The sequence below is a fragment of the Cherax quadricarinatus genome, chromosome 73 (assembly GCF_038502225.1).
Source record: "Cherax quadricarinatus isolate ZL_2023a chromosome 73, ASM3850222v1, whole genome shotgun sequence".
NCBI lineage: Eukaryota > Metazoa > Arthropoda > Malacostraca > Decapoda > Parastacidae > Cherax > Cherax quadricarinatus.
In genome coordinates, this window is record NC_091364.1 from 8,832,892 (window position 1) to 8,892,891 (window position 60,000).

General features: G+C 37.9%; 1 protein-coding gene across 1 annotated transcript; it reads right to left on the reverse strand.

The window, feature by feature from the left end:
* Window positions 1-25,801: 25,801 nt before the first annotated feature.
* LOC128701111 (tubulin gamma-1 chain) lies at window positions 25,802-54,606 on the reverse strand. The gene is made up of 8 exons (XM_053794678.2): window positions 54,467-54,606; window positions 51,396-51,598; window positions 41,205-41,488; window positions 34,724-34,918; window positions 34,283-34,394; window positions 30,440-30,571; window positions 29,845-30,027; window positions 25,802-26,539 (listed from the first exon to the last, which is right to left on the reverse strand). Exons 1-8 carry the CDS (start codon window positions 54,513-54,515, stop codon window positions 26,330-26,332), a joined length of 1,368 nt encoding a protein of 455 aa, XP_053650653.1. The 5' UTR covers window positions 54,516-54,606; the 3' UTR covers window positions 25,802-26,329.
* Window positions 54,607-60,000: the final 5,394 nt, after the last annotated feature.

Sequence of the window (60,000 nt, forward strand, 5' to 3'; positions counted from 1 at the left end):
TCCAATACGTGTCTGACTGGCCAGTCCAAATTCCAATATGCAGTCACGAATGGGTTGACATTATTTATACAATTATTATAACAATGCAGTAATCAGCATAACAATAATTCTTCTGTTTTTTGTGTGAATAAAAATTCCAAATGGTAAGCAAGAGTAATATAAGAGGGGCCTGGAGCCATGACTAATGAACAGAGAAAATGTTATTTTAGTGCCAGGAATGTCTTCATTGTTTATTCTGGACCCTATTTTGAACTTGGCATCTTTTGAAGTTTGTGTGAAATTGGCAAAGTTGCCAATTTCTGACCACTTTATTAGGTAGTTGAAATAGGTGAATGAGTGGTTTCTTGTACTCAGTCAATAGAATAGAAGTAAGTTTATTCAGGTATACACAAATAGTTACATAGATTATCATACATAGCAGCGTATGTATAGAGAACCGAGGATAACCCAAAAAGTCAAAGTGACTTATTTCCAGTACCTGGCTTGGGCTTGCCATATATGATTTTTGGTAAATATTTTTTTTTCATTTGTTTGTTGGTTTATCTTATTGAAACATGGGCAATGTATGATGGAAATATGCTTCTTAATGTATTCCAAAAAATGAAAAAAATCCGACAATAAATAACGGCGTTCACTTATCAGCCATTAGCTGCCCCTTAGCGGTATATTTTTGAATGTGTTTTGTGGTTGTATTCTCGTTTTTTTTGTCTCATTTGATAGAATGGAAGATATATTACAGAAATACATAGGTATGATTTTGATTGGTTTCACGATGAAAAGTACCTTGAAATTGAGCTCAAAGTAGTGGAAATGTTTGATTTTTCTAATGTTCAATGAACTTTATTGGATAAGTCAAGTTGGTTAACTTTATTAAGCATTTTCTAACTTAACCACTCTGTAATCCGGCAAACTTAATAATCTGGCACACTATAGGTCCCAATGATGCCGGATTTGTGATGGTGGACCTGTACCTGAATGGAGCTTTTTTTTAATTTGGATGTTAGGACTTGAAATAGCTGAAGCTTTGCATATGCAGTATATATACAAATTAGTCACTACCAAGACTGAATAATAAGCATTTTCTACATTTAAATATTTTGAGTTAATGTTTTTTTGATAAGAATGTTTCACAATAATATAAAAGTGATTTGCTCTAATAATTTGCAATATATCACTTTATTTCCATCTTGAGAAATTAAAAAAAAATTACAGTTGACCCTTGAACAACACAGGTTTGAACTGTGCAGGTCTACTTACACATCTTTTTTTTTTTATTTTTTTTTTCCAAGTAAATCTAATGGGAAAAATTTTGAAGTTTTGCGACAATTTAAGAAAACTTGCAGATAAACTGTGTAGCCTAATTATATAATATATTAACAAAAAGCTAGGTAGGTCATGAATATATAAAATATATATACAGTGGTTCCTCAATAATCGTCTGGCCTGAAAGTCGTCCATTTCGAAAATAGTCCCATTATTTTGTCTAAACATTGGCTCGCAAATGGTCCGTTAACTCGCTAATCGTCCTGCGTCTGGGACGCGTACTCACGCTCTGAGCCGACTGGGCCTGCCTTCCCAGCCAGTGTGCCATTGTTTACCAGTGAGTGATGGTCCCCTCACTTGCTCCTACGAAATATTTCATAATATTCCATTGATTTTAGTGATTGCAAGAGCTAAATAAGCTACCATGGCTCCAAAGAAAGCTTCTAGTTCCAGCCCTTTGGTAAAGAATGTGAGAAACACATAATTTATGAAAAAGTTTGTAGAAAAATACAAAGGTGGTGGTGGTGGTGGTGGTAGAGTGGAAGCAGTTGTGATAGTGGTTGATGGTGGTAGAAGGTAGTAGTAGTGATGGTGGTAACAGTTGTAATAGTGGTAGAAGGTCGTAGTGATGGTGGTAGAGGGTTCCTTCTTTAGTCATTCAGCGATTCTACCAACTCCTCCAATGTTGTTGGAGTTATATAGGGCTACAGAAAACACCACCGCCTTAGCTGCTGCTTCACCACCATTATGGATGGCTTACTCTCAGTGGCCCTTATATACCCAACAACAACACAACACAACACCTCTCGTGACATACGTAATGACTTATTTTATTCATTCTAGAGTATATTCCATGTTTCTATGTTATTTATATTGTTTATTATGTCATATTAGTTGAATTGTGATAGATAAATAAGCCGTAGAGTTGATATTAGTGTCATATTCTCCAACAATAAACTCACCATCCCTCCCTCACACAAACAAGTCTCCAATAAGAACATAAGAAAGGAGGAACACTGCAGTAGGCCTGCTGGCCCTTACTAAGCCAGTCCTTCACAAATCCAACCCACTAACAGAACAAATGCTACCCAAGTTATAAGCTCAGGTGCAAGTCTGACTCAAATCCAACCCCTCTCACTCATGTATTTATCCAACCTAAATTTGAAACTACCCAAGCCATAACTTTTAGAACATAAGAAAGGAAGAACACTGCAATAAGCCTGTTGGCCCATACTAGGCCGGTCCTTCAGAAATCCAACCCACTAACAGAACAAATGCTACCCAAGTTATAAGCTCAGGTGCAAGTCCAACTCAAATCCAACCCCTCTCACTCATGTATTTATCCAACCTAAATTTGAAACTACCCAATGTTTTAGCTTCGATCACCCTACTAGGCAGACCATTCCACTCATCAACTACCCCTATTACCAATGTTCATTTATACATTTTATTAGTGCTTTACATTTATTTGGCATTCTTTTCTGCATGTAAATCTATATTTATGCTAGGGAAGTGACCCCTGAAGTGACCTAGAGTCCTTATGGAGGGGGATTCCCCTTCCAAACAATAACCTCTCTTCCCTCTCTCCTCCTCCCTGTCTTCCATTCATCAACAACAGCCTTCAATAAAGGTAACTGTCATGTTGAATGTTCATTCTTTTGTGCATGTAAATCTATCTTTTAGGTAAAAAAAAAAAATTGTTGTTGATATTTCTGGGTGTCTGGAATGAATTAATTGGATTTACATTATTTCTTATGGGGAAAATTGATTCGAAGATCTTCTATTTTGATAATAGTCCCACTTCCAGGAACGGATTAAGGACGATAATTGAGGGACCACTGTAGTTACTAGTTTGTGTTATCATTTACTACCATAAAATATACACAAATCTATTATAAAAAGTTAAAATTTATTAAAATTTGCACACACAAACCCTTACAGATCATACAGTGTGCCATTTGTAGTTGAGAGAAATGTAAACAAACATAAAGATGCAATATTAAATCATAACTGCATCAAATTAACTGTAGTACATACTGTACTACTACTGTTCTATGTATTACTAGTGTTAGTAATATGTATAACATGTACAGTGTGTGTATCATATAAGACAGTATTAATGTAGGTACCGAGAGACAGATGATTCATCTTGTAAACAGACGACGTAAGCTTATGTTATCGATAAATACAGTAAAGTACTGTAATTGTATTTTCTCTTCCTTATGATTTTCTTAATAACATTTTTTTTAGCTTTATTGTAAGAATACAGTATATAATATGTATAACATACAAAATGTGTGTTAATTAACTGTTTATTTCATCAGTAAGACCAGTCAGCAGTAGGCTATTACTAGTTAGGTTTTTGGGAAGTCAAAAGTTATTTGTGGATTTTTGACTGCACTGGGAGTCAGCACCCCTAACCCCTGCATTTTTTCAAGGGTCAACTGTAATTGGAGAAAGATTTGAAAAATTTGGAAACCACCAAACTGAGATAGACCAGGAATAAATAATTTCTGCTTTTTGTATTTTTCATGATCAAAGTGTCTGCTGTTTAGCAGATTTGCAGATTCATCCTTCTCCTCTCTGATAACATTGTGCATTGGCAACTTTTATATTGTTATACACCATGTTCTAAAATTTGATACAAAATAATAAGGCTCTACCTGTGTTGTAACAAATAACTTAAATTCAAGTCAAATTTAAGTAACAGATCAGTAAGTGGTTTGCACAGTATTTTAATGCAACATTTTGTTATAAAGTGTGTTTAGTTTGCAAGAGTGTAAGAATTTAAAGTAATAGAAGTAAAAAAGATACTTAGTTGATAGGTACCATAGGATGCTGTTGAAAATTTATGAAGTTTAAATTTTTTTTTTAATTACTAATGAGTAAAAAGAGCAAAGTAAAATGTTAGATAAGAGAGAGTTAATGTTCTTGTGAAAAGGTTAAAAAATCCTGTTGTATTTATCCAGTATTCAAAATATTATGTTATATGATAAACATGCATCAAATGCATCTATGGTCTCAGTGTATAATTAATCATCAAAACTTAGTATCTATTATTAGGGTAAAGAAATGAAAATTTGTAAAAGAACCATATATCCTGTGAGATACAGTGTTATGCATTGAGTAAAGCTGATGATTTTATGAAATGCTTAATTACAAGAATTTTTTTTGAGATGTAAAAAGAATATTTATACCAGATCTTTGTAACTGAAGCATGTGACAAATTTTCTCGGCAAATCTTAAATGTATATGGAATAAGCACATTTTATAACTTTTTTTTTTTAACAAGTCAGCTGTCTCCCACCGAGGCAGGGTGACCCAAAAAAAAAGGAAAATCCCCAAAAAGAAAATACTTTCATCATTCAACACTTTCACCACACTCACACATAATCACTGCTTTTGCAGAGGTGCTCAGAACACAACAGTTTAGAAGCATATATGTATAAAGGTGCACAACACATCCCTCCAAACTGCTAATATCCCGAACCCTTCCTTTAGAGTGCAGGCATTGTACTTTCCATTTCCAGGACTCGAGTCCGGCTATATAAAAATAACCGGTTTCCCTGAATCCCTTCACTAAATATTACCCTGCTCACACTCCAATAGATCGTCAGGTCCCAAATACCATTCATCTCCATTCACTCCTATCGAACACGCTCATGCACGCTCATGCACTTATATATAACATATCCTTCTTTCAACACATCGGCCGTATCCCACCGAGGCGGGGTGGCTCAAAAGGAAAAACGAAAGTTTATCCTTTTACTTTTAGTAATATATACAGGAAAAGAGGTTACTAGCCCCTTGCTCCCGGCATTTTAATCGCCTCTTACAACACGCATGGCTTACGGAGGAAGAATTCTGTTCCACTTCCCCATGGAGGTAAGAGGAAATAAACAAGAACAAGAACTAGTAAGAAAAATAGAAGAAAACCTAGAGGGGTGTGTATATACAGTGGACCCCCGCATAACGATTACCTCCGAATGCGACCAATTATGTTAGTGTATTTATGTAAGTGCGTTTGTACGTGTATGTTTGGGGGTCTGAAATGGATTAATCTACTTCACAATATTCCTTATGGGAATAAATTCGGTCAGTACTGGCACCTGAACATACTTATGGAGTGAAAAAATATCGTTAACCGGGGGTCCACTGTATATGCTTGTACATGTATGTGTAGTGTGACCTAAGTGTAAGTAGAAGTAGCAAGACGTACCTGAAACCTTGCATATTTATGAGACAGAAAAATGGACACCAGCAATCCTACCATCATGTAAAACAATTACAGGTTTCCGTTTTACACTCACTTGGCAGGATGGTAGTACCTCCCTGGACGGTTACTGTCTACCAACCTACTACCTTGGTATATAACATTTTTTTTTTTTTTCAACAAACCGGCCATATCCCACCAAGGCAGGGTGGCCCAAAAAGAAAAACGAAAGTTTCTCTTTTTAAATTTAGTAATTTATACGGGAGAAGGGGTTACTAGCCCCTTGCTCCTGGCATTTTAGTCGCCTCTTACAACACGCATGGCTTACGGAGGAAGAATTCTGTTCCACTTCCCCTAGGAGATAAGAGGAAATAAACAAGAACAAGAACTAGAAAGAAAATAGAAAACCCAGAGGGGTGTGTATATATATATATGCTTGTACATGTATGTGTAGTGTGGCCTAAGTGTAAGTAGAAGTAGCAAGACATACCTGAAATCTTGCATGTTTATGAGACAGAAAAAAGGACACCAGCAATCCTACCATCATGTAAAACAATTACAGGCTTTCGTTTTACACTCACTTGGCAGGACGGTAGTACCTCCCTGGGCTGTTGCTGTCTACCAACCTACTACCTAGGTATATAACATATATAAGCATAATATAATGTCTGAAATACACTATGTGAAGCAAGTCTGAAAACAAAGGCTCCCTATTAAGGCAGTAAAGAATTATTTAAAACATTGGTGATGTCTTCTTGTATGTTCTTGAAAATTAACACCCACAGACCTGATAAATAAAGCCTCAAATGAATAGAAAGAAACTCCTAGCCCAGTGTTGGTTGATCTAGTACTCCTTCTCTTGTGTTAATAATGTGTAAATATCCTATGGGGTAGAATTCACTTATTTATGTAATTATTAAATCACTTTCATGTAATTCTAAATTATTCAAAGCAATGTACAGTATTAAATTTAATGTTATGTAACATACATATGGCATTATTATCTTTATTTCCTGATTTGTTTATGCTTTCTTTCTGGAAAGAGTTATTGATATGGAGGATTAAAGAATTCACACAGGTACTCACATTACACACCATACACACATGAGATGGAGCACTGCTCCTGTAGCTACTGATAGGTAAATGCACACACATATTCCATGTATATATGTATTTATGTATGTATGTGTATCCTTGCATGCACATGTAAATGTGCAAACACAAATATAAACAGTCCTGTATATACAGTGATTCTCCAACATAGCCACACCTCACATCACTCCAGCACGTATATTAGCCTTGTCATTGCCGACTTATTCTAAATGACAAGCAATGAGGAGAGATGCCATAAATGAGGCAAGTGTCAGTTATAGAAAATGATAACATTCAACATAACACTTATTAACAATACGGTATATCATACTGTTTCATTATTTGAACTTAAGGCCATAGATATACACACACACACAAACACAGAAGTGTAATCAAGCACCGGTCAATGGCACAAATGAACTATTGGAACATTTGATAAATAGATGATGAAAAATTAAAAGTGACCTCCAAGCCAAATATCAGCTAAATATCAGTGTTGTATGCACAAGGAGTAGACTATATATTATGCTTCCCTCTAGAATGTATGCTGTTATTTGGTATTTTAGTGGCACTCAATTTCATACATTTATAACATGTTTAGTAGCATAACTATAGGCTATAGCAGTGTTTCCTAACCTCTGGGCCACAGACCTCTGGGAGGCTACTGAGTTGTTCCAAGATTCCACAAAACATTATTGAGATCATAATTTTTTGTCATCATGAATTTTCTTAATGGAGCCTAAAATTACAGCTGTTAGGATGTAGGGTATGCAAAAAAATTTGTAGCTAAAATGGGGTTCTCATGTTCAACATAGTTTGGAATAACTGGTTTACAGTGTCTTAATGGGACAAAAGTCTGACAATGGTAACTAATAAATATCCCCCTTTTTAAATAAGTACAGCAGCCTTGCCATCTTAGAATACATAATGTAGCAAATTTTTTTTTTTTTTACCTCACTGGCTGTCCCTTGCCAATGCAGGATAGCTCAGAGAAGGAAAAACATTCTCCATCATTGAATTGCTTTATTACCCTCGAACTGCAGCATCCTCCACCCTCCCTTTAGAGTGCAGACACTACTCTCTCCACCTCCAGGATTCCCATCCAGCTAACCAGTTTCCCTGAATCCCTTCATAAATGTTACCTTGCTTATACTCTTGACAGCACTATCATTAAAAAAAAAAAAAAACTTGTCTCCATTCACATCTACTTTTAATACACTTGCACAAGTCTTCTGGATGCCCAAGCCCCTAAAATTTAAATCCTCATTTACCACCTTCCAATCATTCCTAGAATGACTCCCTACCACTCCTACCATTCACTGTAAATTTACACACCCTCTTTTGTCTTCCTCTCACTCTTCATCCCCTCAGATTGACTTGGCAACCCTTCCTCAGTCCTCTGAATTATACCCTTGGTGAACCCACACTGGTAAAGTGTATGGTAGAGTTATAATTGAAAGAATTAAGAGTAAGACGGAGAATAGGATAGCAGATGAACAAGGAGGCTTTAGGAAAGGTAGGGGGTGTGTGGACCAGGTGTTTACAGTGAAACATATAAGTGAACAGTATTTAGATAAGGCTAAAGAGGTCTTTGTGGCATTTATGGATTTGGAAAAGGCGTATGACAGGGTGGATAGGGGGGCAATGTGGCAGATGTTGCAAGTGTATGGTGTAGGAGGTAGGTTACTGAAAGCAGTGAAGAGTTTTTACGAGGATAGTGAGGCTCAAGTTAGAGTATGTAGGAAAGAGGGAAATTTTTTCCCAGTAAAAGTAGGCCTTAGACAAGGATGTGTGATGTCACCGTGGTTGTTTAATATATTTATAGATGGGGTTGTAAGAGAAGTAAATGCGAGGGTCTTGGCAAGAGGCGTGGAGTTAAAAGATAAAGAATCACACGCAAAGTGGGAGTTGTCACAGCTGCTCTTTGCTGATGACACTGTGCTCTTGGGAGATTCTGAAGAGAAGCTGCAGAGATTGGTGGATGAATTTGGTAGGGTGTGCAAAAGAAGAAAATTAAAGGTGAATACAGGAAAGAGTAAGGTTATGAGGATAACAAAAAGATTAGGTGATGGAAGATTGAATATCAGATTGGAGGGAGAGAGTATGGAGGAGGTGAACGTATTCAGATATTTGGGAGTGGACGTGTCAGCGGATGGGTCTATGAAAGATGAGGTGAATCATAGAATTGATGAGGGAAAAAGAGTGAGTGGTGCACTTAGGAGTCTGTGGAGACAAAGAACTTTGTCCTTGGAGGCAAAGAGGGGAATGTATGAGAGTATAGTTTTACCAACGCTCTTATATGGGTGTGAAGCGTGGGTGATGAATGTTGCAGCGAGGAGAAGGCTGGAGGCAGTGGAGATGTCATGTCTGAGGGCAATGTGTGGTGTGAATATAATGCAGAGAATTCGTAGTTTGGAAGTTAGGAGGAGGTGCGGGATTACCAAAACTGTTGTCCAGAGGGCTGAGGAAGGGTTGTTGAGGTGGTTCGGACATGTAGAGAGAATGGAGCGAAACAGAATGACTTCAAGAGTGTATTAGTCTGTAGTGGAAGGAAGGCGGGGTAGGGGTCGGCCTAGGAAGGGTTGGAGGGAGGGGGTAAAGGAGGTTTTGTGTGCGAGGGGCTTGGACTTCTAGCAGGCATGCGTGAGCGTGTTTGATAGGAGTGAATGGAGACAAATGGTTTTTAATACTTGACGTGCTGTTGGAGTGTGAGCAAAGTAACATTTATGAAGGGATTCAGGGAAACCGGCAGGCCGGACTTGAGTCCTGGAGATGGGAAGTACAGTGCCTGCACTCTGAAGGAGGGGTGTTAATGTTGCAGTTTAAAAACTGTAGTGTAAAGCACCCTTCTGGCAAGACAGTGATGGAGTGAATGATGGTGAAAGTTTTTCTTTTTCGGGCCACCCTGCCTTGGTGGGAATCGGCCAGTGTGATAATAATAAAATTATTTTTTTAAACATGCTGGCTGTCTCCTACCAAGGTAGGGTGATCCAAAAGAGAAACTTTCACCATCATTTACGCTATCACTGTATTGCCATAGCGCTGATTTTATTTGTTTTATACATGTATTGGGCTGATATTTGTTTGGTACAGATTCAGTACTGAATTGTTTGATGAACTCCGGTATGACTTGCAAGCCTGCAGTACTGGGTTGTGTATAAGCAATGGCCAGTGAGTCAGGAATATCACTCATCAAAGAAAGATTTTATACTTAGAAATAAGGTGTGATTTATTTATTCTTCATGACTCATGAAATCGTAATGACACGATTGCAAACAAACCATACCACGGACAGGGATAGAACCCGCGATCAGTGTCTCAAAACTCCAGACCGTCGCATTAGTCACTGGACCAGCTAGCCACAATAAGATTCGTCCAACTAGGTATATTTCTGTAAAAACTTGCATTTGTGGTCACAGTGGTGCCTATGCTAACCTTCCTATGGTGTAGAAATATACCTAGTTGGACGAATCTTATTGTGGCTAGCTGGTCCAGTGGCTAACGTGACGGTCTGAAGTTTTGAGACTCTCTGATCGCGGGTTCTATCCCCGTCCGTGGTATGGTTTATGTATTCTTCCTTCACCAAATCAAATGTTCAAGGATTTTAAGGCAAGACAACTGTATCTTAAACAGTGAACACAAATTGGCACAAAACTGTTGGTCACAATGTCATACGCACGAACGAACGGTTGAGAGAGTAGTTGGATGAAACATTTACCACAGATCAAGTAATCAAACCATTGTCCCAGTTTCCCACAAAACAAGTTGGAATAACACTGCATGCTAACAGTCTACAGACAATTTAGTGCTGTATACCACCACCAGAGGGTTCTGGCCGCTGTGCTTACAGCTGATAAAGATTATTACAGCACTGTTTATGGTCTCTTTCTTACCAACTAAATATATACATACCTTACACATACATTTCCTGTTACTTATTAAAGTATTGATTTCTTGTATGTCTGTTTTAGGAATATTAGGTGGGCCTGTAGTCCTTTTGTAGAAATTGGTAAAGACATGTAAGATTTAGACTGTCAGACAGCCTGACCTAACTTGACTTTGTCATTAGGTGAAGTACTTAGAGTTATTAACCCTTTTGATGTATTCTAGAGTTATTAACCCTTTTGATGTATTCTGTTATATGTCTTCACTGTTCCTGAGAATGTAATTGATACATGTAAAATTCAATTTAAACCCACTTTCAGACAGAAAACTAAAAATGAAAGATAGTATATTTTCACATTTCTGAGACTGCCACTAAGCAGAGAATATACTGTGTAACAGGTGTTAATATGATATGTCAAGACACAGGACCTATAGATGAGGTCAGAACAAATGACTTCATTATCACTGCCAAGATAGCATCAGGTTTTCATTGTCTCTGTGAGATATTGACATTTGAGACAGCTTTTCTGACAGCTGATTCATTAAATTTATTATAATTACAGTTTGCTTGTTGCAACAAGTTGGCACGTTCTCAATATGTATTGCAGTGCAAAGTTGTAACTTGTTGGAAGATGGATGAGCTTTCTTGTGCTTACCTCATCTATCACTTGTGTTTAATGGTTCTAAAGTTAAAATTTCTTCCAGTTTGTCTGATGCATGAAAGTTTGCTTCCTTTACAGGGATTTTGTATAGCTTTGCCCTTTCTTGCTTTTTTGTGTGCACTGGAAAGTTCATCAATTATGTTATGATAAGAACTGCTGATTTTTCTTCACTTCTTAGGGGCAAAGACAAAACACTAAATAATGTAAGAAGTGAGGAAGACAATAGCAGTTATTTCCACAGAATAATTGTGCCAAATTGACTCATGTGAATATTAAAGACACACACAATGGATTGGATAGAACTGGACCAAATTAGGATAAAAATAGTATGGAAAAATGACAGTGATGAATAAATTTATATTGTATTAATGTTGATGGGATAATCTCAAAGAAAATAGTTACTCCTAAATTGATATAAAGGAAAGAAAAGCAAATAATGTGAGACTAACTGAAATCAAATTCAAAGAAAAATGCTCAGTATTGAGAAGGAACATAGATGAAAAAAGGGCAAGTGGATTAGCAGTATTGTAAAAAAACAATAGTTACAGAAATCAAAATCCAAAGCACAAATAATATCAATTTCTTAATAATAGAAATAAAATAAAATAAAAAATTCCTAATTGCAGTTGCATACAATCTACCATGTAACAACAAATGGAAAAGAGAAGAATTATATATAATAAATAAGAGACTACTTACTGTACTAATAGCTGTTACTGAAGTGACCATGTGAAAAATCATTGGATTTAGATATTTTACTTATAAAGAAATATCCACTTACAACGGCAACCTTGTCATGGTGAGGGGTGGAGGCATATGTTGTTCCTATGACACAGCAGACAATGTTGGTATGTGCCTTTGGGTAGGAATTGTGGATAGGGGAGAAGGGGGGGGGGGGCATTCTCTGTCTCTGTCACTTTGGTTGCTGGTGAGGCTCACGATGAATAGCTGCCATAAAATGTAAGATTTTAGTATGGACTGTTGGCTCCTCCCACTGGAGTAGTCACAGAGGTACCACACTCTGCTGCTTGTTTGAGTGTCAAAGCTGAGACATTTTGAAGTAGATGGGATCTTTGCACTAGTTTAGGAGAAACATTCTCATCAATAGGCTCAGTATATAAGCCACTTCTTCGCACATATGCTGTATTCTTTTCAAGATTGACGGAGTGATTACATCGGCTCAAGGCTGAGGGACTGATTACCTGATACTTCTCCCTTCAAGGGAGTGCCTTGATTCTGGTGAAGAGCTCTGCCTCGGAGCTACCGTACCATTCCCCAGGTGCTGCTGTATGACCTCATGCAAGTTTAGTGCTTCCCTATGAATATGCAGTAATAATAAAGCTCATAATCTGGTGTGGAGAGCTTCCTGGGAAGGCCAGTACTTGACTCACCTCAGCCCTCAGTAGGTGTCCCTGAACTCCAGGTCCAAATATTTTGATTACTGCATTAAATGATGTTGCATTTTTCTCTCAGCACTTATAAGATGGGTAACCATGCTTTTGAAGTGCTTTATTTTGGAAGATCAACAATGATTGTCTTTAGTCATTCTGCTGTCCTTTGGTATCCTGCCAACCCCAGTCAACATAGCTTGTTCTCCCTTTACCTGTATATCTAACATGCTCCTAAAAATTATTCTTGCTGAGGCCCATTGCTGTTAGCATCTACAAATTTACTGTCACATCTGTCATCAGTTGGCTACCATGTAACCATGTTTGCATTTATGCACATGCAGGATACTTTTCAAGCTAATGTCCTCTCCAAAGATACCCAGTCCTTCCATTTAAAATTTGTAGTCTGTCAGTGTCCTGTCTTTATGCAGGAGTGTAAGGTTCACTGTTTGTGAGGAAGGATGTACATGTCATATAGTCAAAACTCGTCTCCAGTCAGAAATACATTTTCCTGACCCTCCTGCGGTGCACTTTACCCCAGTGCACAAGTATTTCCAGTACTATCTTCAGATGTTACTTTGTTACTTTCCATATCTTCATCCCCTTTTCCTCTGTAGAGCTCTACTGCCCCCATCCCCTCCTATTTGGTGGTTTACATATCCATGATATCCATCAAAGCTAGAGGTAGTGGTACACAATTTGCTTTTGCCTCAGACTGTGAATGGGTTTTTATCTCGTTTATCATCTTGTGTTGCTGTTCTCCCTAATCTGCACACTGCCATAATTTATTGAAGTGTGGGATACAGAGCAAAGTGTAGAATAAGCAAAGTGAAAAGCAGGGTTCTCATAAGCAAAGTTAGAGGCCACTTTGTCAATAGCTGCAGCCCCATAACTCAACCTTCTATCACTAGATATAAAAATTACTGCTGAACCAAAGGTAAAGGTTTTCAAGAGGAGACTCGGGCCAGACTATGAGGTAGATAAACCCTCGAACCCAGTCACAGGTATACTTATTCCTGTCTGTCTCCCCCTGCCATATGTTGTTACAAAGGCAATTTATTATGTCTTAGAGATGAAGACCATAGATAGTATAACTGCTTATATAGTCTGCTGCCCTGATACTGTCATACAGACATAAGCAGTCTCAAGATGTAACCATGTAACATAAGTCAGTTGTAGGCACTACATCAGGTGCAGAAAGAAGTGACTAAAATTTTTAGTAAGGATAGTTATAGCATTGGGTTTCCACTGCCCTTGTAAGACTGAAATTGGGTTGTAATTAAATTGTGAATGACCTGAGGATTTTGCACTTGTACTGTACATACAATTTGTTCTGTATGCCTGTACAATGGAATCAGTATTCCAGTTAATAGCATGGTATAGTTTTTGACATGCTGGAAAGTTGGTGAACTGTCTTCAGGCTAGCCACAAATGCTTCATGGCCCATTTTCACCGTCTCACAAGGACAGTAAAAGCCTGATGCCATCCTTCCCCTAAAGTTACTTTCTTCTGCACTTGGCTTAGTTCCTACACCTGATCTAGTTCTTAAAGATGACATAAATCATATGACTCAGATTAAATTAGTTTTCTGAATAAGCTGTATCCCATATACGCATTTTGTGTATGCTAAATGGGGACAACAATGATAGATCAAAATATACAGGTCAGAATTTACAGGGCTTGTTTGCGCCATTGATTTGTGAATACATAAGCTGTGTGTGTGTGTGTGTGTGTGTGTGTGTGTGTGTGTGTGTGTGTGTGTGTGTGTGTGCACTCACCTATATGTGGTTGCAGGGATTGATTCACAGCTCTTCGCTACTAGGTTCACTCTCCCTTATCATACCACCTCTGTGTGTGTGTGTGTGTGTGTGTATGTATAATATATATATATATATATATATATTTTTTTTTTTTTTTTTTTTTTTCAACAAGTCGGCCGTCTCCCACCGAGGCAGGGTGACCCAAAAAAGAAAGAAAATCCCCAAAAAGAAAATACTTTCATCATCATTCAACACTTTTACCACACTCGCACATTATCACTGTTTTTGCAGAGGTGCTCAGAATACAACAGTTTAGAAGCATACACATATAAAGATACACAACATATCCCTCCAAACTGCCAATATCCCAAACCCCTCCTTTAAAGTGCAGGCATTGTACTTCCCATTTCCAGGACTCAAGTCCGACTATATGAAAATAACCGGTTTCCCTGAATCCCTTCACTAAATATTACCCTGCTCACACTCCAACAGATCGTCAGGTCCCAAGTACCATTCGTCTCCATTCACTCCTATCTAACACGCTCACGCACGCTTGCTGGAAGTCCAAGCCCCTTACCCACAAAACCTCCTTCACCCCCTCTCTCCAACCCTTTCGAGGACGACCCCTACCCCGCCTTCCTTCCCCTATAGATTTATATGCTTTCCATGTCATTCTACTTTGATCCATTCTCTCTAAATGACCAAACAACCTCAACAACCCCTCTTCTGCCCTCTGACTAATACTTTTATTAACTCCACACCTTCTCCTAATTTCCACACTCCGAATTTTCTGCATAATATTTACACCACACATTGCCCTTAAACAGGACATCTCCACTGCCTCCAACCGTCTCCTCGCTGCTGCATTTACCACCCAAGCTTCACACCCATATAAGAGTGTTGGTACTACTATACTTTCATACATTCCCTTCTTTGCCTCCATAGATAACGTTTTTTGACTCCACATATACCTCAACGCACCACTCACCTTTTTTTCCCTCATCAATTCTATGATTGACCTCATCCTTCATAAATCCATCCGCCGACACGTCAACTCCCAAGTATCTGAAAACATTCACTTCTTCCATACTCCTCCTCCCCAATTTGATATCCAATTTTTATTTATCTAAATCATTTGACACCCTCATCACCTTACTCTTTTCTATGTTCACTTTCCCAAACTCATCCACTAACCTTTGCAATTTTTCTTTAGAATCTCCCATAAGCACAGTATCATCAGCAAAAAGTAACTGTGTCAATTCCCATTTTGAATTTGATTCCCCAAAATTTAATCCCACCCCTCTCCCGAACACCCTAGCATTTACTTCCTTTACAACCCCATCTATAAATATATTAAACAACCATGGTGACATTACACATCCCTGTCTAAGACCTACTTTTACTGGGAAGTAGTCTCCCTCTCTTCTACACACCCTAACCTGAGCCTCACTATCCTCATAAAAACTCTTTACAGCATTTAATAACTTACCACCTATTCCATATACTTGCAACATCTGCCACATTGCTCCTCTATCCACTCTATCATATGCCTTTTCTAAATCCATAAATGCAATAAAAACTTCCCTACCTTTATCTAAATACTGTTCACATATATGCTTCAATGTAAACACTTGATCTACACATCCCCTACCCACTCTGAAACCTCCTTGCTCATCCGCAATCCTACATTCTGTCTTACCTCTAATTCTTTCAATTATAACCCTACCGTACACTTTTCCTGGTATACTCAGTAAACTTATTCCTCTATAATTTTTACAGTCTCTTTTGTCCCCTTTCCCTTTATATAAAGGGACTATACATGCTCTCCGCCAATCCCTAGGTACCTTCCCCTCTTTCATACATTTATTAAACAAAAGTACCAACCACTCCAACACTATATCCCCCCCTGCTTTTAACATTTCTGTCATGATCCCATCAGTTCCAGCTGCTTTACCCCCTTTCATTTTACGTAATGCCTCACGTACCTCCCCCACACTTACATTCTGCTCTTCTTCACTCCTAAAAGATGGTATACCTCCCTGACCAGTGCATGAAATTACTGCGTCTGTTTCTTCCTTAACATTTAAAATGTCCTCAATCTATATATATATATATATATATATATTTTTTTTTTTTTTTTTTTTTTCAACAAGTCGGCCGTCTCCCACCGAGGCAGGGTGACCCAAAAAAGAAAGAAAATCCCCAAAAAGAAAATACTTTCATCATCATTCAACACTTTCACCACACTCGCACATTATCACTGTTTTTGCAGAGGTGCTCAGAATACAACAGTCTAGAAGCATACACATATAAAGATACACAACATATCCCTCCAAACTGCCAATATCCCAAACCCCTCCTTTAAAGTGCAGGCATTGTACTTCCCATTTCCAGGACTCAAGTCCGACTATATGAAAATAACCGGTTTCCCTGAATCCCTTCACTAAATATTACCCTGCTCACACTCCAACAGATCGTCAGGTCCCAAGTACCATTCGTCTCCATTCACTCCTATCTAACACGCTCACGCACGCTTGCTGGAAATCCAAGCCCCTTACCCACAAAACCTCCTTTACCCCCTCTCTCCAACCCTTTCGAGGACGACCCCTACCCCGCCTTCCTTCCCCTATAGATTTATATGCTTTCCATGTCATTCTACTGTGATCCATTCTCTCTAAATGACCAAACCACCTCAACAACCCCTCTTCTGCCCTCTGACTAATACTTTTATTAACTCCACACCTTCTCCTAATTTCCACACTCCGAATTTTTTGCATAATATTTACACCACACATTGCCCTTAGACAGGACATCTCCGCTGCCTCCAACCGTCTCCTTGCTGCTGCATTTACCACCCAAGCTTCACACCCATATAAGAGTGTTGGTACTACTATACTTTCATACATTCCCTTCTTTGCCTCCATAGATAACGTTTTTTGACTCCACATATACCTCAACGCACCACTCACCTTTTTTCCCTCATCAATTCTATGATTAACCTCATCCTTCATAAATCCATCCGCCGACACGTCAACTCCCAAGTATCTGAAAACATTCACTTCTTCCATACTCCTCCTCCCCAATTTGATATCCAATTTTTCTTTATCTAAATCATTTGACACCCTCATCACCTTACTCTTTTCTATGTTCACTTTCAACTTTCTACCTTTACACACATTCCCAAACTCATCCACTAACCTTTGCAATTTTTCTTTAGAATCTCCCATAAGCACAGTATCATCAGCAAAAAGTAACTGTGTCAATTCCCATTTTGAATTTGATTCCCCATAATTTAATCCCACCCCTCTCCCAAACACCCTAGCATTTACTTCCTTTACAACCCCATCTATAAATATATTAAACAACCATGGTGACATTACACATCCCTGTCTAAGACCTACTTTTACCGGGAAGTAGTCTCCCTCTCTTCTACACACCCTAACCTGAGCCTCACTATCCTCATAAAAACTCTTTACAGCATTTAATAACTTACCACCTATTCCATATACTTGCAACATCTGCCACATTATATATATATATATATATATATTATATATTATATATATATATATATATATATATATATATATATATATATATATATACATACATACATACATACATACATACGTGCATGCTCACGCCCACATACAAAACAGGCAAAGTGTCTAATGACAAGTGCCTTTGACAACTGGTAACTAACACACACTCACATAATTAAGTCCTGCAACCACAAATAGGTGTGTGTGTGTGTATGTGCGTGCGTGTGCACACGCACGCACACACAAAACAAAAAAAATGGTAACTTAACGTTCTCACTCGCTCTCTCTCTCACTCTCTGTCTTTCTCTGTCTCTGTCTTTCTCTGTCTCTCTCTGTTTCTGTCTCTCTCTGTTTCTGTCTCTCTCTGTTTCTGTCTTTCTCTGTTTCTGTCTTTCTCTGTTTCTATCTTTCTCTGTCTCTCTGTCTCTCTCTGTCTCTCTCTGTCTCTCTCTGTCTCTCTCTGTCTCTCTCTCTCTCTCTCTCTCTCTCTCTCTCTCTCTCTCTCTCTCTCTCTCTCTCTCTCTCTCTCTCTCACACACACACACACACACACACACACACACACACACACACACACACACACACACACACACACACACACACACACACACACACACACACACACACACACACTCGCTCACTCTCACTCTCATTTTCACTCATTTTCACTCTCTTTACCCCAAGCAGTATATTAATTATGGGCCAGTTCATAAAAAGAAATAATAATTTTAAACCTTAATCTAATAGTAAGATTTATCTTCTTGCTTCACAAGTTGATACAAAACAAGGTGCTGTTATATACATAATGTTGCTTATTTATCACAAAGAAGCTTTCCAAGAACACTAAAAAAATCATTACAATTTTGTATAAAGTGAGTAAATATGTACAGATAGTGCAGTGTATGTATAACTTAACTATTAAAATTTACAGCAATGAAATAGTGTATCATAGCTAGATAGATGTATGATAGTATATGTAGCATAAGAGCAGCCAGTTGTTAAATATACCATATATTTGAAAACAGTTCTGCTCTATTTATTTGCCTAGTTCTTTGTCAGATAATTTTGAAGACATGAGGATTAAGGTAGTTCTTCATATAACATACTTCATAGTAGCAAAATGTCCTCTTCATAAGACTCCATAATCCTCAGTGTCTTTAAAACCTCTTTGTTTGTTTTGTTTTGTGCAAGGGAACATGAACTCGCATGTAGAGTAGTCATATTTACAAATGCTAAAGGTTCATGTATTAAACCTCGCAGCCATGTAAAGGTGACATGTAAAAGGGAGTTTGAACCAGTAAATGTGGATAGGTTATAGAAAATAGTTGAATGCCAGGCATTTGAAACTGATGAAGCTGCTCAGTAGCATGGGTTGTATGTATTAACATCATGTAAGATTCTGCAGTTTTTGTACCTGTACATTCTGTCTTGGATCTGGGGCTCTTTTGTGATAGATTAGAGTCTTCTGGTTTTAGATTTCATGTTCATGTTTATATCTCTTAGAAACAAAGGAGCCTGTATATTTAGTTGAATATCCTGCTAATGATTTTATTACAGTACTGTAATTAAAATGATACCTAGTATACTATATTTCAGTGTTATGAAGCTTGTCGTATTTAATGTATGAAAATTTACCTGACACGTTCTTTTGATCCTTTAATTTGTAGGTATGATTTTTAATATTTTAAATTCCAGTAAAAAAATTATGTTAAAAAGAATTGAAAAGATGGTTGTGTATTACTAGTTAAAACTTTTATTTCAAAATCTTGAATGATCTGAAATTCAAAGCAAGTATATAGACAAAGAACAAAGAGTGAGAGAGACAGGGAATGAGATAATAATATGTATGGGTATTAGTATGAGTGGAGTGTAAGAAATGGCAATTGCATATTTGTAGAAATGTGAGTACATGTGATGCACATGTGTGTGTGCGCACACACATTTGTACATGCATTTATCATCATTTTTGTGTGTTCATATATATACTAGCTATCTCAAAAACCACAGGGGATATTTTAATATTTCCTGAGCATTCTATTTTAATATCCTGAAAATATTTCCAATAGCACATAAATTTCACTGCACACAACCATCTTGAATCACCTTTTCTGATTTACAGTGTAGACCTTTAGTGATCATTGCTGGAAAGGTGTTAATAAATATATTATAAAATTTGAGGTATGTACTGCTTTCATAGTATAAAAATACTCATAATGATATTTTGCTAGAGGTAAAAACACTTTAAAGCAGCTACAGCAAAGCATATGGAGAAACCAACTTTATATGTATTTTTTTTTCTCTAAGATGGAAATCAGGTGATATGATTGCAGTGTTGTAGATTTTCAGCTAATTATAACTTGAATAATACTGACATAAGTGTAGGCTTGCATATTTAGTATGTACAGTATTACCAAGTTTCCTGAGTAGATAAGTTCTCTGCCACAATACTGACATCAGAGTACATCTTTGTAAAAAAAAAGAAAATAGGGGAGCTTGTCACCAGGTTTGTAAAATGATGTTGCCTGTATTAACAGCAGTCCCCTTGTTAAAAATTTATTGCTCTGTTGACATGACATGTAACCAAGTTAATGTGTGCTGCTGTATAGGCTTCCATGTTTCGGTTCAGCATTCTGTGATAAAACAATTAAGTTTGTGCTGTAAGATAATATTTACAATATTTTTTCTATGCTATTTAATTTTATCTGGATGTACCTGCTTGATAACTATGAAAGAGACAGTGTGTCAAGTTACATATATATGTCATATATTTTAAACAATGTGTAGATATATAAGATTTTGGAAGAAAATATATATATATGTATAAACACAGTATATATGTATGCAATATAGTCATTAAACATGTAATTCAGTAATACAAAAAAGGTTAAAAATTACAAAAATTAAGGTTTTTAAGCAATGATGCATATCTACATTCTCAAGGAAGTAGAGAATGGTTGAAAGATGGTAAATATACTATATGCCAAAAATCTGAGGTGAAGGGTGACATACAATGTTAACATTTCTAAATTTAACATGTGATGTAGGCATGTTAAATAATGAATTCTTTGTGAATTTTTCAAATCCACAACTTCTTTTTAAATTCAAAAAGGCATCTGCCATAATGTTGCCATAATTAGCAAACTGCTATTTACATCTTGTTCCATGATCTGGACCAGTGACTTGTACATAGGTGGCATATATGTTGCAAAAGTATTGCATAAAACCAAATTTTCAATAGTTGAGTGAGCAGAATTGTTGTGAAGCAGCAAAATCTTTAACACTTTAAGGACCCTGGCAGCACTGTATGACCCTTGTGGGTTTAGTGCTTAGTTTTGATTATAATAATAATTAAGGATCCTGGCTTTTGTGTAATGCTCTCCGGCCTCATACATACATTTCTGAATCCATTAGTTGAAAAGGTCTTGTAGCCCATGCATTTTTGTTGGCCTCATAAATAATTCAGCATTTTCATACCCATGAGCACCTAACCAAGTACAGTAGTTTGCATGTTTATGTGCCAGCTGGACTTGCACATGTCAGCACAGTGATTTCTTTGATTCTTTCACCCCAGCCACAGATTAATTATTGTTACAAATTAGTATGCCATGCAACACTTCAAAAGGAAAATCTCATGTAGTTGGCATTATAGATTTGGCTGTGAGTTAAATTATGCTCATCTCCCTAACAAACAAATGCAGCCAAATATTTTTTGGCATTGCCACAAATCAAAGAACCCTTTTGCCTCTTACTTTAGTGTAGCAAATGCAATGGCATTTATTAAGTATATCCTTAGGAGTATTCAGCTTTTTTAATGATCCTCAGTTCTTTGTGAAAATGCTTAGCCTTTATCAACTTCATCGAAAGACACACAACTGGCAAAACAAATCATACAGAACATTATCAACATTTATTTTTTAACAGGACCGCATACAGTGGCACCTCGAATTTCGGCCGTGATTCATTCCAGAAGGCTGTTCGAGTGCCATTACCAAAGGAATTTGTTCCCATAAGGAATAATGTAAATTAGATTAGTCCATTTCAGACCCCCAAAAATACACTCACATAATTGTTCGAGTTTGGAGCTGTTTGAAATTTGAGGTACCAATGTATGTATATGTGTCAAAACCATGTTTTGACACAGTCGCTTTCAGCATAACACTTAAAAAGTTTGTGTGGGGGGTTTAAGCCATACAGTAATCTTTCCTACATTTTGCTCTGTCATAAACCTAGAAGTAACTCAATCCATTCTCCAGTTTCTCTGATATTTCTACTTCCAAAATTGTTGTTAATGATTTCCTGTTGCATTTCACCAATGCGCATGAAGGTCGTGCACTCCACACTGTTGAAATTTAACAGTTTTTTGCTTTTTCCATCTTTTCCACATCTCTTGTATCTCTCAGAACCAGTTTCACAAGCACTAGCAACATATTAAGTAGCTTTTAGTACTGGGCTATGCAAATTTACAAGTGCTAGAAAGTACTAAAATAGATTGCTCTGCACATCAGTGGAAGGAGAATTCTGACTCCTAAACCATTTTGAACTTGAGATATATTGGGCAGCCCACCACCAGTACAGTTGAATATAAACTATGTACGATTAACCCAAAGGATATATCTGACAAATACCACATACAACAATGCAACACTAGAGGTTTATCTTACTGATATGGTCTAGTTGGTGGCTAGAATGAGCCTGACTCTGCTGCACCACTTTTCGTTGAAACCACTTACATAGTTAACTCACTCCAAAATATCTGAATATGTTTACTTCCTACAAACTGCTATCCATTTTTTTTTTTTATCACCACCTAGCTAGTTTATGCATTCACTTTTAATTTCCTACTTTTACATACCCCTCATAGATTCCTCTACCAACCTTCAAAACTTCTCTTCAGAATCTCCTGAAAGAAATGTCAATGGCAAAGAACAATTGTGGCAACTCCCATTTTGTATCAGATTCAATATCTTTTAATCCTACACTACATTTATATATTTATGGCTCATTTAATTAATGTTGACACTTAAATTGTATTGTACTTTCAGACTTGTTTAAAAACTATGATATACTTAAACACCTTTTACCTTACCTCTTTTGCATATATTGGTGTCTTATCATTCTGTGCTCTTCTGAATATGTAAACATACGAAATGCTTGGGAAACCAATGTTTGAATTATTTTACTGCTGTGTGTGTGTAGGGGGTGTATATGTACGTATGTATTGAATGTGTATGTATGTACATGTGTGCATTATATATATACATGTATATATAATACACACATACATAGATACTGTACTGTATATAAAATGAAGTATTGCACGTCATCATTTTCAGCTTGTAATTGCCGTAAGTCATTTTATAAATATATCCAGATAAGTTCCCTTCCTTTCCTTCCATCTCTTTAGCTCATGTTTCTATTATATAAAGGTACATTCTAAGTAAATATATATTTTATTTACATGCAGACATGCATGTAGTATAAAAAGAATGACATGCATATGCAGGTAAACATCTACTAGCACTTCCATTCAGCTGTCCGTATTTTGTAATACATTTACTCAAAAATTCCTTTGATCACTAAGACTTGTCCATATTTTAAATACTCCAGGTATTTCCAGAAACTCACTGTGAGCGTCTCGGTAGTCAGCACTTAGATCGGATACTCCGCTATGTTTATTTCTTCTTGGTGTTTTTAAGCAATAACACGTTGAACGCATTTTTAATATTTCTGGATTGCCTTTTTATATATTTGATTTAAAAGTATGAAGAGCTCCTGGCCATAAACATGAATATTTTTTTATTTCTTTGTTTTTCTTTGTCTTAAGTACCACTGTGATCCATGTTTATGAAAGATCAATAATATAAATTGATAATATATAGGCTATATAGATATATATATATATATATATGCAATTTCTATATTTTCAGAACTTTTAGGCCATCTTAAAGAATTTGATAAATTTTGTAGTACTGTACTAACTTCCTGCTGTTATCAGCTCAAATATTGAAACTGAATAGCAGGCGGATAATTTAACGTATGCACCTCCTTGACTTTCCTTTTCTACAGCCTTTCAAACTCCTTTGTGGAACACTGCCATCAAAGTTGAACATTTTGTTCAGCTGTGGCTTTTGTACAGAACATGATGAATGAGTAAACACATTTTGATATAATGGTGTTTTTATTCCCACTTACTCTGTATACAGTGAGCTTGTAAAGCCCCAGATTTTAATGTAATTTATAGATACAGTATGTGCAGTTATTCTGGAGTGGTGGTAGTGACTGGAATATTTTCCATAAAATTATTTAAAGATTCTTGTAGGAGTATTACATTAATGGGAGGAGTCCAAATTCCTCAAGGGCAATTCCTTGGTGTTGCAGGGCTCTTGATCTAAGAAACTGGACATGTGCTCTAATTCCATGAATCAAGCCTGAATGCCTTCCATTTCTCCAGGTGCTCTATGATCCCTATATGGGTTTAGCACTTCCCCAGCCCCCATGAATGTAATAACAGGGTGCTAAACCCATAGGCATTATACACCACTTGAGGGAATGGGAGGCAAGTTTCAATCCAGGAAGAGGGAGGAAAGTCCAATTCTTTGGATCAAGAACCCCTCAAATGCATCCTTATCCATAAATATAAATTATTATTAGTCAAAACTAAGTGCTAAACCCACAAAGGTCCCATAAATGTAAAGTACATAATAAGAAATCTGAATTCCATAGGAACTGATGTTAAATCAAACACACAAGAGGCTAACACTTTTAAAATCTTTAAATGTTTAACATTTCTGAATATAACTATGATGAAGTTATAAAAAATGCATCAGCCCAATCAGAGAGCTACACAATTATGAATGCAAATTGAGAAAATTCAAGCATTACAAAACATAACTGACTGTTAGAAGTATTTGCAGGTTTCATCTTTTTAGGTTTTCTCTTATGGTAGTACAAAAAGTGAAATCCTGGTACAGGAAGTATGGAAGTCTAAATTTGACTGGGGTTAAGTTTTACATCTATAATATACTGTATATAATATTGTACATCATATGCAAATTCTTTCCAATTAGGAGTCATGACAAGAGAGATAGTATTCCCTGATTTCTTCCAAAAATTAACCTAAAATATATGCCACAAATTTTAAAAATGTATCCAATAAAAAAATTCCCAAATTAAAAAAAATAACTAAAAAATATTCTAGAATTTTTGTAAACAATCATAAGTTCTGAGAAGCATTCTTGAGAATTTCTGATTATATTTTAGGGTCAAGTGCCCTTCAAGTTGAGGTGCCTTGATGCTGGTAAAGGGTTCGATTCAAAGAACTGGAACCACCCTCCTGTTCTATGGATCCAATACAATTGCTCCCCAAGGCACTATATGACCCCTACAACTTTAGACTCCCACATGAAATAAATATGGGGAAGTGCTAAACCCTCAATGGCCATACTGCACCTGGGGAATGAGGCAAAACTGGGTTTGATCCAAGGAAATGGAGTAGCTCCAATTCTCCAAATTAAGAGCCCTTCAGCATCATGGCTTCCTTGAAGGGTGAAAAATTCTCATACATTTCTAATGTAATTTCTGAAAAAAAAAATCTTAATACAAATATTTCACTATTTACATTACTGTATTTTCTCATATTGGTTGAGTAAGAGGGATGTAATTTAATTTTGTGCATTTAAATTTTACTATTATTAAACATTGTACAGCATGGCAAATAACTTGTGTTAGTTAAAAGTAAAGTCCTTATATCTATATGCACCACAGAGGTATACAAAAAGCATGAATTTTACACTTTTTTTTTTATATAATTTTACTATATAATTATATAATTTTACGTATATGCTTCTGAACTGTTGTATTCTGAGCACCTCTGCAAAAGCAGTGATAATGTGTGAGTGTGGTGAAAGTGTTGAATGATGATGAAAGTATTTTCTTTTTGGGGATTTTCTTTCTTTTTTGGGTCACCCTGCCTCGGTGGGAGATGGCCGACTTGTTGAAAAAAAAAAAAAAAATTTTACTATACATATAAAATTGCAACTATCCTGTGATTTTGTTTTAACATTAATTGCCCAGGATATTTAACCTAATAGAGTAAGTATGCAAAGAATTCACATTAACCAGTAATATTATTTTCTGAACAATAGTATTACAGGTACTGCATAATAAATAATTGCTTCACTACCCACAAATGGAACATGCCTTTCCTAGATTATTTTTCTCACAATGCAAGACATTTCAGCATTAAATGTCTCAATATTAAATTGAATATTTTGAATATATTTCTTAATGGCTAATATATAAGCCCAATAGATTTATTTGTAGGTTAATATGCCAAATAGATCTTATTCTAACTTAAACAATGTCAACAACTTTAAAAATCTTTAAAACTATGTTTGCATTTTGCATATGGCTTGAGGTAAATTCCTCAAATGGCCTGCCTTCCAATTTCAGCACTTTTTTTTCTGCCTCGAGAAAGGCTTTTTATATTAAACTTATTAAAATACCAAAAAATCCTTAACTAATTCTATGACTCTGTAGATGCTTGAGTGAGACCCCAGGAGAGATAATCTGGTGTAGTAGCTGCCACATACTCATCCACCAGCTGCTGTACAACTTCACGAGAAGCATCAAGCTCATCCAAGTTCTCAGTAAACATATTTTCTTTGCGGAACTGCTCCAGGAAAGCTTCTCTCTTCCGGAGCTTGTCGTATTGTTTTAGTGTTCGCTCGAATAGCTGAAATTGCACAAAAAAATGTCAGCATACAGAGTTTAAAAATTTTATTATATACTACATTTATGGAGAAGTGCTAAACCAATATTATTATTACAATCAAAACTAAGCACTAAACCCACAAGGGTCATATGGCACTGCAGAGTCAGATGTGCTAAACAAGAAAAGTGCAAAGATCAGAGACCAGTGATGGTTAGGAGTATGTAAGAGGCAGAGTCAGTAAGGGTAGTGGGGAGCACTAAAGGGAAAATATAATCAAAATTGGGATAATAAAGCAGTAGCTGACAAAAAGTCAAAGAGGAAGTCTGTGTCAAAGGTGGAGCTGTCGGTGAGGAGACCAGTGCATTAGAATGGTGATAACACTAAGTAAATTCTGCATGCCCGCTGACAGAACAGTCTATTAAAAGATGGTGAACTGCCAATGGAACTTGACAATTCTGACAGAACAGTGCTGGGTGCTCCTCCATGAGATACCTGTGAGTAAGATGCATGTGTGTCCTATATGTAGGCAGAAGAATGTAGTCTCCCAAACATGACAGTGATAATAAAAAAGACCAGAAACCCAAACAAGGTCTGAGAGAATGCAATCTATTATGGATCAACTCAGACCACTGTTGTTGCTAATGGTTGCAAATTTGTCTAAAGACTGCTGCAAAATACTCTGAGAATGGAATACCCCTATATGAAATGGTCATGAACAGCTGACTGTGCAGCAGAATCTGCTTGCTCATTACTTCGAATATACATGTGTCCAGGGACCCAGCAGAAAACAATGTTTTTGTTTATACTAGATAATAAGCTAAACCAGTAAGGGTCATACAGCACTTGGAAAATGGGAAGGGAATGAGTGGAAGGGGTGATCATGTTTAATTTGAGGAAGGGAACAACTGCAATTACCCAGATTCAAGTCCTTCAGCAAAAAAGGTACTCCCACAAAGGGTAAAAATTATTAATCGTTTTCCCTATCTTTAATACATGTGCATCACATTCAATAAGAGGAAGAGGAAAATAAAGTTACAAAATGTTTAGTATATTATTTACCTTACATTAATTAGCATTTAGGTTTGGTAATAAGCAATACTCATTCTAAGAAAAAATGAGGATAAATAAGTATACGAGGTATGATGAAGTGCACAATGACAAAAGTCTGCTAGATTATGTATTGGTGGATAAAAGTTTGATTTGCAGGTTTCTGGATGTGCATATTTTACAAGAAGCAGCTGCTATATCAGATCATTATTTAGTGATGGCTACAGCAAGAGGCAAATAGAGTACACAGAAAATAGTGTCAGTGAGTGAAAGGTAAACATGAACGAACTAAAGAAGGGACAGTTGGCAGTATAAGTAGCTAGTGAAAGAAAGGTGTGAGAGAGAGAATAGGTATGGGGTAGATTTAAGAATGCAGTGTTAGTGTGTGCAGCATAGGTTTGTCATTATAGGAAGGTAGGGCAAGAAATTATTAGCAAAATGCTAAAAACAGGGTGGTAACAGAGGAGACATTAGTACACTAGAGGCTTTTAAAATGTAAAAATAATATACGAAAAGTAAAGCACATACTGTATGTATATGGAGAGGAGCAGATGTTAACCCTTTCATTGACCAGATTCCCAAAATTAATACTGCTCTGTGTCCACGTCTTTTTTTTTTTTTTTTTCAATAAAAGTTATTTTTTTCATCTGAAATGGTAGAGAATCTTTTTCTGAAGGTAATGACACCAAAAGCATTAAATTTGATGGAAAACTTACATAGGTGCCAAGTTAGCTGTCTTGGTGCCATTTACTCATTGGCAATTTTGCCTAATTTGAGTCCTCTTTTAAGCCAATTCCACTGTTCCAATCAACCAAATTCTTAGCTATTTCACTAGTATCCCTTTCATTTTGTTGATTGAGCACAAGAAACCTCCAATTCAACTATTTCAACTACCCTATACAGTGCACAGAATTTGGTAATTTGGCCAATTTTACAGAAAATTAAGAAGTCATAAAAAGAGAGTCCATAATAAACAATGTAGACATTCCTGGCAGTAAAGGAACATTTCTTCTGTTCATTAACCCCTTGACTGTTTTGGTCGTACATATACGTCTTACGAGCCAATGTGTTTGACGTATGTATACTCAAAAATTCCAGCAGCTTCAAATCAAACAGGAGAAAGTTGGTAGGCCCACACGTGAGAGAATGGATCTGTGTGGTCAGTGTGCACAGTATAAAAAAAAATCCTGCAGCACACAGTGCATAATGAGAAAAAAAACTCCGACCTTGTTTTTGAATTAAAATGCTGAATTTGAGGTGTATTTTAGTACAGTATTTATGGTTGTATTCTTGTTTTCTTGGTCTCACTTGATAGAATGGAAAACATATTATAGAAATAGAAGTGATTTTGATTGGTTTTACTATGAAAAGGATCTTGAAATGGAGCTCAACGTGGCAGAATGGTTCGATTTTTTCTGATGTTCAAGAGTAAACAAGTGATGTCATTGTCCAATAAATATCTAACTAGCCATTCTAATATGCAGTTTACTGTTATGCAGTAGTCTGCATAACAGTAAATCTTCTATTTTTTGTGTGAATAAAAATTCAAAATAGAAAGCAAGAGGATTATAACAGGGGCCAGAAGACATGACTGATGAACAGAGAAAATGTAATTTTAGTGCCAGGAATGTCTGCATCGTTCATTCTGGACCCTATTTTGAAACTGACATATTTTTTAATTTGCATGAAATTGGCCAAATTGTCAATTTCTGACCACTTTATTGGGTAGTTGAAATCGGTAAATGGGCAGTTTCTTTTACTCAATCGATAGAACAAACGGAGTTCTAAAGAAATAGCTGAGTTTGGTGTACTGGAACAATGGAATTGACCAAAAATAGGGCTCTAAAGTGGGCGAAATCGCCGATGCATAAATGTCGCCGAGCTCATTAACTTCACAAGAGAGTAATTCCGTAAGTTTTCCATCAAATTTCATACCTTTGGTGTCATTACCATTGGGAAAAGATTCTCTATCATTTCATAAGAAATTTTTTTTTTTTTCAAATATTTTGCGACACCAGAAGACACCTCAGGATTTGGGGTTGCGACAGTCAAAGGGTTAACCTCAGTAGCTGTCACGTAAGATTTCTTATTGTATGTCAGTGGCAATGTCCTCTGGCCTCTGCCTTTTCCTCATCTCAATTGTGACTTGACAATGGTCTAGGATGGATTAAATCATTGTCATAAGGTTCCTACCCTAAGTTTGTGTTATCTGAATAGGATAATGGTCTCAGTTAATCATGACAAGAACTAATTTACCAACAGATGTTTAGATTACTCACTGCAGAAATGTTTGTGTGGTTTGCAAGCATTAGCCCAGACACTCTATGTGCAGACTGGATGTATGGAGATTTCTTGGACAAAGCTACCTGGATAGAAGCAGGTCCCCAGGGAATAAATTGTGCCATTTTTCTTTCTCTGATACGTTGCAATGATTTATGCACCTGTGTTGGATCCACTTCACCCTTGAAAAGAATATTAAGATAGTATTCCAAAATATTCAACAAAACACAAATAACCCGCACATAGAAGAGAGGAGCTTACGACGACGTTTCGGTCCGACTTGGACCATTTACAAAGTCACAGTGTGACTTTGTAAATGGTCCAAGTCGGACCGAAACGTCGTCGTAAGCTCCTCTCTTCTATGTGCGGGTTATTTGTGTATCGTTCCAGTCACGGTATTGTGCCTTTTTTTTTTTTTGTTATATTCAACAAAATTTAAGAAGAGCATTACAAAGAAAAGTCACACTATTCCATAATTTATATACAATTTAGGCAATTTTATATGCTTGGCTTTCATAATACAGTAATACTAAAACATTTGAAATGCAAGGTAATTAATTTTTACCAAAATATTCTGGGCTTATAAAATGTTACCTGAATAATATTAAGAATGGAGATGTAGCAATGTTGTGTATTGCGGTCCAGAGGGGTTGACACCATCATATTTTTAGGCTGCAGAAGACGCCGCATGACATCCAGCACCGTCGTTTTTCTCACCGATGCAACCTGTCTCACATTAACTAATTGTAATAATATACTGTACATTAAAGGAAACTTGATGCCCCAGCAATGGATGAAAACAAATTATAGTGTTGTTGACAATGAAAACTGGGATGCAAAAATTGGGTAAAAATGTATATGCATTATTCTGAATAAAATACAGCCTCTCCTCACTTAACGACAGAGTTCTGTTCCTACAACCATGTCAGTAAACAAATTCATTGCTAAGTGAAGAGCATACTATAATGGTAGTGGGTTTATGTCAGCCATATTTGATACTGTTTTAATGTCACCTTTGCACTATTTATAGCATTTCTGGTATATTTTTAAATGTTTATACAGTAGTGCACTGTATATTTGTAATAAACAGACTAGAAGAAATCAGCTCTAATATACATTATTTAGGTATGCATACTGGTCAGAGGTAGGTTACTGAAAGCAGTGAAGAGTTTTTACGAGGATAGTGAGGCTCAAGTTAGAGTATGTAGGAAAGAGGGAAATTATTTCCCAGTAAAAGTAGGCCTTAGACAAGGATGTGTGATGTCACCGTGGTTGTTTAATATATTTATAGATGGGGTTGTAAGAGAAGTAAATGCGAGGGTCTTGGCAAGAGGCGTGGAGTTAAAAGATAAAGAATCACACACAAAGTGGGAGTTGTCACAGCTGCTCTTTGCTGATGACACTGTGCTCTTGGGAGATTCTGAAGAGAAGTTGCAGAGATTGGTGGATGAATTTGGTAGGGTGTGCAAAAGAAGAAAATTAAAGGTGAATACAGGAAAGAGTAAGGTTATGAGGATAACAAAAAGATTAGGTGATGAAAGATTGAATATCAGATTGGAGGGAGAGAGTATGGAGGAGGTGAATGTATTCAGATATTTGGGAGTGGACATGTCAGCGGATGGGTCTATGAACGATGAGGTGAATCATAGAATTGATGAGGGGAAAAGAGTGAGTGGGGCACTTAGGAGTCTGTGGAGACAAAGAACTTTGTCCTTGGAGGCAAAGAGGGGAATGTATGAGAGTATAGTTTTACCAACGCTCTTATATGGGTGTGAAGCATGGGTGATGAATGTTGCAGCGAGGAGAAGGCTGGAGGCAGTGGAGATGTCATGTCTGAGGGCAATGTGTGGTGTGAATATAATGCAGAGAATTCGTAGTTTGGAAGTTAGGAGGAGGTGCGGGATTACCAAAACTGTTGTCCAGAGGGCTGAGGAAGGGTTCTTGAGGTGGTTTGGACATGTAGAGAGAATGGAGCGAAACAGAATGACTTCAAGAGTGTATCAGTCTGTAGTGGAAGGAAGGCGGGGTAGGGGTCGGCCTAGGAAAGGTTGGAGGGAGGGGGTAAAGGAGGTTTTGTGTGCGAGGGGCTTGGACTTCCAGCAGGCATGCGTGAGCGTGTTTGATAGGAGTGAATGGAGACAAATGGTTTTTAATACTTGACGTGGTGTTGGAGTGTGAGCAAAGTAACATTTATGAAGGGGTTCAGGGAAACCGGCAGGCCAGACTTGAGTCCTGGAGATGGGAAGTACAGTGCCTGCACTCTGAAGGAGGGGTGTTAATGTTGCAGTTTAAAAACTGTAGTGTAAAGCACCCTTCTGGCAAGACAGTGATGGAGTGAATGATGGTGAAAGTTTTTCTTTTTCGGGCCACCCTGCCTTGGTGGGAATCGGCCAGTGTGATAATAAAAAAAAAAAAATAATAATAATAACTGGTCAGAGAGCCTGTCGTAAGTCCGAGGCATCTGTAAACGAGTATGTCGCTAAGTGAGGAGAGGCTGTACACTTCTATTATCATACTAAATAAAAATTATTTAATTTCTGACAAAACGGTTTTCGAACACACTGTCCATCTCCCACCAAGGTAAAGTGGAAGACATAACAGATCAAATGCCCCTCCGAACTACAACATCCTCAACCCTTTCTGTAGGAAAATGTAATTAGCTACAGAAAAACCCATTTAGTTGCACTTAGAAGACTGATGTTATCACATCTGTCTATTGCACAGGGCATTTTGATACACAATATTTTCATATAAATGAGAATCCCCTCTCCCATATAAGTCTGTTAGGTCAAAGATTCACTGGCCCTATAGTCCGCACAGGGCAAATTTTTGATCACTGTAACATATTGTAACAGACTGTTAAAATCTGGACTTTCTAGATAACTTGGATTAAACTCATACACAAACTGCTCATGGGGCCATGCAACTTTAAGAGTGGGCTCATCCACCTTTGGGTCAAACTCTGCACTATGTTTAATGAAGCTCAAATGATGGCATATTAGATGGATAATAATATTAACCCCTTGACTGTCGCAACCCCAAATCCTGAGGTGTCTCCTGGTGTCACAAAATTTCCCTCCCCCCAAAAATTTATTTTTTATGAAATGATAGAGAATCTTTTCCCGATTGTAATGACACCAAAAGAATGAAATTTGATGGAAAACTGATGGAATTACGCTCTCGCAAAGTTAGCAACCTCGGCAATATTTACAAATCAGCGATTTCGCCTAATTTTAGCCCTATTTTCGACTAATTCCATTGTTCCAGTCGACCAAACTCATAGCTATTTCTTTAGAACTCCATTTTTTTATCGATTGAGTACAAGAAACTGCCCATTTACCAATTTCAACTACCCAATAACGTGGTCAGAAATTTGCAATTTGGCCAATTTCACGAAAATTAAAAATATGACAATCTCAAAATAGGGTCCAGAATGAACAATGCAGACATTCCTGGCTCTAAAATAACATTTTCTTTGTTCATCAGTCACATCTCCAGACCCCTCTGATATTACTCTTGCTTTCAATTTTGAATTTTTATTTAAACAAAAAATAGAAGATTTACTGTTATGTACACTACTGCAATATTGTAATAATTGTATAAATAATGTCAACCCATTCATGACTGCATATTAGAATGAATACTTGGACATTTATTGAAAAATGACATCATTTGTTTACTTTTGAACATCGGCAAAAATCAAACATTTTCCCTACTTTGAGCTCCATTTCAAGGTTCTTTTCATAGTAAAACCAATAAAAAATCACCTCTATTTCTATAATATGTTTTCCATTCTATCAAATGAGACCAAGAAAACGAGAATACAACCATAAATACTATATGAAAATAGCCCACAAAGTTGGCATTTTAATTAAAAAAACGGTCGGAGTTTTTTTTTTCTCATTATGCACTGCGTGCTGCAGGATTTTTTTATATGGTGCACACTGACCACACAGACCCATTCTCTCACATAGTGGGCCTACCAGCTTTCTCCTGTTTGATTTGAAGCCGCTAGAATTTATGAGTATATATACGTCAAAAACGGTGGACTGCAAGACGTATATATAAGACCAAAACAGTCAAAGGGTTAAACTAGGACAGAGTTTTCTTCTCTGCTTCATGGTTGCTCCACTTCTGGAACAGCCATGAAGCAGAGAAGAAAACTCTGTCCTCCTCTGACATTATTATCTATCACATATGCCATCATCTGAGCTTCACTAAACGCAGAGCAAAGTTTGACCCATAGGCAGATGAGCTGACTCTTGAAGCTGCTTGGCCCCACTTGCAATTGGTGCACAGAAGTCCAGAGTTCAACCATTTGCTGCCATATGTTTCATTCATCAAAGGTTTGTCTAGCAGCCAGCATCATAACTTTCTGTGTGGGCTGCTGGTAAGTGTACTGAAACAAACAATGCACAGCAAGTAATTAAACTATACCTCTTGATCAGTGGTGAGTGGTGTGTAACCCGTCATTAAGAAATGAAGTCTAGGAGTTGGAATAAGTGGGGCAATAAGGCCTATGAGATCATTATTCATGTATGATGGATACCTGCACGAAAAGAAACCCACAGTCTGAATACAATGTAAAAATTACGTAAATCGATAACAGATTACAGAATTACATTAATCAATTTCTCAATTGCTAATGCCTAGGTATATAAGCATACCTGGTTAATGGGCACCACACTGACTTCATTGACTGGCAACATAAAAACACAGGTTTTGTACAGTAAAGTCTGTTTATTTCTCATACTTCTGCATCCCCATGACCAGCTTATAACCTATCTATATGAAAACTTTATCATACTTTGGCACTCTTATCAAAAGCTTGTAACCTAATTTATGTGCAAATTTATAATAAAAAAACATGATCCAAACCTTAATGTTGCTGTGGAGACAGACATTATGTTGGACACAAGAGAATTGATCTGAGAAAATGAAGGGTTGGAAAGGTGAAGACGGTCTGTGGCAATGCGGTTTAATGCAGTATTGTCGAGCACAACAACACAGTCTGCACTCTGTGTGAGGCGCCTCAGTGTCAGCAATGAGTTGTATGGCTGTACAACCACATCACTGAAATTAAGATACATGTATATCTCAAATTTGCATCTGGGTCAGAAGGTAAGCAATAAAACAACACTTGTTTGAAAGGCAAGAGAATGTCAATGGACATGGTAGAACAAGGACATTTATAGAAGCAAAACTTTGTTTGCAGGTGAGCTTACTTGAGATTTCAAAAAGTTTACTCTGCTGCAAGTTTTTCCTGTTCAAAAACATTATTATTCTATTTGCAACTAAAAGGATTAATTTACTGTTCAGGAGCTGACATAATAACTCAGTTTTTCAAATAAAATACTAACAATACTATGAGAAGGATCACACAAATATGTCCCCCAGTTAAACAGTAGGTAGTAAGAATGACAGTGCAGGACCCTAGCTAGAATGACATCACAGGGCCCTAGCTAGCATGACATCACACAGCTCTGGCTAGAATATTACAGGACCCTAGCTTGAATGACATCACAGGACATTAAATAGAATGACATCACAGGATATTAAGCAGAATGACATCACAGGACCCTAGCTTGAATGACATCACAGGACATTAAATAGAATGACATCACAGGACATTAAGCAGAATGACATCACAGGACCCTAGCTGGAATGACATTACAGAATCGTAGCTAGAATGACATCACAGGGCCCTAGCTAGAATGACATCACAGAATCATAACTAGAATGACATCACAGAACCATAGCTAGAATGACATCACAGAATCATAGCTAGAATGACATCACAGGGCCCTAACTAGAATGACATCACACGGCTCTGGCTAGAATGACATCGCAGGACCCTAGCTAGAATATCACAGAACCCTAGCTTGAATGACATCACAGGACATTAACTAGAATGACATCACAGGACATTAACCAGAATAACATCACAGGACCCTAGCCAGAATGACATCACAATGCCCTAGCTAGAATGACATCACAGAATCATAGCTAAGCTAGAATGACATCACAGGACCCTAGCTAGAATGACATCACAGAATCATAGGTAGAATGACATCACAGGACACTAGCTAGAATGACATCACAGGACCCTAGTTAGAATGACATCACATAGTAGCTAGAATGACATCACAGGACCCTAGCTAGAATATCACAGGACCCTAGCTAGAATGACATCACAAGGCTCCAAGAAAAATGACATCACAAGGCCCTAACTAGAATGACATCATTACATATATGCCCCTTTAATACAGAAATTTGTCACCTTACCTTATTCATAGGTAAGTGTTCAAACCATAAGGGTCATACAGTGACTGGGAAAAGGGAGATATAGTAACCACATTTGACCTGAGGAAGGGGAGGATGGCTCAAATCCTCTGAATTAGGAGCCCTTTGCTGGCATCAAGGCTCTTTTTTCCTTTGAACTGAGACAATTTATAAACCCTTTATAATCAGCACATGCACACTCGACTAAATGAATACCTTGATTTCCAAGACGACAAAACTGAACAAGATAAGTTGTCTGATGCAGTTATAATAAACAGTCCACACATTCCAAGTAACATAACACAAGCACAGTGCAAAGAAACTGCTGTCAGGATAATACAGGACCACGTACAAGTCATCGTGCAAAACAATGAAATCAAAGAAACACGTTTGCTAGGAAAACCAGGAAGTAAACACAGTATAATGATCAGACTTCATTCATACGATAAAAGAAAGGACCTAATTAAATCAGCAATTACAATGAAAAATGGAGTGTACATAAATGAGTGTCTAACAAGAAAACGTCAAAACCTTCTGTTTAGGCTGAGAAAACTTAAACAGGAAAACAAAATACATCAGTGTTTCACGCGAGATGGGAAAATACTAGTAAGGAAAACATCAACAGGACAACAATATACCATCTCAAACGAACATGATTTCTCTACCTTCCTTAGAAAAGCTGACATTTCTGTAACGGATTAGATAAGTGCCCTTAATACATATATACGTGTGGTGCATATAGTGTATGTTACTATTATATTGTGCATTATTATTTTTTTCATCACTAGCTAATGCTAACTACCTCCAATACTTTTTTACTTCTTTCTTACTGCTATTAATTGCTCATAATTTTGTGTTACAAGTCAAATCTTACTCTAAATTAATATTATTCATTGTTCTTACCTGTCCATTTAATTTTGTTTACCACTACTTGCTTTTTTAGTCACTTTTTATTGTGTGTGCAATTAGTGTATATTCCAATTACTTTTTTGCAAGTACCTAAACTATCTTTTGCTAGCTAGTACCAACTACCTCATTTTTTTTACTTTTTATTGTGCAATAAACTGCTCAACTTATTTAATATTACAAATCAGATCTTACTCCTAAACCAATATTATTTCATAGTGACTATCTGTCCATTTAACTTTGTTTACCATTACTTAATTGTAGTCTCTTATATATTTTTTTCCTTTATTTTAGCTTTATATAACTACCTTAGTTCATATATTCACAATTATTAAAATAATCAAGGTGCTATTCTCAGGTGCTAAAGTTAATAAGTTCACTATTTTGCCATTATATTCCAAAGCTCATTTATTTGATTACCACTTTATTGTTCACCACAACTTATATTAGTCCCTTTTATATTATAATTTTATATTATAATTCTAACTTTAAAGAATTACCTTTAAAGTACTACCTACTATCATATTCCCAAGCTCCATTATTTGATCATCACTTTATTTGTTCACCACAAATTATTTTAGTCCCTTTTATATTGTCTCCTTTATTTTAGCTTTAAAAAACTACCTTAGCTCATTATTTTTTACATTTGTTAAATAATTCAGGTGCTATTTTTTTAGCTTTAGAATATTTACTTTGTTTTTTACTTATTTCTAACTATAGATTCACTACAAATCTTATGATTACAAGCATTGATCCTGATACCAACCTCTTATTTAATGACTTAAATGATTCAAACAGTTACTGTAATTACTACACAGCAGAACAATCAAAGGCACTTCTCAGAGCCAACAACAACATAACTATCTTTAACTACAATATCAGATCTTTAAGCAAGCATTACGATGACCTCCTAGCATTACTAAATTCCTTGCATGCCAATATGTCTATCATTACACTAACTGAAACCTGGCTAAAGCCTGATACTACAGATGTCTATGCCATTCCTGGTTACACAGCCATACACAACTGTAGGCCAGACCAACAAGGGGGTGGCACAGCTATATACTACTCAGACCAACTAGAATGTATCACTAATACTTGCACAAGGGATGAACATGGGGAATATATAATAGCTAAATTCAAATCCAAATACCTAGAAAAAACTCTCACAGTGATAAACATCTACAGAGTTCCACAATCAAACATTAGCCAATTTAGTCAAAACCTAGGAAGTATGATAACCGATGCACGCATGAACAAAGATCACTTACTACTCTCAGGTGACTTCAATATAAATCTCCTGCAAGACCAGGACCCACACATTACTGAATTCACAAACACAATGAGTAACTGCATGTTGCTACCAACAGTAACAAAACCTACAAGAGTTACGGAGACTAGTGTTTCCCTACTTGACCACATTTGGACCAACACCATATCCCCTTTAAAATCAGGCATAATTACAGATAATACCACAGACCACTACCCTACTTTCCTCATAACAACTCTTGGTAAAATACCCCAAGACACTACTAAAGTCACCTTCAGACTTCACAATGAGGCAGCCATTAATAACTTCACAACAGCAGTAACAAACATTGACTGGCACACTGAGCTAGAAATCTATACAGATATTGACGAATGTTTTAATAATTTTCTAAAAAAGACCCAATACCTCTATAACAAGCACTGCCCTAAAAAAACTAAACAGATGACAGCTAAGAGACTGAACAGTCCCTGGCTAACACCCAGCATTCTCAAATCCATAAATACAAAACACCGATATGAAAAACAGTACAGAATGGGTCACATAACCAGAGACCAAACAAAACGTTACTCGTCAATCCTAACCAGCCTGATAAGAAGGGCAAAAAAATTGTATTATGAGAACAGATTATCCAACTTATGAGGTGATATAAAAAAGACCTGGAAGACCCTATCAGAAATTCTGGGAACAAAAAAGATATCACGAAATAGCGAAATAAAATTAGCAAAATCAGATGAACCCCAACTCCCACCAACAGAAACAGCAAACAGACTCAATGATTTCTTCTCCACTATAGGACAAAACCTTGCCAATAAAATCCCAAGCTCAGATACCCCACCAAATGACTACCTCACTGGCAACTACCCGAACACACTGTTCCTAGCTCTGACTAACCCATACGAAGTCTCCCTTATTATCAACACACTAAAAAACAAGGCAGGAGATTTAAATACCTTACCACCCTTTATATACAAAAAAGTGTCACAAGTACTATCACCAATCATTGCAACACTCTTTAACAAATCCATTGAATCCTCCACCTTCCCTACAGTTCTCAAAATAGCAAGGGCCTATAGTTGAATAACTATAGGCCAATATCCAATTTACACCCTCTCTCAAAAATCTTCGAAAAATTAATTTATAAACGAATCTACTCCTACCTCATCTCCCAAAACATTCTCAACCCCTGCCAATTTGGATTCAAGCCTAATAAAAATACTAATGATGCTATTATACACATGCTAGAACATATATACACTGCAATAGAGAAAAAAGAAGTCCAACTGGGGATCTTCATTGACTTACGTAAAGCTTTTGATACAGTTGACCATGACTTGCTCCACGTAAAATTGTCACACTATGGTATTAGAGGGCACTCCCTCAACTACCTCAAGTTATACCTCAGCAACAGAAGCCAATATGTGTACGCAAATGGGGCAAGCTCTTCCGCACAACCAATTACAGTTGGTGTCCCACAGGGAAGTGTCCTTGGCCCTCTTCTCTTTCTCCTATACATAAATGACCTACCAAATGCTTTGCAATTACTCAAACCCACACTTTTTGCAGATGACACTACATACGTCTTCTCTCACCCGAGCCCAGTCACGCTAACCAATACTGTAAACACCGAATTACAGAAAATATCTACCTGGATGAGGACTAACAAACTTACACTAAACATTGACAAATCCTACTTCATTCAGTTTGGTAACTGAGCTACAGATGTACCTCTTAACATAACGATAAACAGATCACCTATCACAAAGCTAACAGAGGGAAAATTCTTAGGAATCCACCTTGATAATAGACTCAAATTTCATACACATATACAACAAATTTCTAAGAAAATTTCCAAGACTGTAGGCATACTATCGAAGATACGGTACTATGTTCCACAGTCAGCCCTCCTGGCCCTTTATCACTCTCTTATTTACCCCTATCTCACCTATGGAATTTGTGCATGGGGCTCAACAACAATTAACCATCTCAGACCACTAATTACCCAACAAAAGGCTGCAGTTAGAATGATAACAAATTCTCACTACAGGCAGCACACTCCACCAATATTCAAAACACTCAACCTACTCACCATACAAAACATCCATACTTATTATTGCACCTATTACATACATAGAACACTTAACTCTGATATTAACCTTCCCCTCAAGCATCTCCTTGCCAACCTCAACAGAACACATGACCATAACACCAGGCACAGATCACTCTTTGATGTTCCTCGTGTCCATCTCACGCTATGCAAAAACTCAACGCACATAAAAGGCCCTAAAATCTGGAATTCATTACCTGTAAATATAAAAGAAACACTACCTGTTTATAAATTCAAGTCTCTTCTCAAAGATCACTTACTCACTCAAAACCAAATAAATACTGAATAACTGAACCTTATAAATTGTATATCCTAAATGTTACTCACAATTATATCACACAAATGTTACACCTAGGACCCAATCTAACTTTGTTATTTTTTTAAATACACTACCTAACAGAATATTCCATTCGACTGAATGTACAGCAATGCATGCAACCATATGACCTGTCTTTGTAATACTCATTTGTGCTTTATAGTTATCTGTTTACAATAATATTTTATCACTGATTTCATCATTGCTTAGTTAATCTTAAGTTAATTTTAAGCCAGCCCGTAATGCTATGCATATAAGTGGCTTTGGCATGCTGCTCTTACCTGTATTTTTTTGTACCTCTGTATGTATGCTAAAATTACTAAAATAAAAATAAAAATAAAAATAAAACTGTGGCCAATTTTCACATCTTCTACCTTAAGGATATACCAATCATTATTCCTTGAGAAACCAATAAAGAGATCATTACCTGGCATAATTATGAAATAGTTTACAGTACCAGTAAGCTTCACATACTACTAACCTGATTTCATCTTGGTTTGGAAAGACAGAATATGTCTGCACCAATTTTTTGGGGAAGCGATCATTCAGCCTCTCAAGAATGTATGAGCCTAGACCCGACCCTGTTCCTCCAGCAATACTGTGACACAGTACAAATCCTTCAAGACTGTCAGAGCCGTCAGCTTCACGGTCAATGATGTCAAAAACTTCATCATAAATACGTTCTCCCTGACTGTAACCGGCAGCCCAGTTATTTCCAGCACCACCACCTTGTTTTGATATGTAAATATTCTCTGGATTATACAACTGAAAAAAAAGGAATATTTATAAACTATTCTCTTCTGAGGATAAACGTAGAGAACATATAAATTTACAAATTACACAAAAACAACATGCAAGATTTTTATATTCAAATTTACATTTGCTGTAAATTCTCTGAATTATACCCCTGTATCCTAGCCAGCATAAAGTGATGTATCATATGAAAGCTCAAGAGAAATTGCTATCTTATTACTTTCTAAGGCTGTCAATTTTAATTTTTGTTATCATCTTGCAATGCAAAAGCTAGCACTCAAATACATAGTACAAGGTGCTATAAAAAAAAGTAACAATTGTGTACTGTTTGTAAATATTTTTTTTTTTTTTCCAACAAGTCGGCCGTCTCCCACCGTGAATGGGGTGAATGGAAGTAGGGGCAGGAAGTGTTCCAGAAAGGGAATATGAAGGAGGTTTTGAGTGGTAGAGGCTTAAGCATCCAGCAGGTATGTGTGAGCATGTTAGATTGGAGTGAGTGGAGACAGATGTTTTTGGGATTTGACGTGGTGTTGGAGTATTAACAAGGAAACATTTGCCAAAGGATTTAGAAAAACTTAGTTAGTTGGGCCTACACTAAAGAATGGGTGGGGATGTTGTAGTTTGGAAGATCATTTAAGGTGTGACATCCGTATAAGACTGATAAGACAGCTACTGAATGAACGATAATGTGTTTCTTTAGGTCATTCTACCTTGGTGGGAGACAAAGTGATAAGGTAAAAAACAAAAAAAAAATATCAGAACCAAAAATTCTCTAACTTAGCACTTTCTTTGCTTTGTCAACATTTTAACTCATCATTCAAGACTAATTATGGAGTGTTTATTTACTAAAGGCCTTTCAAACACAGATTATTTCTGCATAAAGAAAATACTCGGTATTTAAATTGAAGGTAAATAAATTATGGGAATAAAAACATTTGTAATATTTGTATACAGTGAAATACAACATTTCAAAAAATCTTGGTTACTGTTAATTATATCTTCAATCTTATGGTTTACCAGTATTGAGAATTGGTCTGTACAAGCTGTGTATTAGTCTCATACCAAAATGTATGTAAGTTCTGAATACGGTGGAACCTCAATATTCATATGTCCCTATATTCGTAAAATTCGATATTCGCCCAACTTTTTCAAGAAAAATCTGACTCTGTATTTGGATGTTGCCCTGATATTGAACCTAAACAAAACGGTCCTTCTGGACAAAGTCCGACGAAAACAAAGCATCACGTGCTCAGTCTCTCTTCAGCTTTTGTTCGTTAAGCATCGTTCCTACAAGTTCCTTGAAACTTTTTGTGGTGTTTTTTAAATATCTTCATTGAAAATAAGTAATTATGGCCCCAAAATAGAGTAGTGATCCAAACAAGCCTAAAACGAAAGCAGTGGGAACAACAATTAAAAAAACGAAAGCAGTGGGAACAACAATTAAAGTGAAAAAAGAACTCAACGAGAAGTGGGAGAGTGGAACACATGTACACAAATAACAAAAAGGCACAATCCAATCCACCATATCATCCATACTGTAAAATAAGGAGGCAATAAAAAGGGCTGAGGTGGCAAAAGGAATGAAAATTCTTGCTGGGAAAGTTACAGATAATTGAAGAAATGGAAAAACTTTTGTTAGTGTGGATTAACAAAAAACAGTTGGCCAGTGACAGTGTTTCTGAAACAATAATTTGTGAAAAAACAAAGCAATTATATAGTGATCTTAGGTGAGACACTCCAGGAAACAGTGCTGAAACTGAGACAAGTACGGAATAGTTTTAGAGGCTTAAAAAGAGAAGTGGGATTCATAGTGAAGTAAGGCATGGGGAGTCTGCCAGTGCTAACAGAGATGAGGCTGAAAAGTTTGTTAAGGAATTTAAAACCTATGCAGACACTGAGGGATTTATTTCTCAATCTTAAAATCTTAAAACTTCAAAACACGATACCCAAATTTCATACACTGATTAAAACTACCTTGTAGTATAAATACCTACCCAAAACATTACTACCCAATTGTAACATTCTCATACTGTAAACTACTTTCAACAACTCACAATGTTATATTCCCATAATAGAATTTCAATATTTAATATTGAAACTATTGTAATTTGAGTAAAATTACTGTGTACTATAAATAAACAAGATGTACAACTTAAACAAACTATGTTCAATTTCTTTAGTATTATTTAGTCTGTAAGCTAGTAAATTAAGTCTGCCCATAATGCCTAGGCATGACAGTGGCTCTCTTTGCACTGCAACTCATTTTTGTAATTTCATATAATGTAATCTTGCAAGGAAATAAAAATTGACTGATTGATTGATTGAACAAGTTTTTAAATGGGATGAAACCGGCATCTTTTGGAAAAGAATGCCTAAGAAAATCTATATCACACAAGAGAAATTATTACCAGGACACAAGCCCATGAAAGACAGGCTAACACTCTTTTTGTGTGGTAATGCCAATGGGGACTGCAAAATTAAACCGTTGCTAGTCTACCACTCTGAAAATCCAAGGGTGTTTAAGAAAAACAATGTGACAAAAAGTAAACTCAGTGTAATCTGAAGGGCTCATAGTAAAGCTTAGGTAACAAGGCAGTTCTTCACTTAGTGGATACATGAAGTATTTGCCCCATGTGTGAAGCAGTACCCTTGCAGAAAACCTTACCATTAAGGTCACTTCTGGTAATAAACAATGCTCTTGCTCACCCTCCAGGCTTGGAGGAAAATTTAGTGGATAAATACGGCTTCATTAAGGTGAAGTACTTGCCCCCTCACACCACCACTCCTATCCAACCCATGTACCAGCAGGTAATTTCCAATTGTTTAAAAGGCGCTTTGAAGTGACCTCTGAAACAGTATTTAAGGATAACAGACAAAGCCTGGGGGGAAAGTTTCTTTCAGGACAATGAACTCTGCCTGGAAAAAAATTGTGGCCAGGCAGCGTATCAGTTAGAGAGTTTAAAGGCTTTGCGACAGAGCTGGGTTTGGAAATGGACAATGAGGATGTAGAAGAGTTAGTGGAGGATTACAAGAGTGACCTTACCACAGAAGAACTTCAAGACCTGCACAACGAGCAGCAAGAAGCAGTTGAGGAAATTTCTTCTTCAGAGAAGGGAAGCAGAAAAGGGCAACATTTCCACTGCAGAAATTAAAGAAGTGTATTACCACTGGGCTCAAACACAGTGCCTGGTGGAAAAATGGCAGCCTAACATTACTCTTGTGAACAGGAGCATTAACCTGTTCAATGACAATGTTGTTGACCACTTTAGAAAATTTTTGGAAAGTCATCAAAAGCAGACAACATTTGACAGCTTCTTTAGCAAAGAAAAACAATCAAATGCTAGTGAATCCCATCATTTTAAAGTGCTACTGCACAGAGACAGAAAAGAGGAAAAACACCAGTTGGGCAGTTACCTGATATTTCTGTGGAAGGTGGTACCCTTTCCAAACGATAATATCTCTCCACCTTCCTCTTAGGCCATCAGCACTCCTCAGTAAAGGTAAGGGTGCAGTTAAATTTTCATTTATTTCATATATATTTATTATTTTTGTAGTTTTCATGTATGATTTTATGCATGCAAATATTATACAGGTTTAAATAAGCAATATTTTCACTTAAAATATTTTATAATTGGTAATTATTTTTGGTCTGGAACAGATTACTCCAATTTACATTATTTCTTATGGGAAAAATTGATTCAATATTCGTACAACTACAGTGGACCCTCGCCTAACGCTATTAATCCGTTCCTGAGAGCTCAACGTTAGGCGAAATTATTGTTAGCCGAATTAATTTTTCCCAAAGAAATAATGGAAATCAAATTAATCCGTTCCTGACACCCCAAAGTATGAACAAAAAAAAATTTTTACCACATGAAATATTAATTTTAATACACACAAACTGAAGAAGACATGCACAGTTACATGACACTTACCTTTATTGAAGATATGGTGATGATTGATGGGATGGGAGGAGGGGAGACTGTGGATGGTGTTAATGTTTAGAAGGGGAATCCCCTTCCATTAGGACTTGAGGTGGCAAGTCCTTTTCCAGAGTTACTTCCCTTCTTCTTTTAATGCCACTAGGACCAGCTTGAGAGTCACTGGACCTCTGTCGCACATCATATCTGTCCATAGAGGCCTGTACCTCCCGTTCCTTTATGACATTCCTAAAGTGTTTCACAACATTGTCAGTGTAATAGTCACCAGCACGGCTTGCAATAGCTGTGTGAGGGTGATTTTCATCAAAAAAGGTTTGCACTTTAAGCCACATTGCACACATTTCCTTAATCTTTGAAGTAGGCAACTTCTTCAATTTCTCTATCCCCTCCTCCGAAGCAGTTTCCTCAGGTGTGGCCTCTTGCTGTTGAAGATGATCTAGCAGCTCATCAGTGGTTAGTTCTTCATTATCCTCCTCCACCAACTCTTCCACATCCTCCCCACTAACCTCCAACCCCAAGGACTTCCCCAATGCCACAGTGGATTCCTCAACTGGCATAGGATTCCCAGGGTTAGCCTCAAACCCTTCAAAATCCCTTTCTTCTACACATTCTGGCCACAGTTTCTTCCAAGCAGAGTTCAAGGTCCTCTTAGTCACTTCCTCCCAAGCCTTACCTATAATGTTTACACAACTGAGGATGCTAAAGTGATCTCTCCAAAACTCTCTTAGAGTCAATTGAGTTTGAGGCCACTACAAAGCACCTTTCAAACATAGCTTTTGTGTGCAGTTTCTTGAAGTTGGAAATGACCTGCTGGTCCATGGGCTGCAGGAGAGGAGTGGTATTAGGAGGCAAAAACTTGACATTAATGAAGCTCATTTCCACAGAAAGTCGCTCTGCCATGTCTGAAGGATGACCAGGAGCATTGTCTAATACCAGGAGGCACTTAAGGTCTAATTTCTTTTCAATTAGGTAATTTTTCACAGTGGGGGCAAATGCATGGTGTAACCAGTCATAGAAAAAGTCCCTAGTGACCCATGCCTTACTGTTTGCCCTCCACAGCACACACAAAATAGCCATGAGGACATTGTTTTTCCTGAACACTCTGGGAGTTTCAGAGTGATACACCAATAAAGGCTTCACTTTGCAATCACCACTAGCATTAGCACACATCAACAGAGTAAGCCTGTCTTTCATAGGCTTATGTCCTGGGAGTGCCTTTTCCTCCTGAGTAATGTAGGTCCTGCTTGGCATTTTCTTCCAAAACAGGCCTGTTTCATCACAATTAAACACTTGTTCAGGTTTCAGTCCTTCACTGTCTATGCACTCCTTGAATTCCTGCACATATTTTTCAGCCAATTTGTAGTCCGAACTGGCAGACTCACCATGCCTTATCACACTATGTATGCCACTACGATTCTTAAATCTCTCAAACCAATCTTTGCTGGCCTTAAATTCACTCACATCACCACTAGTTGCTGGCATTTTTTTAATTAAATCGTCATGCAACTTCCTAGCCTTTTCACATATGATCGCTTGAGAGATGCTATCTCCTGCTATCTGTTTTTTGTTTATCCACACCAATAACAGTCTCTCAACATCTTCTATGACTTGCGATCTCTGTTTCGAAAACAAAGTTGCACCTTTGGCAAGAACAGCTTCCTTGATTGCCGTTTTCTTGGCCACAATAGTAGCGATGGCTGATTGGGGTTTTGTGTACAACCTGGCCAGCTCGGAGACACGCACTCCACTTTCACACTTAGCAATGATCTCTTTCTTCATATCCATAGTAATTCTCACCCTTTTTGCTGTAGGGTTGGCACTAGAAGCTTTCTTGGGGCCCATGGTGACTTATTTTGCAGGTGCAATCACTAAAAAGGCTGTGATAATATGAAATGTTCCGATTGTATGCTTGGAAGCGACCTCGGTGGCTGGCTTGTAAACACTGGCACCTACGGAACAAGTGAGGCGGGCTCAGGCCGCATGTGGACGCATCTCGAACGAATCGCATTGAGCGAGTTTTTTAGCGCTAGCCAAGGCAAAATTTTTGCGCTAAAATGTATCGTTAGGTGGATTTAACGTTATGCGATGTGTTCGTTAGGCAAGGGTCCACTGTATTTGAACAGCTTCCTGGAACGGATTAAGTTTGAGTATCAAGGTACCACTGTACCAGTAAATTTAAAGAATATTATACAGCACTGTAAAAATAAAAAAAAAAAATACTGACAAAACTATTGTGCAAAGCAGAATAATTTTTTTATTACATTCTGTTTCAACCAAGATGGGTCCTACACAGATAACAGCAAGGAAATGAGTAGGCTACTCAAGTCCCAATATGACTCAGTTTTTAGCAAGCCGCTAACCAGACTGAGAGTCGAAGATCAAAATTAATTTTTTATGAGAGAGCCACAGAATTTGGTTAACACAACCCTATCTGATATTATCCTGACGCCAAATGACTTCGAACAGGCGATAAATGACGTGACCATGCACTCTGCCCCAGGGCTAGACTCGTGGAACTCCGTGTTCATCAAGAACTGCAAGAAGCCCCTATCACGAGCTTTTACAATCCTATGGAGAGGGAGCATGGACACGGGGGTCGTCCCACCGTTACTAAAAACAACAGACATAGCCCCATTCCACAAAGGGGGCAGTAAAGTAATAGCAAAGAACTAAAGACCGATAGCACTAACATCCCATATCACAAAAATCTTTGAAAGGGTCCTAAGAAGCAAGATCACCACCCATCTAGATACCCATCAATTACACAACCCAGGGCAACACAGGTTTAGAGCAGGTTGCTCCTGTCTGTCTCAGCTACTGGATCCGTACGACAAGGTCCTAGATGCACTAGAAGACAAAAAGAATGCAGATGTAATATATACAGACTTTGCAAAAGCCTTCGACAAGTGTGACCATGGTGTAATAGCACACAAAATGCGTGCTAAAGGAATAACAGGAAAAGTTGGTAGATGGATCTATAATTTCCTCACAAACAGAACACAAAGAGTAGTAGTCAACAGAGTAAAGTCTGAGGCGGCTACGGTGAAAAGCTCTGTTCCACAAGGCACAGTACTCGCTCCCATCTTGTTTCTCATCCTCATATCTGACATAGACAAGGATGTCAGCCACAGCACCATGTCTTCCTTTGCAGATGACACCCGAATCTGCATGACAGTGCCTTCCATTGCAGACACTGCAAGGCTCCAGGCGGACATCAACTAAATCTTTCAGTGGGCTGCAGAAAACAATACGAAGTTCAACGATGAGAAATTTCAATTACTCCGATATGGTAAACATGAGGAAATTAAAACTTCATCAGAGTATAAAACAAATTCCTTCCACAAAATAGAGCAAAAAACCAACGTCAAAAACCTGGGAGTGATCATTTTGGAGGATCTCACCTTCAAGGACCATAACATTGTATCAGTCGCATCTGCTAGAAAAATGACAGGATGGATAATGAGAACCTTCAAAACTAGGGATGCCAAGCCCATGATGACACTTATCAGGTCGCTTGTTCTATCTAGGCTGGAATATTGCTGCACACTAACAGCACCTTTCAAGGAAGGTGAAATTGCTGACCTAGAAAATGTACAGAGAACCTTCACGGCACGCATAATGGAGATAAAACACCTCAATTACTGGGAGTGCTTGAAATTTCTGAACCTGTACTCCCTGGAACGCAGGCGGGAGAGATACATGATTATATACACCTGGAAAATCCTAGAGGGACTAGTACCGAAATTGCACACGAAAATCACTCACAACGAAAGCAAAAGACCTGGCAGACGATGCAACATCCCCCCAATGAAAAGCAGGGGTGTCACTAGCACGTTAAGAGACAATACAATAAGTGTCAGGGGCCCGAGACTGTTCAACTGCCTCCCAGCATACATAAGGGGGATTACCAATAGACCCCTGGCTGTTTTCAAGCAGACACTGGACAAGCACCTAAAGTCGGTTCCTGACCAGCCGGGCTGTGGCTCGTACGTTGGATTGCGTGCAGCCAGCAGTAACAGCCTGCTTGATCAGGCTCTTATCCACCAGGAGGCATGGTCACAGACTGGGCCGCGGGGGCATTGACCCCCGGAACTCTCTCCAGGTAAACTCCAGATAAGGAAGAGTGACAAAAAGGAAACACATTTACCATCACTCATTCAACAGCTGTCTTTCCAGAAGTGCTTGGGCACCACAATTCAAATAATCCTCCAAAACACAACAAGTCTGATACTGCAAGTAAATTTTCAGCAAAATCTGTCTGTAAGTTGTATGAACAAAGCAGTTAATGACCCTTTAAACTGGCAAAAGTCAGCAACATAAGGGTGCAAGAAACATACATGTACTGTATCTACAGACTTTCATAACTCCATAAAAGAATCACAGCAGGTTTTTAATGCATATAATTGCTATGGCTATCCTGATATTTAAGTAAATAATCCTAGAAGTTAAACAGGAATGACCTCTAATTTGTTACATTTGTTGTGAGCCTATAGGATTTTGGCAAAATAATTCAAGCTCCCTAAGTTAATATTGGGAGCTCAGTATGACTTTACTAGTCACTATAAATGCTAAAGCAGAAAACCTTACCATTAAGGTCACTTCTGGTAATGAACAATGCTCTTGCTCACCCTCCAGGCTTGGAGGAAAATTTAGTGGATAAAACTGCTTCATTAAGTAGAAGTTCTTGCCCCCTAACACCACTCCTCCTATCCAACCCATGGACCAGCATGTAATTTCCAATTGTTTAAAAGGTGCTTTGAAGCAACCTCTGAAACAGTATTTAAGGATAACAGACAAAGCCTGAGGGGAAAGTTTCTTTCAGGACAATGAACTGTCACATACCTATGATAAAACTAAAACATTTACATCATAGCTGTCCCATGTTCTCATACTAATAGAATACAGTACCATAAAATTTTAGATGAAATTAAATATTCAGGTGTGTAAAGGTAGAAAGCTCAAAGTGAATGTAGATAAGAGTAAGGTGATGAGGGTATCAAACGATTTAGATAAAGAAAAACTGGATATCACACTGGAGGGAGGGAGTATGGAAGAAGTGAATGTTTTCAGATATTTGGGAGCTGACTTGTCAGCAGATGGGTTTATGAAGGATGAGGTTAACCACAGAACTGATGAAGAAAAAAAGGTGAGTGGTGCATCGAGGTATCTGTGGAAGCAAAAAACGTTATCCATGGAGGCAAAGAAGGGAATGTACAAGAGTGTAGTGGTACCAACACTCTTATATGGGTGTGAAGCATGGGTTGTAAATGCTGCAGCGAGGAGGAGGCTGAAGGCACTGGAGATGTTGTGTCTAAAGGCAATGTGTGGTGTAAATATTATGCAGAGAATTCGTTGTATGGAAATTAGGAGGTGTGGAGTTACTAAAAGTATTAGTCAGAGGGCTGAAGAGGGGTTGTTGAGGTGGTTTGGTCATTTAGAGAGAATGGAACAGAGTAGAATGACTTGGAGAGCATATAAATCTGTAGAGGAAGGAAGGCAGGGTAGGGGTCGTCCTCGAAAAGGTTGGAGGGAGGGGCTAAAGGAGGTTTTGTGGGCAAGGGGTTTGACTTTCAGCAAGCGTGTATGAGCATGTTAGATAGAAATGTATGGAGAAGAATGGTTTTTGGGACATGACAAGCTGTTGGAGTGTGAGCAGGGTAATATTTTGGGAAAGAAATTCAGGAAAACCAGTAAGTGGGATTTGAGTCCTGGAAATGGGAAATACAATGCCTGCACTTTAAAGGAGGGATTTGGGATATTGGCAGTTTGGAGGGACATCTAAACTGTCGTATCTGAGTGCCTCTGCAAAGACAGTGATTATGTATGAGTGATGGTGAAAGTGTTGAATGATGATTAAAGTTTTTTCTTTCTTATTGAGGTTTTCTTTCTTTTTGGGTCACCTTGCCTTGGTGGGAAACAGCCTACATGTTTAAAAAAAAAAATATTTATCACAATCTTGTTTCTTATGCTGTTCTAACCTTGGCATATGGGGAATTCATGATTGAGTGGATAACCCGAGGTTCAAGGTCAAGCAGCACCGACCGAGGAATGTAATGTTCATCATCGGCTTGGTAAAAGAAAACATCTTTACGGTCAGTGCCTTCTGTAGCGTAATCTTCCAGCGTGCCTTCTGGCGAGATGCCATGTTCGCTACAGAGTTTCTTCCAAAACTCAAACCCAACTGAAAATAATCACGTGGTATAGTATAAAAATGCAAGTTCCATAACCTATCACAGTCAATGCAGCACTATACGTGTATATAAGTTTATATAAGTTTGTCTTCACTGCTAGAACAATGGAACAAGTTTCTTGAAGTAATGAGTGCCACAGCCACTGGAAATTTAAAACAATTATTTGATATGCTAAATACACTGAAGGCAGAACACCACAGGCATAGTTCTGCTCCTATAGCTACAAATAGGTATGGTAATTACAGCAATCATAACAAACTTATGCGATACTGCTAAAGCACATGATATAGAACAATGACATGCTCATCTGTATACAACAATATGCTATTTATATACATTTACACAACAATATGCTATTTATATACACTTACACAACAATATGCTATTTATATACACTTATAAAGGAGTGAAAAAAGACTTATTCAGTAAACTGCATTTAAACTTTATCATGAAACTATTCCGATTTTTATTGCATTATTTTAATTTCCATTACATCTAATGGTACTCAAACAAAACTTTAACCCTTTGCTCTGAGCTCGCCACCTCCGATTAAAATGCTCTTCTCCAAGGCGATGTCAACAGCCAAATGACTGCCTTCACTAAATTGATAAGTACGTACAATGCTTGGAGAAGGTAACAAGAGGCATCATACTAATAAGGCTTTAAATTATATCAAGTAAATGCAGATATATTCTAGGTTAAATCATAAAATGTCACTTTTGCATGTATATTTCTACATGTTCCATATATAATTTAATATTCCATTTTTAAAGAAAATTTATTTATACTGTACTGTAATATTTTTGTACATGACAATCTACTGTATATTTAGAACTAGTTTATTTTTATTATTATATTCACTGGGAAATGACCCCATTGAGGTCATACAGCTCTTAGGTAATCAGGTTTGATTCACGAAAGAGGGTACCTTCAACTCCTTGAACCAAGAGCTTTTCACCATCAACAAAGTACCTCCCTTGAAGGGTAATTTATTTTGAGATCACTGTATAGTCAAGCTATTTATCTGTGTATAATCTTAATGAAAGGATGAATCATTAGCACTAATGGATTTATTTATTTTAATCAGAAAGCAGCACTAAACCCATATGGGTAATATATAGTACCTGAAGAATGGGAAGTATTCAGGTTCGATCTAAGGAAGGGAGGGATAAGTACAATTCCTTAGATCAAGAGCTCCTCACCAGCATTAAGGCACCTTCCTTGAGGGAATAAATGGATGGAAAATACTTTAGATTTGCATTGCTATTCAATGCATTTTTATAATCTGAGTGTACAACAAGTTACATACGTAGAATAAGTAATACTCATGATTATTATTATACCAGTAGTATTCATGGGGAAGAGCTAAAGTCATAGGTGCTATATGGGAAATAGGAAATAGGAGGTAATCAGGTCAGATTCCAGGGAAGGGTCACTCCAAGTCCCTGTATCAAGAGTGAAACTTAAGTCATTCAATATATGTGATGCTAGGCAATACCATACAGGAAAAAAGCTAATACGTATATCCATTTTCAAAATTTCAATATTCCAAGCCTGTTGAAGGGCTCTTGATTCAAGGAACTGGAGCTACTCCTGCCCCCCTTCTTCCCCTGATTAAATTTGATTAACTCAAATTCTTTAGGTGTCGTATGACTTTTACATATTTTGTGTTTCCCCATGAATGCAATAATAACCCATTGCTCAACTGGTAGCAGCTTCAGCTCACATACTATGGGACCAGGTTTGATTACCAAAGAAGTGGAAATGCTGCCATGTATCCTTACACCTATTGCCTCTGTTCACTTAGCAGTAAGCAGAGTGCCTGGGTGTTAGCCAATTGATGTGGGTCTCTTCTTGGAGAGGATTAAAGGACCTCAATGGAAATAAGTCAGGCAATCTGATGATAGTGGAGTTATTTGGTTACCCTTAGTTAGTAACCCTCCAGGCTAATAATCTAAACAAAATCTTATCTACCATTTTCCAAGTGCTGTATGAACCTTAAGGGTTTAATGCTTCCCATGAATATAATAATCTATTATTTCAAGTATATGCACCAAGATCCAGTCTGTATCATTATTAGGTAACAGGTATACTCCAGGTAGTATATATGACTGCTCCACGGTGGATTTCAGTCAATAATTATAGTTTGAATTGTGTATTAAATTTCCTTTATTTTATTATGTAAATGGTAAAGAAAAATGTAAAGGGATCTAAGGAAACCCACCTAACTCAACCTAATATAATCTAACTTAACCTTACTCCACCAGTGGTACTGGTGTCTATATTTGTATTCATCCTGGTACCCAATACGACTCAATACTAAGCGCTGATTGGCCTTGAGGTACTGCACAATTAAAAATAATTTACTGTACTCTTCTTGGTAACATCCCTGAAAATAACAATTTATACAAGATTTATTTTTTGGTGTGCGTGGATTGAATCTATTGTAAATGTACACTAATGTCTGAGTTCTGCCATACTGTAGTCAGTAAATATTACCAATTATTATTATTATTATTATTATTATTATTATTACTATTATTATTGTTAGTAAATAACACACGTGCAAAATAAAACATTTACTGTGGCTACGTTTCGATCACTGGGTACTTTAAGCCAATATATCTTATTAATTGTACACGTGTCCATTTACCAGTAGTCTTATCAATAATTAATCATGATTATCATTATTATAATCATGGGGAACCGCCAAACCCGTAGAGCCAAGACTACGCCTGAGGAATGGCAAGTAATCAGGTTTCATCTAAGGGGAAAGAATCAATTCAATCTCTTGGATCAGGAGCCCCTCACCAGCATTAAAGTGCCTCCCTCGAGAAGAGAACTCTTGTATAACTTACTCTGGTTGCCACACTGGCCCAGCTGCAGAGTAATTATCTCACAAGGCATCTCGACGTGCGCACCAACCTAACACTCTAGTTTGTTTACAAATTCAAGTTAAGAATGGCGGGACCCTCGGATTGCTGGATCCCTCACCTGCACGAACGTCATGCTTTTAGTATTATTCTTCAGGTATAATAATGACGATGATGATAATAATAATAATAATAATATTAATATTAATAGTAATATTAATAATAATAATAATAATAATAATAATAATAATAATAATAATAATAATAATAATAATAATAATAATAATAATAATCATTTCTATAAGTACAGAACTAGCTGACAATAATTATGTCAGAGGATCTCTCTTTCAAAGACCATAACATTGTATCAGTCGCATCTGCTAGAAAAATGAGAGGATACATAATGAGAACCTTCAAAACTAGGGATGCCAAGCCTATGATGATTATTATTATTATAATCAAGGGGGAAGCACTAAACCCATAGGATTATACAGTGCTTGGGGGAGGGATGGAAGGTATTCAGGTTTAACTCACGGAAAAGCCTATGATGATACTCTTCAAGTCGCTTGTTCTATCTAGGCTGGAATATTGCTGCACACTAACAGCACCTTTCACAGCAGATGAAATTGCTGACCTGTTGAAGAACCTTCACGGCGCACATAACTGAGATAAAACACCTCAATTACTGGGAACGACTGAAGTTCCTGAACCTGTATTCCCTGAAACGCAGGCGGGAGAGATACATGATTATATACACCTGGAAAATCCTAGATGGACTAGTACGAAACTTGCACACGAAAATCACTCCCTACGAAAGCAAAAGACTCGGCAGACAATGCAACATCCCCCCAATGAAAAGCAGGGGTGCCACTAGCACGTTAAGAGACAACACAATAAGTGTAAGGGGCCCAAGATTGTTCAACTGCCTCCCAGCATACATAAGGGGGATTACCAATAGACCCCTGGCTGTCTTCAAGCAGGCACTGGACAGGCACCTAAAGTCGGTACCTGACCAGCCGGGCTGTGGTTCATACGTCGGATTGCGTGCAGACAGCAGTAACAGCCTGGTTGATCAGGCCCTGATCCACCACGAGGCTTGGTCACAGACCGGGCCGCGGGGGCATTGACCCCCGGAATTCTCTCTAGGTAAACTACTCTTATTCCTCCTGTTCTGGAATGCTCGTTCCTCTTATCAAATATCCAGACTTCAAAGTGCTGCTCTCGGACGTGGATCCATCAGTTAGATATTATTATTATGCACATCATAGCCATCCTGTTATTCAGGCAAGCTCATTCAAACCCCTGTACAGAAGCCCTCCAAACTTTCCTCAGCACTGGTGAACACTCCTCCAGATGGATCGAAAAAACTGGAACCGACCTCCGCATGAATCAGATACATGATCTATGTCAAGTAAGGCAACAGCGGCACTTCTCCGCTCCATGGAATATTACCTCATTCCAAACTACCATTCCTCCATTTCCCCCCAAACTACTTCTTAAATCACAACCAAAACTTCGCCTTGAAGCCAAACATGAGGCCTTAAGCTGTATTGATAACTTAGTCACACAGCACACACTCTCGCAAATTATTTACGCTGATGGTTCTGTTCACCAATCCACTGGTGCAGCTGGTAGTGCTGCTGTTGTCGTACAGAGTGATGGCTCTCTTAAAGAAATTGGAGCACGCATCAATAATTGGGCCTCTACCCTTCAGACAGAACTGTTTGCCATACTCCTTGCACTGAAATGCATCTATGTATCAAAGATAGACAGTTTAATTGTAACTGATTCTCTGTCATCCATAAATGCTCTCAACTCATTAAGCATAAATTGTGGCATGCTTGTGTCAGAAGCCAGACACAGGTATGGTAGGATTGTGGACAGTGGAGTCAGAGTGCACATGCTGTGGATTCCATCTCACATTGGTCTTCAGATGCATGATAGAACTGATAAATTGGCTAAGCTGTATGCTTTCAAAGAGGGAGTAGATTACAATCTTGGTTTGTCAGGTAGTAGTTTGAGAACAATAATAAGAAAAGAACTTCAACTGAATTTTATGGACTTAAGGCTCAGGGAGATTGACACCAGTGAGTCCATCTATCATCATTCTATCATGCAGGAGGAGCCACATGTCTATGGTGCATCCAACAAAATAAGCAGACTCTTGGATGTCACTACCGCCCGGCTTCGGCTTGGTTACAAGTATCTTTGGCAGGTTAAATCACCACCACCAGATTGTAGACCAAACGAAATGTAAACTTTGCCAGATGGACTATTGTCACACCCTGCGTCATTATGTACTGGAGTGCGATAAAATTAATGAATTTAGAAACAACTCACTCAGAAGTGTTCAAGAAATGGCTAAGTATTTTATCCACAGTGGTATATTACAGACCATTCTGGAGAAATACCCTGACTTTGCTAGCTGTAAATAAAACATTACCACATGTGTGCATGTGTGTGTGTGTGTGTGTGTGTGTGTGTGTGTGTGTGTGTGTGTGTGTGTTTGTGTGTATGTGTGTTTGTGTGTGTGTTTGTGTGTGTGTGTGTGTATGTGTGTGCACTCACCTAGTTGAGATTGCAGGTGTCGAGTCCAAGCTCCTGTGTGTGTGTGTGTGTGTGTGTGTGTGTGTGTGTGTGTGTGTGTGTGTGTGTGTTTGTGTGTGTGAGTTTGTGTGTATGTGTGTGTGTGTGTGTTTGTGTTGTGTGTGTGTATGTTTGCACTCACCTGTTGTGCATGTCGAGTAGCTCCTGTGTGTGTGTGTGTGTGTGTGTGTGTGTGTGTGTGTGTGTCTGTGTGTGTGTGTGTGTGTGTGTGTGTGTGTGTGTGTGTGTGTGTTTGTGTGTGTGTTTGTGTGTATGTGTATGAGTGTGTGTGTGTGTGTGTGTGTGTGTGTGTGTGTGTGTGTGTGTGTGTATGAGTGTGTGTGTGTGTGTGTATGAGTGTGTGTGCGTGTGTGTGTATGAGTTTGTGTATGTGTGTGTGTGTGTGTGTGTGTGTGTGTGTGTGTGTGTGTGTGTGTGTACTCACCTATTTGTACTCACCTATTTGTGGTTGCAGGGGTCGATTCACAGCTCCTGGCCCCGCCTCTTCGCTGATTGCTACTAGGTCGTCTCTCTCCCTGCCCCATGAGCTCTATCATACCTCGCCTTAAAACTATGTATGGTTCCTGCCTCCACCACATCACTTTCTAGGCTATTCCATGGCCTGACTACTCTATGACTGAAGAAATACTTCCTAACATCCCTTTGATTCATCTGAGTCTTCAACTTCCAATTGTGACCTCTTGTGTCTGTGTCCCATCTCTGGAACATCCCGTCTTTGTCCACCTCGTCTATTCCGCGCAGTATTTTATATGTCGTTATCATGTCTCCCCTGACCCTCCTGGCCTCCAGTGTCGTCAGGCCGATTTCCCTCAACCTTTCTTCATAGGACAATCCCCGTAGCTCTGGGACTAGTCTTGTTGCAAACCTTTGCACTTTCTCTAATTTCTTGACGTGCTTGACTAGGTGTGGATTCCAAACTGGTGCTGCATACTCCAGTATGGGCCTGACGTAGATGGTGTACAGAGTCTTAAACGAATCCTTACTGAGGTATCGGAACGCTATCCGTAGGTTTGCCAGGCGCCCGTATGCTGCAGCAGTTATCTGATTGATGTGCGCCTCAGGAGATATGCTCGGTGTTATACTCACCCCCAGATCTTTTTCCTTTAGTGAGGTTTGCAGTCTTTGGCCATCTAAACTATATTGTGTCTGCGGTCTTCTTTGCCCTTCCCCAATCTTCATGACTTTGCATTTGGCAGGGTTAAATTCAAGGAGCCAGTTGCTGGACCAGGCTTGTAGCCTGTCCAGATCTCTTTGTAGTCCTGCCTGATCCTCGTCCGATTCGATTCTTCTCATTAACTTCACATCGTCTGCAAACAAGGACACTTCTGAGTCTATCCCTTCCGTTATGTCGTTCACGTATACCAAGAACAGCACAGGTCCTAGGACTGATCCCTGTGGAACCCCGCTTGTCACAGGCGCCCACTCTGACACCTCGTCGCGTACCATGACTCGTTGTTTCCTCCCTGTCAGATATTCTCTGATCCATTGCAGTGCCTTTCCTGTTATGTGTGCCTGGTCCTCTAGCTTTTGCAGTAACCTCTTGTGAGGAACTGTGTCGAAAGCCTTCTTGCAGTCCAAAAATACGCAGTCGATCCACCCCTCTCTCTCTTGTCTTACTTCTGTCACCTTGTCATAAAACTCTAGTAGGTTTGTGACACAGGATTTTCCTTCCCTGAAACCGTGCTGGTTGTCAATTATACACTTGTTTCTTTCCAGGTGCCCCACCACTCTCCTCCTGATGATCTTCTCCATGACCTTGCATACTATACACGTTAGAGATACAGGTCTGTAGTTTAGTGCCTCATGTCTGTCTCCCTTTTTAAAAATTGGGACTACATTTGCCATTTTCCATACCTCAGGGAGTTGCCCAGTTTCAAATGATGTGTTGAAGATCTTTGTTAATGGCTCACACAATATCTCTGCTCCCTCTTTAAGGACCCATGGAGAGATGTTGTCTGGTCCCACCGCCTTTGAGGTGTCAAGTTCGCATAACAGCTTCTTCACCTCCTCCTTGGTTATATGTACCTCATCCAACACTTGCTGGTGTGCCCCCCTGTTCTGATTTCTTGGAGTCCTACTGGTTTCCACTGTAAATACCTCTTTAAATCTTGTGTTGAGCTCCTGACATACCTCTCGGTCGTTTCTTGTGAATTCCCCATCACCCTTCCTCAGTCTGATTACCTGGTCCTTGACTGTTGTTTTCCTCCTGATGTGGCTGTACAACAGCTTCGGGTCAGTCTTTACTTTTGATGCTATGTCATTTTCATATTGTCTCTGAGCCTCCCTTCTTATCTGTGCATATTCGTTTCTGGCTCTTCGGCTGATTTCTTTATTTTCCTGAGTTCTCTGTCTTCTGTACCTTTTCCATTCTCTAGTACACCTAGTTTTTGCCTCCCTACACCTTTGGGTGAACCAAGGACTCGTTCTGTTCTTCCCATTATTTCTGTTTCCCTTGGGAACAAACCTCTCCTCTGCCTCCTTGCATTTTGTTGCTACATAGTCCATCATTTCTTGTACTGGTTTTCCTGTCAGTTCCCTCTCCCACTGAATGTCTTGAAGGAAGTTCCTCATGCCTGAGTAGTTCCCCCTTTTGTAGTTTGGTTTTTTCCCAGCCTATTCCTGCTACTCTCTCCACTTGGAGCTCAACTATGTAGTCGAAGCACAGAACCACATGATCACTAGCTCCCAGGGGCCTTTCATACATGATACCCTCGATGTCCGAACTACTCATGGTGAATACAAGGTCCAACCTTGCTGGTTCATCCTCTCCTCTCTCTCTGGTAGTGTCTCTAACATGTTGATGCATGAGGTTCTCCAGTACCACATCCATCATCTTGGCTCTCCATGTTTCGGGACCCCCATGGGGCTCCAGGTTTTCCCAGTCAATCTCCTTGTGATTGAAATCACCCATA

What these genes read in the sequence shown, in the direction of transcription:
- LOC128701111 (XM_053794678.2), bottom strand. Translation starts at nt 54,515, where the DNA reads ATGCCTTGTGAGATAATTACTCTGCAGCTGGGCCAGTGTGGCAACCAG. An exon ending in TGAATTCCCCATATGCCAAG is followed by an intron (nt 41,489 to 51,395) that starts GTTAGAACAGCA and finishes CTTTTTTTTCAG; the next exon opens with TTGTATAATCCAGAGAATAT. An exon ending in CCATTCTTAATATTATTCAG is followed by an intron (nt 30,028 to 30,439) that starts GTAACATTTTAT and finishes ATTCTTTTCAAG; the next exon opens with GGTGAAGTGGATCCAACACA.